Here is a 71,212-nt window from a genome sequence, read left to right on the forward strand (position 1 = left end):
AAAAAGTGTAAAGGTGTTGAAAACATGAAGTCAAAATTTCAACTGTGTAACAATAAATATACAGTAAACCCTTGTTTATCGCGGTTAATCCGTTCCAGACTCTTTGTGATAAATGAATTTCCACAAAGTAGGATTGTTTATTTATAAATCGAATATTTTCACAGTTAGAGCATAGAAAACCTGTTTACAACTTTCTAAATACATTTTCTAACATTATTAGAGCCATCTAGACATGAAATAACACCCTTTAGTCAAAAGTTTAAACTGTGCTCCATGAAAAGACAGAGATGACAATTCCATCTCACAATTAAAAGAATGCAAACATATCTTCCTCTTCAAAGTGTGCGTCAGGAGCAGAGAATGTCAGAGAGAGAGAGAGTGAGAAAAGCAAACAATCAAAAATCAATTGGGCTGTTTGGGCTTTTAAGTATGCGAAGCACCACCGGTCAAAGCAGCTGCAAGAAAATAAGCAATGTGAAGGGAGTCTTTCAGTATTTTTTAGAGGAGCGTCCGTAACCTCTAGGCTAGTGTGCGAACAGCCCCTCTGCTCACACCCCCTCCGTCGGGAGCAGAGAATGTCAGAGAGAGACAGACAGAGAAAAGCAAACAATCAAAAATCAATACATGCTGTTTGGGCTTCAAGTATGCGAAGCACCGCACAGGAAGCATATCGTATATCATTGAGGAGTTTTATTTAATATGTAATACGTGCTCTGATTGGGTAGCTTCTCAGCCATCTGCCAATAGTGTCCCTTGTATGAAATCAACTGGGCAAAACAACTGAGGAAGCATGTACAGGAAGTAAAAAGACCCAATGTCCGCAGAAATCCGCGAACCACCGAAAAATTGAAACCGAATATTTAGATATGCTTACATTTAAAATCCGCGATAGAGTGAAGCAGCGAAAGTCGAAGCGTGATATAGCGAGGGATCACTGTACCTTACAACATACACAGGAAATGGAAAAGTGTTGTGTCGGCCGTTCTTTATGTGGTGCTGCTCACTGGGAGCAAAGCCAAATGCGATACACAGAGACATTCAGATTCCGGAGTAACGTCTGTGTGGCGCCTTTAGTGTCCGGGAGAAGGCCTCTTCTTAAGATGGAGATGTTTTTAGGTAGGTGGTTCTGATTTCAACATCAAACGTTTGTCTTTCTATCAATGTATTTGAAATGTACTTCACATAATGCACTCTGTAGCCATTTAGTGTTTAACTTGAAGGACCAACAAAATAGAGAAAATCACATTAAATGGTAATATTCACTAAATTTTAATTGATATTAAATTAAATGGTTTTTCTTAATTTAACAATTGGCGTAAATATAATGTTCTCTGACTGTCTTAATCCTCTCATCTCAGTTCTGCTGGGCACAAGACAAGAATCAGTAAAACATCACAGGGCCGGTGGGCTCCATTTCAAATTGATGAACAGCAGACACATCTGTGGGAGGTGGGAGAACATCCATGTAGACCTCTGGAGAACATGCAGACTGAACTGAAGAAAGTGGATCTGTGAGGCAGGAGTGCCGTCTGCTGTGCCACAGTGCGGCCTGAGATCTTAGCACTCCTAATAAAATCTGTTCACAGCTTGCCAAGAAAAAATGGAAAGAAACTGCACTAAGTGTTCATTTTGTATTAAGATAAGAATAAAACTGTTGTGGTTTAGAAGAAAATGGGAAGAAATTCTTACTTTAATTTGACTCAGATGTCCAAGTCATTAATAGAGAAGAGCGAGCCCTCAAGGCACCACAGAAAGTCCTCAGATTTGGGACTTCAAACCGCAGCGCAGTTGTCCTGGGCTCAGTGCCAGTCTTTAAATGGGCTTGCTGGGCTTCCTCTCGGCAGTCTGAATTCCTCCCATATCTCAGAGATAAGAAAATATTAAAAAATGTCCAACTCTCTCAAAACTCTAAAAACTGCTTTAAGTGGTTCAGATGTAAATAAATATGTGAATAAATCAATAGTAATTCAAGGCTCAAGAATTAAAAACTTTTTTTTATGAAACATTTAGATAAACTGTTTCCTTATGTGCTTAGAATCCCTGCTGGCTGTTACTAATGAGGAGTATGTTGAAAATAAATGACTTTATCCTATATGCAGTATTTTTAAATATTAATTAAACACTTAGTACAGATATTATACTAATTAGTTTTTTGTGCATTTTTAAAAGGTATAAAAGGCACTGAAATAAACATCGTCCAAGAAAGGTTTAATTTAAAATCACAAAGTTAGAAAATAAAGTCTTCATAGCTGGGAATATTTAAAGCAGATGTTGTTCATCACCCCTAACGTTCATGTTTTTGTAGATCACTCTTGTATTCTGCTGTCAGCACACACTCCTTGAAATATATAATATATTTCAGTTAGTTATTAGAGAAAATTAATGCATAGTTCAATTTTAAATAAAAGTGTCTAAAGCAATCAGCCATCAAGGCACAGTTATGAACATAAGAAGCTTACATGGCAGTTTTTCTACGCCGATTCCAGTGTTTTGTGGAAACCAAAAAGACGGTGCAAAGAAATCTGTTGTGAATAAAAAAAGACTGAGAGAAAGTGCATTAGAGAAAAGCAATGTGCTTCTTTTTCAGTTTTCTTCCTTACCCTCCTGGTCTTCTGTCTTTTCCTTTGCTCAGTTCTTGTTTGCTTGAGTTCAGACATTTCCAAGTTTCTTTTTCTAACTGAACTTCCTAAACGGCTGCCTTTTTATTTTCCTCTGCGCTGCTACAGGGTGCCGTGCTGCCTTTAGAGAGTCACGTGGGCTCATTTCCTTTTCAGTTGAACAGATTGTCGTTATTCCAGATGTGTCCCACCCTCTCCTCTCATTTTGTTTTCAATTCCCCACATTTAGTTTTCCTTTTGTCCTCCACATATGCAGGCTTTCAAATACAATATTGTGCATTATGTTCATGTCTTGGAAGGCATTTTGGCACTGTGGCTCTCCCTTTGTCTATATGTGTCTTCCCCTTAAGTCTTGTACTTTGAAACACCATAGAGTGGCAGCCTTTATGTTTGGGGCTCTGAAGACTGGACTGTTATCTTCATCATTGGGGTTGTTCCAATTTACACATGGAGTTTTATATTTACTCTGCTTCTCTTTATCTAATATTATGTTTTGTCTAAAGATCTGAAGCAGTTTACTGTGACAAATACTCAGAAACAGAGGGTACCAGTAAGGGGGCAAATAGCTTTTCACAGCATTGTGTCTGATTTCTGACTTCATCATCGTCCTCTTTAGTCTCCATTTTCTCAGCTGCCATTCAGAAGACCCCTTATCTGGAGCTCTTTTTTTGTCATTTGTCACAGTTATTTTAATGTTTCACTGGTGGAGTTTGGTCATTGGTCAGAATACTAGGCCCTGTGGTTTCATTTCCACATACTGTGTGCCTGTTCTGTTTACACACAACATGTAAATACAGTGGAAGCTCAAGATACAAACAGCTCTGTATACGAGAAATTCAAGATACAAAGAAAGTATGAGCGAAAAATTTGGATCTAAATACGAGCATTGGGTCGCATAATGAGCCACGAGCCAGGCTGTGGGTATGCGTGACGTGTTTCCCGATCCGCCTCGACTCCGGGATTCACCCAAGCTGACACTGCCCGCCTGTCAGATCACTCAATGTTCCTTGTTCTCCCGTAGCATGAGGATCTACGCGTTTGTGCGCTTGTGATTTCATTTTTTTTTTTTTTGCATTTAACATGAAAATAATTATTCCACGATGCCTCTCAAGAAGATTGTTGCCTCAGATAGTGCTGCAAAGAAAAAAAAGGAAGCCATGGCTGTTGAAATTAAGAATGAAATCATAGATAAATATGAGCGTGGTGTAAGAGTGACGGAAGCCTTCCTGAATCAGAGGGGGACTCTTCTTCCCCACAGTAACCCGTTTCCTCCTCCCCACCTCCCTATCGTCTCCATCAAGCCAGCCAGGACTCTTCATAAAGGTAAACTACAGTTATATTATTTACCAGTGTTATTTATTAAAGGTAAACTACAGTATATATTATTTATCAGTGTTATTTGTTAGGAAAATTGATTTTTATGTTGATATTTTTGGGGGTGCAGAACGGATTAACTGGATTTCCATTATTTTCAATGGGGAAGTTTGTTCTAGATACGAGAAATTCGCTATACGAGCTCAGTGCTGGAACGAATTAAACTCGTATCTCGAGGTTCCACTGTATATTTAATAGTAGCTATGTGACCTGTTGATGACAGCTGAAAACTATTTGATATTACTTGTACTCTCAGCGTTTGTTGTATGCCTCTCTTTGGTATCTTTGTATGTCTCAACCTCTCTTGGCTGGCGATTCCTCTCTAGGCCGCGTTCCCATAAACCCTTCTTCTCAGACATTCTTTATTTTGTGGCTCCTTGCTCACCATCCGTCCTCTTTTTGACTTTGGTAGGTGGTGCCCCATTATCCGTTGTGAAGACATTGTGAAATGCTTCCTGTCTTTGAAGGCTACTCTCAACATTTCTCGATTACCTTTCCTTGGTATCCTCATGTGTGCCAACCTCCTGTGTCAAATGCTTCCCATGTCGCTTGCCTTTGGTTTTACTGAGCATCCAAAGCAAAACCTATCAGGTGACATCCAAACTGACCAATGAGATTTCTCAGAGGGGCCGGACGTACACATATACATACCGTAGTGTTTTATTATATAGTAGATAAGAATGAGGAAAAAATAGTGAACACACAGGAAATGGCAATGACCAAATCTTTCCAACATGTTTTCTTCTGCATTCTTTGTAGAGTTTTGTGTTTTCAGTCAGTAAATTTCAATATACGTCCGTGTCATGTCTTGGGCTGGACTGCAACCCCCTCTTATCTTAACACAATTTTATTTTCAAACAAAGTATTTCCAGGTTGAACCGTGTATTTTTGTTTTCTATAGTTATTTCTTCAGTGTTAATGTAATTTCTGTTTGGTCTTTTAGTGGTGGCAGGTAAATTTCAGTTCTCCATCCCACACCCTGAGGTCGCAGCACCCCAACATTCAGATGTGCTTCTGCCCTGCATTTTTGCAAATTCTCGGATTGAACTCAAAGATGTGCTGATTGTGTGGAGACATGATGATGCTGAGCTGATTAAGTTTGACGCTGGACAGATGAACCCCACATCCAGAAGGGTACAGCTGTTTGTAAATGAGATAGAGAGGGGCAATGCCAGTCTGCTGCTAAAGGATGTGATTATTAGCGATGAAGGGCAGTATGAGTGCGGTGTTGTCGAAGCACCGAATGAAGAATATGGCAGCATCAAGTTTAAAGTAACAGGTAACCTTTTGTTCTCTTCTAATTTTCACCTCACCTCCATGCCTTCAGTCTGTTAATTCTACACATAACTGCATGAATGTATTGGGCATTTCTATTACTTATGAATTACAGTAATCACCCCACAGCTCCTGTTCCTGCTAGTCTGAAATTAAACAAAAAAAACATAAAGTGCTGATTCGCTTATCTCGGAGATCACCAACTGCCACCCATACACTTTACTTCAAGCAGGTTCAAGGAATACTCCACCTAAAGTTTTTTATATGCTTTATGTGGTTTGAAGGGATGGTAGGGAGAAATTTTTAATCTCGTAGTTTCATGGCGAACTAAAGTGACAAACTATCTGATAGAATGGGTGTCAATGACGCCAATGTTGGATCACAACAAGCAATATAAAAACAGCCATGAAATATCGGGAGTGGTCTCCCCTAGACTTTCTCTTAAACTCGAATATCGTGATAGATATTGGAGGAGTAAACCACAAGACCATGATTATATTTTAATATTACCCCTGCTCCCTTTGCTTGCCAACCCGAAATAAATTTTAAAAAGATTTATTTTTTCTTGGTAATTGTTACATATGGATTATGTTCACTTTTACTTTTAAAACTTCAGGTAAAAACAAAATTTTGATTTTTTTCTTCAAGATCGCATTGAATTTTGATTCCTTGTTTGATCTTACATCATGATAATACAATGTATAACTGGCCGTGAGTGAATTTTATTTCTTTTTCTCTTATAAATAAACTGACTTTTTCAAATGTTTGTCCCTGTGATTTGTTAACTGTCATAGCAAAAGCTATTCTCACAGGAAACTATAAACGTTTTAATATGAATGGCATATCAAGATCTCCTTTTGTGTCTAATGTTATTTGCGGAATACGTACTACATTACCTTTCTTGTTGGGTTTTTCTATTCCACTTGTTCCGGGCACTTGTCTTTGGATAGTCATTCATGAAGTTGTACTTTGTCTTTTACTCTTTGTTTTTTCCCTCTGACCCCGTTTGCTCTCTCTTCTTCACTTATTCGTTTTCGTAGTACTACTTTATCTTTTTATCTTTGTCTTTTCTTTCTGACCCGGACTCCTCTTTCTTCTTCGCTTAGTCGATTATGAAGTTCAACTTTCTCTTTTAATAATTGTCTTTTATTTGTGACCCCATTTGGACCTACTCGTTTTTCAAATTTACTTGGTCCGGACTGATTATTACCTTTCTTATTTTCCGAAATTGCACATAGGTTATTATTTTTCTTTATTGCCTTTTTTGTGCATTTTTTTCTCTGCATCACTTTTTGGTGTCTTTTCGACGCACAGATTTTTCTTCTTCACTAAGTCTTTGTTTACATTTCTTTTTTTCAGAATTTGAATTTGTTTCTCTCCATCGCTTTTGTTTTTCTTTTCATCGCGCCAGTCTTTCTGCTTCACTTAGTCATGGACGTGTCGTCTTTTACTTATCATTTTTTTAAGCTGCTCTTCTACACTTATTCGTGTCACGGGACGTGAAAATGTCTCTCTGTCTCACTTCAAATGTCTCTCTTCAATGTCTCTCGGTCTCTCTTCAAATCTGTCTGACGTGGATGTCAGTATGACGTGACTTGACCGTGTCGCGTGACGTGAAAGTGTCTTTCTGAAGTGTGTTGTCGCGGGACGTGAAAGTGTCTCTCTTCAAAATCACCCAAAAGTCTCATCTCGTCCCAAGTTTTTTTTTTATTTTTATAATAGAGAGATGTACATTAAAGAACCATCAACAACAAATCAAATTAATAATATATTGAACAATTATTATAAAAGTAAAGTTGAAAAATGAGACTCTGCAGCTACATGAATGAAAAAGTACCACTTCTGGTTAGCGGAAATTGCTCAAAAGTTGATAGAAATCTTCGTTTTGTACCTAATACTTGTATGCAAAATTTGGTTGACATCAGTGGAAGCGCACTCAAGTTATTGTGTTTACACACACACACAGACAAGACACATAAACATAATTCCAAAAATGGTATTTTTGGACTCGGAGGTCTAAAACGTCGAGATTCATCAAAATCAAATTTTTGGACAATTATAATAATTTCCCTATGAGAAAGTAAATCTCGAGGTTGAATTTTTGGACAATTACAATACTTTCCCTACACTTTGTATACGAGAAAGTAAAAAAACTCCCGTTTTATGTGTCACATAATTTGCATGTCAAGTCAGTCAGCAGTGTGCTCACAAAAGACAAAATACATGCATTTTTTTGCAATAATATTGCAAAATAAATACTTCTGGAAAAAACAGAGCAGTACACACAAAGGAAACATGTTCACACAGGAATGAGCTTTTGAATTGAAGACAGGATTCTTGGCCAATGAATGAGAGGGAGAGGCAGGTTTTCAATTTGAAAGCTCATTCAAGTTCTGCGAGAAGGAAATGAAGGAAAGAAGAAATTATCAAAGATGACATAAGAAAGCTTCAGACATTAGGTAAGCCCACCTTCTTTTTTAATTCCAATGTTCACTGCTACAAAAAACTGCCAAAAACGAATCAGAAGATGAACATAGTCAAAAGATACACTCAAATGTCAAAAGTGAAAGCCAAAACGTCTATAAGTAAGAACTTCGGAAACAAAGAAAACTGTAAGACATCTTATGGAGTTACCTAATCTGAGACGGCTAGGAAATACCCAGTGCTGATTTTTATTAGTGATGGCATCACATGTCATGCAGTTCTGTGTCATTTTCTTAATGATACAAAATGACGGCAGTCTTGGAAAACAAAATACCATTGAAACAAGTGAAAACACATTAAATAAAATAAAGATTAAATTAAACAAACTGGCAGCATTACTTTCAGAATGCATTAAATCCCATCATAAGAATGACAAAGACTCAAAAACATGACATTTATACAGCAAGACGAGTTACAACAAACTCATGTATGACAATTCCCATGTCAGTGCATTTTTTATCTTCCTGCTCTGGAAGTGTTTTTTTTAACAATATTGTAGGAACAAAATGCATATGTTTTACATGTTGTGAGAATACAACTGGGTGACATGAAATGTGAATTATGTGACACAAGCAACGTGAATTTTTTTTCTTGTATATTTTTGATCCTGTTTGTTGCGGTCAAAGCGCTGGACTTGATAAACACCAATTTTGTCAGAACTTTTGTTATCTTCATTGTCCTGGAAAATGTATGAGAAACATTTTGTCTCGGCTATCACTACATAAAACATGGGGCAACATATAAGAAATGTAATTTTTGTTTGGAGAATATGTAAAGGAAAGCTTGGCAGTGCACAAGACTTTGCTGAACATTCGAATGCACACAGTGTGAGGACCTCCTGTGGCAACTCAAGTTCTGTTGTTTTTTTTTTTTTTCCCCCTTTAGTTGCCCCTCAAGTTATTCTGAACGCTTCACTTTTTGTGATGGATCAGCCTGGCATGCTGGAGTGCCATGCTGAGGGCTTCTATCCAAGAGACATCTCTATTAAGTGGTTCAGAGGTGCAACAAGCCTCCCCTTTCAAGAAGCTCCTCAAGTGCGGAGCAATCCTGACGGCACGTTCAGTGTGCTGAGCGTTTATAAGTACACTCCTTCTGGTGGGACAGCGAATGAAACCGTCTCCTGTCAGGTAGACCACGATTCTCGAAATGTGCCCTGGGTGAAGATGACTCGCCTCCAGTTTCACAGTAAGTTGCACTCATGAGAAACTGTGCGCCGTGGAAATGCTACTCTAAAATTTCCAGTTTGATTAAGCACATTTCAGGTGAGGTTTTACATTTTTAAAATTTAATAATCTGTCCAAAAGAAACTTAACAGGTCTTTTGTAGCCTCTGTCTTCTTCTTAGGGGCATTCTGTGAAAAAGTAGGTTTGTGGAGATTTCAGAATTTGAACATAATTTTCAAAAACGCTGATTGTTATGAGCTTAATCCATTTTTTTTTTTTTTTTGGACCAAATTTTGCACCATTCTTCAACCTTATTTAGCTTGTTTTGTGTATTGGAATGTGTAGTATTTTGTGCTTAAAAATTTTTTGAAGTATATAAACTGATTATAATTCTGAACTGTTGCAGTTGGCCAGTTGCTATAATTGCGGCCATTTCTGCACAATTCAGTCGGTGTTGCTGTTCGCACAGTTTAGAGGAGGCCATGCAGTGTGATTAGGGACATTGTTGTGTAGCAGAAGGGGAAAGAAAGGTCAACAGGGTTTCTTGACGTGTTTCCACTCGTAACTGGTGCAAATGCCAGAGAAGATCAGTATAATATTGACCAGTTATGTGGGTCTTTTGAGGCATGGAGTCAGTACTCGCCAACATAGTCAATTATGTACAGAATTTTGCTGACATACAGACTTAGACCTTGATTATCTTGCTGTTGGACAATCCCTGGGTTTCCATTGTTTCATTTCTTGTTTGGACTATAGGTCTTGTCTCATATTACGACACACTTCTTGAAATTTTTCCCTACCTGGATTAATATATCTGAGAGTCTCCATGGTAAATCAGATACTTAGACCGTTCATTTCAGAAATCGAGATTCCAGGCACTCAATATTCCCTGACCTTGCTTGTGTGTTTTTGTTCATGGGTTCAATTGATTTTAAATGACTTTGCCTATTGCAGAGCGCCCTTCAGTGACAGTGACATCCCAAGTGCTGGGGCAGAACAAGGAGCAACTGTTGACCTGTCGCCTGGATGGACACTACCCGGATGACATTGTGGTAACCTGGATGAAAAATGGAAAGGCTTTAAATAAATCCGAGCTGAAGGGTGACGGCACATATGTAACCACAGAGTCAATTTTGCTGACCTCCTTCAATGAGAAAGATAATTTCGCCTGCTTGGTGGAACAGGAAGGATTTAAAGACCCCCTTACCAAAATCATTCCCATCGAGATGGAAGGTAAACAAGCAGTTTCTTAGTTATTTGTGAATCCATTCAGAAGATAAGTGATAAAATAAAATAAAAATATCCTTCCATTTTCAGAAAATGTTTGTATACGGCTGTTCAGTAGCATTCTGTGAATGTGTCCAAAAGAAAGGTGCAAATTAGAGTTAACAATAACGATAAGACATCTACTGTAAGAAGTTTGAATGTGTAACATAATGCAGAACTGGTGAACTTTTCATGTCATCTTCAAGCTCGTCGATTGTGTTTTCTTGCATAGGGTACCTAATGCTTCACAGGGTCACCAGTCCACTCAGATCGTTGATCGTATATCATTTCCTTGTGGATCATTTAAAAAGTTACAGAAACTTCAGCACACTCCAATCTAAATGACTTCACTCACTTTGTGTGTTTTGCTGGTCTCGTTTATCCTTATCTTGATATTCCTCACATGTGCAGTAGAGTCTTTCCAACTCATTTCCTTGACCACCCAATTTCTGATAGTGAAGCCTATCTATGGTGTAATTTTTTTTTTATTAATTTTATTGTAATCATTCGATACAAATAGATAAATTTTTATAAAAAATAGGATTGAAAACAAATCAACTCCCACCCTTGAGAAAGAGAGCATGGCCAGCGTAGTAAAACTTAAAGCTTGTATACATACCTAAATTGATGAGTTTAATAGGGCAATAGAGATGAATGGAGAAGAAAAAGAAATACAGAGAGAATTGCTTCCTCGGTGCTTTAAGCGCTTATTCTAAAATATTATTGATTAGATCCTGCCAGGTTTTGAAAAAGTTCTGTATAGATCCTATAACTGAGAATTTGATTTTTTCCAATTTCAAATAGTATAAAACATCGGTTTCCCACTGACTTAAAAGAGGAGAGTTAGGATTCTTCCAGTTTAGGAAAATAAGTCTGCGTGCCAATAGTGTAGTGAATGCAATCACAGTTTGTTTGTCCTTCTCCACTTTAAACCCATCTGGAAGAACAACAAACACAGCTGTTAATGGGTTAGGAGAGATTGTGACACCAAGGCTGTCTGAAAGACACTTAAATATTTTGGTCTAGAATGTTGTTCATTTGGTGCAGGCCCAAAACATGTGACCCAGTGCAGCTGGGACTTGATTGCAGCATTCGCTGGTTGGATCTTACCCTGGAAACATTTTGGACAGTTTTAAGCGAGACAGATATGCTTGATAAATAATTTTGAGTTGAAAAATTGCATGCTTTGTGCATATGTAGCTTGAGTGAATTCTCTGCATTGCTACCTTCTACTCCTTTTCTTATATATTGGTTAAGAGATCTTTTTCCCATTGTCCTTTTGGATCTTTGAAAGGGAGGGACTGTAAAATAATTTTATATATTGCAGAGATGGTGTCTAAATCCTCGAAATTGAGCAATATTCTTTCCAGCATGGAGGAGGGTGCAAGATGAAGAAAATCGGACAGGTTCTGTTTAACATTGTTCCTAATTTGAAGATAGTGAAAGAAATGTGTAGCTGGAAAGTTAAATTTGGAATGTAATTGTTCATAGGATGCAAAGATGTTGTATATATAAAGATCTCTAAGCAATTTAGTCCCAAATCTTTTCTAGATATTTAAAACTGCATATGTTTGCGAGGGTTGAAAGAGATGGTTCTCTTGCAGAGGTACCACAGATAAAAGATTCTCCATCTTAAAATGTTTTCTACATCGGTTCCATATTCTGAGTGAGTGAAGTACAATTGGGTTATTAGTATATTGGCGATAACTTGAATTTATTGGGGCGCAAAGCAGGGAATATAAAGATGTACTGCAGGATTTTACTTCTACTGTGGACCAAGCATGTGTATGTTCATCTATGTGTCCAGCTTTTTATAGCTTGTATGTTTGCTGCCCAGTAATAAAACTAAAAGTTTGGTAGAACCATGCCATCTTCTGTCTTAGGTCTTTGTAAGGTCGCTCTTTGGATACATGAATGTTTTGAGTTCCAAATAAATGAGGTTATAGTTGAATCTAATTGCTTAAAAATTACTTATTGATGTATATTGGAATGTTTTGAAATAAAAAAAGAAGCTTAGGAAGAATATTCATCTTAACAACGTTAATTCTTCCAGCTAGAGCGAGATGAAGGGTTGACCATTTATGCAAGTCTTGCTTAATTTTTTCCGTACAGACGGCGAAATTTTGTTGATAAAGATCTTTATGTTTACTTGTGATATTTACCCCTAGGTATTTAAACTGATCTGCAATGATAAAAGGTTGAGTGTCCAATCTAATATTATATGCTTGAGAATTCGCTGGGAAGAGTACACTTTTATTTAGATTAATTCTGAGATTAGAGATATTTTGAAATTCTGTAACTGCTGTTAATACTGCAGGCACAGAATTTTGTGGGTCTGATATATATGGTACCATATCATCTGCATATAGAGAAATTTTCTGTTCCAGTCCTTCTCTGATAATCACCTTTATCTGGTAAGCATTTCGACAGTGAACTGGCAGTGGTTCAGTGGCGATTGCAAATAGCAATGGTGACAAGGGGCATCCTTATCTGGTACCTCTTTCTAGTTTAAAGCAGTCTGAACAAATGTTGTTAATACAAACTGAAGCTTCTGGATTGTTATACAGTAGTTTGATCCATGCACAAATGTTCGGGCCGAACCCAAATTTCTCTAATGTAGTGAAAAGTTATTTCCATTCATTCATGTCAAATGCTTTTTCTGCATCCATTGATATTACAATTTCTGGGGTGTTTGACTTTGCTGGTGAGTATATTACATTAAACAGGCGTTGAAGATTTGAAGATAAGTGTCGACCTTTGTCTCAGTTCGTGTTGATTACTGGGATTGCATTGTGAACTTCTTGCTTGTGGATTTGTCGAGCTAAAAGCTTATTAGCTTTCTTTCCGTGTTCATAGTAATGATGTCTTGATTTATAAATTAGTTGTTCAGTTTCTTCAGTTGTCAAGAGGTTGAGTTCTGAATGCAGAGCCTGCCTTTTCCTTTGTAGAGCCTTGCATGGATGCCTGGCATGTTCTTCATCTATCCTATGTCACACATGTGCGATTAGGAGGCAAGTTAAAGAGCCTAAAGGTGAGTGAAACATCGCGAGATAGAGGGTTATCACGTGGTACTTACCCAAATCTCTTTTGGTCAACAGAACACCTGAAGAAAAATAGTTCCTCCACTTCCAGGTTCCAAAATGGCCATCTTGTGCGAATTATTAATGTCGGGCCGTAGCCAGCGACATACTTTTCCCCAGGCTTCAAAGCCCTGGGTTCTTATCGGTCTCTCCGGATCGAACTGCCACTCCCTCCATTCTCTCGCCTGCTGTTCCGCAGATACGCCGTAGCGCTTGAACACCTCCTTCTTTAGAGCATCATAATCAGCAGCCTGCTCCTCAGTTAGATCATAATAGGCTCTCTGCGCCGTTCCCTTCAGGTAGGGAGCCAGTAGGTACGCCCATTCCGACCTCGGCCATGCGTTCCGCTTAGCGGTACGCTCGAAGATCAAAAAATATGTTTCTATATCGTCCGACTCTGTGAGTGTAGTTATGGCAATAGGAGGTGGCCGAGCGACCTCCGTCCGTACTCCTGCAGCAGCAGCACGAGCGTTGGCTTCTGCTACTTGGGTCCTTGTTTCGCCCATCTGTAATTTCAGGGTTTGAAGATCGCCCATGATGGTGTTGAGAACGGTATTCAGGTCCTGTTCCTCCGACATCTTGAAGCAGACGAAAAACAATCCTAGCCGACTACGCCAATTGTGGTGTTTATTCTTCCCCAAAGAAGACAGCACAAACAAAAACAAAGTTTTGGGGACCGTCCCCATATATTGTCATCCAGACAATAAAGAATGTAAATGATTCAGAGTTTCCAAAAGTAAAACAGTGAACAACTTTCTTTGACAAAATGGCGGCTTTATACAGAACAGGATTATGGTACAGGAAATGGTTGGCAGGAAGTGACGTTGGAAACAGGAACCGGAAACAACGTCATCATGATTGGACGGAAGTGAGGTGGATTGATGGAGCCGGAAGTGACGTCGTCGTGGCCATTTTGGAACCTGGAAGTGGAGGAACTATTTTTCTTCAGGTGTTCTGTTGACCAAAAGAGATTTGGGTAAGTACCACGTGATAACCCTCTATCTCGCGATGTTTCACTCACCTTTAGGCTCTTTGACTGCCTCCTAATCGCACATGTGTGACACCTAGTAATTTTGCTTCTTAGCTCTGATACTTTATTGGTTTCTAATTTATTCCTGTGGGAAAGATATGAGATATTCAGTCCTCTTAAGATGGCCTTAAGAGTTTCCCAGAGTATTCCTGCAGAAACCTCTGAGGATGTATTTGTCTCTAGGAAGAAACTGATTTGTTTGGATATAAATTCTGTACAGTTCTCGTCTGCTAATAGAAGTGGGTTAAGACGCCATCTGCGAGATGAGTGTGTGGGGCATAGTGATTTCAGCTCCAAGATCGGAGGGGCATGGTCAAAAATAACAATAGCATCTTACTTGCAAAATTTAATCGTAGGCAAGAAATTATTATCTCTAAAGAAATAATCAATTCTTGAGCAGTAATGATGCACTGGTGAGTAGAACGAATATGTTCTTGAGGTTGGGTTTAGAAACCTCCAATGGTCTGATAAGTTGTGATCAGTTACAAACTGTGTAATTGTCTTTGCAGTGTTAGATGTCATCCCCCCGTGACAGGAGTCCTATCTAAGAGTGGATTTAAAACACAATTAAAGTCCCCAGCCATTATCATTTTATGATTGTTCACATTGGGAATGGATGCAAATACATTTTTTTTTTTTTTTTTTTTTTTTAATTTTATTACAATCAATACATAGCAATCAAGTTTTACAAAAAAAAGAATTATGCTAAGAACAGATCGATCCCCACCCTTGAGAGAGAGAGCAAGCCAAATGGTGTAAAATTTAAGGCTTTAAAAATACCTAAATCAACAAATTCTCTGTGCTTTATAAACTCATTTCAAAATATTACTGATTAGATCCTGCCATGTTTTGAAAAAAGTCTGCACAGATCCTCTAACTGAGTATTTGATTTTTCCAATTTTAAATAATATAACACATCAGTTTCCCACTGACTTAAAAGAGGAGAGTTTGGGTTCTTCCAGTTTATCAGAATAAGTCTGCGTGCCAACAGTGTAGTGAATGCAATCACAATTTGTTTGTCTTTCTCCACCTTAAGACCCTCTGGAAGAACCCCAAACACAGCTGTTAATGGGTTAGGAGGGATTGTGAGTCCAAGACTGTCTGAGAGGTAATTAAAAATTTTTGTCCAGAATAATGTTAATTTGGTGCAGGCCCAGAACATGTGACCTAGTGAGGCTGGGGCTTGGTTGCAACGTTCGCAGGTTGGATCATGCCCTGGAAACATTTTGGAGAGTTTTAGTCGAGACAGATGTGCTCGATATATAATTTTGAGTTGTATAATTGTATGCTTTGCATATGGAGCTTGAGTGAATTCTCTGCATTGCTACTTTCCACTCCTTTTCTGATATATTAATTGAGAGGTCATTTTCCCAGTGTCCTCTTGGATCTTTGAAAGGAAGGGATTGTAAAAGGATTTTATATATTGTAGAGATGGAGTCTAACTCCTTGAAATTGAGCAATAATTTTTCCAGCGTGGATGAGGGTGCAAGATGAGGAAAATCTGGAAGGTTCTGTTTAACAAAGTTCCTGATTTGAAGATAGTGAAAGAAATTTGTAGCTGGAATGTTAAATTTGGAATGTAATTGTTCATAGGATGCAAAGGCGTTGTCTATATAAAGATCTCTAAGCAAGTTAATTCCAAATTTTTCCAGATATTAAAAACTGCATATGTTTGTGAGGGTTGAAAGAGGTGGTTCTTTTGCAGGGTGCCACAGAAAGAAGCTTCTCCGTCTTAAAATGCTTTCTACATTGGTTCCAGATTCTAAGTGAGTGGAGCACAATTGGGTTATTAGTGTATTGCCGATAGCGTGTGTTTATTGGAGCACAAGCAAGGAATACAAAGAAGTACTGCAGGATTTTACTTCTATTGCGGTCCATGCCTGTGTATGTTCTTCTATTTGTGTCCAGGTTCTTATCGACTGTATATTTGCCCAGTAATAAAACTGGAAGTTAGGTAGAGCCATGCCACCTTCTGCCTTTTGTCTTTGTAGGGTCGCTCTTTTGATGCGTGGATGTTTAGAATTCCAAATAAATGAGGTTATTGTTGAATCTAATTGCTTAAAGAACGATTTATTAATGTATATTGGTATGTTTTGAAATAAAAAGGAGCTTAGGAAGAATATTCATCTTAACAGTGTTAATTCTTCCAGCTAGTGTGAGATGAAGGGTTGACCATCTATGCAAGTCTTGTTTAATTTTTTCCATGCAGACGACGAAATTTTGTTGATAAAGAGCTTTATGTTTACTTGTGATGTTTACCCCGAGGTATTTAAACTGTTCTGCAATGATAAAAGGAAGGGTGTCTAATCTAATATTATATGCTTGCGAATTCACGGAAAGAGTACACTTTTATTCAGATTAATTCTGAGACCAGAGAGCTTTTGAAATTCTGTGAGTGCTGCTAAGACTGCAGGCACAGAATTTTCTGGGTCCGATATATACAGTACCATGTCATCTGCATATAATGAGATTTTCTGTTCCAGTCCTTCTCTGCTAATCCCCTTTATCTGATCAGTATTTCGACAATGTATTGCCAGTGGTTCAATGGCAATTGCAAACAGCAGTGGTGACAAAGGGCATCCTTGTCTTGTGCCACGTTCTAGTTTAAAGTAGTCTGAGCAAATGTTATTGATGCAAACTGAAGCTTCTGGGTTAGTATACAGTAATTTAATCCATGCACAAATGTTGGGCCAAACCCAAACTTCTCCAAAATAGTAAAAGGTATTTCCATTCAATCATGTCGAATGCTTTTTCTGCATCCAATGATAATAATATTTCTGGGGTGTTTGATTTAGTTGGTGAGTATATTACATTAAACAGGCGTCAAGATTTGAAGATAAGTGTCGGCCCCTAATAAATCCAGTTTGGTCTTGTGATATTACTGAGGGAGCACTTTCTCCATCCTTCTAGCTATGATTTTAGAGAGTATTTTAACGTCGTTATTCAGAAGTGAAATTGGTCTGTATGATGCACATTGTAATAAGTCCTTATTTTGTTTTGGAAAGACAGTGATTAGTGCTTGGCGAAAGGTTTGTGGAAGAGATTGGTTATCTCTGGCTTCTGTAAATGTTGCTAATAGGAGGGAGCTAGCTGAGCGGAGAATTTCTTGTAAAACTCTGCAGGGTAGCCATCAGGGCCTGCTGCTTTTCCACCTTGGAGTGACTTTATAGCATCCAGTAATTCTGATAATGACAGAGGTTTATCGAGTCCTCCACACTAAAGCGTCAATTTGTGGTATCTGTAATTTATCCAGAAATGCATTAGATTGTATATTGTCTTCTTTAAACTCAGTAGTATATAGGGATTTATAGTAGTCTCTAAAAGTGTACATTATATTTTTGTGTTCGATGATTTTATCTCCATTCGTGTTAGTAATTACGAGATTGCGTTGCATACATCTTGCTTGTGAATTTGTTGCGCTAAAAGCTTATTAGCTTTCTCTCCATGTTCATAATAATGATGTCTGGATTTGTAAATTAGTTGTTCGGTTTCTTTAGTTGTCAAGAGGTTTAATTCTGAATGTAGAGCCTGCCTCCTCTTATGTAGAGTCTCGCTTGGTAGTCTGGCATGTTCTTCATCTATTTTAGTAATTTACTTTTTATCTCTGCTACTTTCTTCGCTTCGGATTTATTTCTGTGGGAAAGATATGAGATAATCTGTCCTCTTAAGAAGGCCTTAAGAGTTTCCCAGAGTATTCCTGCAGAGATCTCAGGGGATGTATTTGTCTCTAGAAAGAATTCAATTTGTTTGGATATAAATTCAGTACAATTCTCGTCAGCTAATAGAAGCGGATTGAGACGCCATCTGCGGGTGAGTGTATGGGGCTTAGTAATTTCAGCTCCAAGATCATCGGAGCATGGTCTGAAATAACAATAGCATCGTATTTACAAGATTTAATCTTAGGCAAGAAGTTATTATCTATAAAGAAGTAATCAATCCTTGAGTAGCAATGATGTACTGGTGAGTAGAAAGAATATGTTCTTGAATTTGGGTTTAAAAACCTCCAGGGATCTGATAAGTTGTGATCAGTTATAAACTTTGTAATTATCTTTGCGGTGTTAGTTGCCGTTCCCCCTGTGGAGGAAGTCTTATCTAAAAGTGGATTTAGAACACAATTAAAGTCCCCAGCCATTATAAGTTTATGAGTGTTCAGATTGGGAATGGATGCAAATAAATTTTGTATAAATTCCTTATCATCAACATTAGGTGCATAAACATTTATCAAAATCATTTTACAGTTAGATAAGTCTCCCATGACCATCACATATCTCCCTTCAGGATCCAATACTACATCTGATGCTACAAATGGTACTGTTCTATGTATGAGAATTCCCACCCCTCTAGTTTTCTTTGTAAAACTAGAATGGAACATTTGGCCAGTCCAGTCTTTTGCAGCCGGAACTGATCCTTACTTAGTAAGTGGGTTTCCTGTAAAAATACTATTTTAGCATTTAGACCTGTTAGGTGAGAAAGTACTTTCTTTCTCTTTAATTCGTGATTCAGGCCTTTAACATTCCAGCTTACGAAGTTAACTGTCCCATCATGGAGACACTGATTCTGAGTTTTTGGTGTCATATTATAGTCTTAACTGGAAGTGAAATAGTTTAGGTCTTAATTTCCTATTCCCCCAAGAGTTGTTGCCATGCAGCTTATTATTACGTTGATAGTTATAATTATAAAGATTGAGATGATAGATTAGATATAGATCAAGCCTGCTCTCTTTCTCTTCCCCTTAACCCCCACCCTCCCTTTTGCCTCCCCAGGTGAGGCTAAAACCCACTTCATGCAGTCCCAGTCCTCTGACATACCCAGAGACAGAGCACGTCCAAAGCACATCAAGCCCCCATGCAGTGGCGCTTTAAGGTTAAAAGATAGAGATATCTGTTACCAATATAGTCTTTAAAAGAGGAAAAAGAAAAAAAGAAAAAGAATTTTGCACTTAATATATATATATATATATATACATATACATATACACACATATATACATATATACATATATATATACATACACATACATATAATCTTCAGCAATTTTAGTGCATTAAGATGATATCCCCAGATAATAAACCCAGGTGATGGTGTTAAAGATGTGTCCAAAACAAGCATAACAAGTCTTAATGCAGTAATAGCAATAACAGCAAACCAAGGGTATGATATTGAACAGTCTCATTTAGGGTACACATGAAATAATTAGAAAAGAAAAAAGAGGAGGAAAACGTAATTAAGCACAATAAAACATAAACATTTAGCCCTAGTAATACTAAGTAATGATAAGTAATAAGTAAGTAATAATAATAATAATATAAGAATATGAGAATATATGCTGATAAAAAAAAAAAAACCCGTATTTTAAAACAAATAGATCAGACAGTAGATTATTAATCCTAGCTTTATCATTTACCGCCATGACTCACAATTATGTATCAGAATAGTCCCGGGATCAGCTTTCTTAACTCATTTTACATTTTGCATGAATTCCTTATCATCCACATTGGGTGCATAAACATTTATCACAATCATTTTACAGTTAATTAAGATGCCCATGATAATCACATATCTCACTTCAGGATCAGATACCGTAATTTCTTGGTGTCATTTCTTGAATCTATTGAATACATCATCTGGTTTCTGGCAAGACCACCATTAATCTGTTTTGTTTTATGATTATTTCCAGGAGGCAACTCCCAGAGCGCCATTACAGCTTTGTCCGTTGTTGTAGGAGTCCTGCTCATTTTGGTCCTGACTTTGCTGTGTGTTGTCTTTCTACTTATAAAGAGAAGTAAGCATTATTAATTTGCTGTGTATGAGGTAGGATTGTTTCTGTTTTGTTTCCACTCTGGGTGATGTCTTGCTCTTCTAACTATAACATTTTCCCAAGTTTCCAAAGAAAAAGTTTTTGAAAGTTCAAGTAAATGCAGATCTCCAATCAGTGGTCAGGTAAACAATGCTGTGGTGCTTTAAACAGACCATAATACTGATTAGCCCCAGCTGATGTTGTTACACTTCAGTTCCTTTCATACAGTTCTTCCAGCAGGAGAAAACAGAAAACCCTCTCATCAGCAGGAAAGTGTGTGAAAAACACAACACCCTGTGTGTTCGTATCATCGTATCTGAAGATTTACCCAACTGAAATAACAATCCATTGGTAGATATTTGTCTGGTATTGTGACCTGAAGAGCGAGCAGGCAGGCTGGGAAATGAAGAGCCTTAACTGGTAGACCCACGCGGAAGTCAGTAAACGTTAGTGGGGGTCAAATACTAAAAGTGAAAACAGTAATCCAAGAGAGTAATAACAAAACAAAATCTGAAATTCAAGGGTAGCAAAAGGTCTTAGCAATAACTAGAAATCCTTTACCTAACTATAGTAAAACATTGTTTTAAATGTTTTGAACATTTTTTTGAAGATTAATATTACAAAGAATACAGCCCTCTGCCTTCTTAAATAGAACACTAGAACATTAGACAAGAACAGGCCATTCAGCCCAAGAAAGCTCACCCATCATGTCCACCTGATTTCTGCAAAGTAACATCAAGTCGAGTTTTAAATATCCCTACAGTCCCACCGTCTGCCACACTACTTGGTCATTTATTCCATAAGTCTATGGTTCTTTGTGGGAATCAACACTTTCTCATGTTTGTTTCCCACTGTGACACCCCCTGTTTTTGTTGAACTCATTTTACAGTAATGGCCTGGATCAATTGAACTTATCTTCTTCATAATTTTAAACACTTCACTCAGGTCTCCTTTTAATCTTCTTTTGCTTAAACTGTAGAGGCTCAGCTCTTTTAACCTTTTATCATAACTCATCCCCTGTAGCAATGGAATCAGCGTAGTCATTGTTTTCTGGACCTTTTCTAGCTCTTCTATGTCTTGTTGGTAACCCAGAAACCAAAACTGTATGCAGTACTCCAGACACAGTCTCACCAGTGTGTTATAAAACCTGTGCATAATCTCCTTGGACTTGTACTCTACATATTGTGCTTTATAACCTAACATCCTATTAGCCATCTTAATGACTGCCTTGATGTTGACAGTGATGAGTCCACTATGACTCCCAGGTCCATCTCTTAAGGGACCCTTTCCAGTTTCAGACCTAATATTGTGCATTCAAATCTAACATGTCTACTTCCTATTTGTAATTCTTTACTTTTCTTACATTAGGTTTGGCAATAAAAAGGCCTTTGTTTGAACCTACATATTAAAATACAGGGTATTTTTAATTTCCTTCAGTCAGTAGTTATTAAGAAATTAAGCTGCAGCACCTCACCCACTGACTACCATCATCTCCACTTGTTGGAGTGCAGTCATTTCATTCAGATATTTTGTCATTCCTCGCTTGTTGTAAGACTCAGTTTGATTCCGCAGGTACAGTATCCATCTTTTGTTTGCTTTAAAGTATCACACAAAAATATACCATTCAGGAGTTCCTGTAAGCCTCAAATGCCTGCTGAATGAGATGGCAGATCCTTCACACAGAGCACTGCTTTTACCTATAATGCTGAATAAATGAATGGCTTGCCGATTGCTTTTGCAGTTCCTCATTTCATTGCTTTATGTTCTCTTATCTGCAAATCCAACTGCTTTGATATGTAGTGTCTTTGTTATTTCTGCTTTTACAGCAATTCTGAGAATGTTATGTTACAGCAGAAATTGAATATTATCATTTCACAATTCAGATGAAACAAAATTAAAATACACTGCTCACAAAAATTAAAGGAACACTTTAAAGAAACACATTAGATACATCAGATCTCAATATGAAGTTGGATATCTATACAAATAACGACAGGGCAATGTCTTAGGAACAAAAGGATGCCAAGTCTTTTAATGGAAATAAAAGTTTTCTGCCTACAGAGGGCTCAATTGTGTAATTGTTCAGAGTGAAATGAAGATGTGGCAGGCTAGTCCATTTTTTCAAAAACTTAATTTCTGCTACTCAAAATGCTTTTCAGTATCTTGTGTGGCCCCCACGAGCTTGTATGCATGCTTGACAATGTCGGGGCATGCTCCTAATGAGACGACGGATGGTGTCTTGTGGCATTTCCTCCCAGATCTGTATGAGGGCATCCCTGAGCTGTTGTACAGTCTGAGGAGCAACCTGGTGGCGCCTAATGGACCGAAACATAATGTCCCACAGATGTTCTATTGGGTTTAAGTCAGGGGATTGTGAAGGCCATTCAGTTGTTTCAATTCCTTCATCCTCCAGGTACTGCCTGCATACTCTTGCCACATGAGGCCGGGCATTGTCGTGCATTAGGAGGAAACCAGGACCTACTGCACCAGCGTAGGGTCTGACAATGGGTCCAAGGATTTCATCCTGATACCTAATGGCAGTCAAGTTGCCATTGTCTAGCCTGTAGAGGTCTGTGAGTCGCTCCATGGATATGCCTCCAAGATCATCACTGACCCACCACCAAACCAGTCATGCTAAACGATGTTACAGGCAGCATAATATTCTCCACGGCTTCTCCTGACCCTTTCATGTCTTTCACATATACTCAGGGTGAACCTGCTCTCATCTGTGAAAAGCACAGGACGCCAGTGGTGGACCTGCCAATTCTGGTATTCTATGGCAAATGCCAATTGAGCTCCCCGGTGCTGTGCATTGAGCACAGGGCGCAGTAGACATTTGGGCCCTCAGGCAACCCTCATGAAGTCTGTTTCTGATTGTTTGGTCAGAGACATTCACACCAGTGGCCTGCTGGAGGTCATTTTGTAGGGCTCTGGCAGTGCTCATCCTGTTCCTCCTTGCCCAAAGGAGCAGATACTGGTCCTGCTGATGGGTTATGGACCGTCTATGGCCCTCTCCAGCTCTCCTAGAGAAACTGCTTGTCTCCTAGAATCTCCTCCATGCCCTTGAGACTGTGCAGGGAGACACAGCAAACCTTCTGGCAATGACACGTATTGATGTGCCATCCTGGAGAAGTTGGACTACCTGTGCAACCTCTGTAGGGTCCAGGTATCGCCTCATGCTACAAGTAGTGACACTGACTGTAGCCAAATGCAAAACTAGTGAAGAAACAGTCAGAACAGATGAGGAGGGAAAAATGTCAGTGGCCTCCACCTGTTAAACCATTCCTGTTTTGGGGGTCATCTCATTGTTGCCCCTCTAGTGCATCTGTTGTTAATTTCATTAACACCACAGCAGCTGAAACTGATTAACAACCCCCTCTGCTACTTAACTGATCAGATTAATATCCCATAAGTTTCATTGACTTTATGCTATACTCTGATTAAAAAGTGTTCCTTTAATTCTTTTGAGCAGTATATAATCCATACAATTAATTTCCCTGATTATAAACCTTATTACTGAATATTTGGACATTTACATTGCAAAATGTATTTAGATCACCAGTTGCAGACACAAGAAAGAAATCACAAACAAGAGGGCACCGGTCTTCTGACTAAAAGTGATGGTGGGAATGTCTGTGGTACATCACCGACTAATCAGAGTGACAGCATAAGATCGGAGTGAACCTCGAAGAAGAAGGAGAGCGACGGGTGCATTGGGGTGAGTCAAGACAGCAGAGACCTCCAGCTGCCAGCCTGGCACCACAAAGGGCCATTCAAGCCTTTTAGAATTGTGGTATAGCGCTTTGTGTTTTATGTACACCTTTACTGATACCGTAATGTAGCAAATAAGCTGAGCTGCAACCCTCTCAGTCCCTGACTTTGCTTTCTGCTTTAACCTCACTAAGTCAAGCTTGTTAATGTGGAATGGCTGCAGAAAGTGCTTTGAATTGATGGACCACTGGCCACACTAACCCTGTCTGACTTTTCACAAGTTGCTCACTTACAGGATTAAGCCTGAAACCTGCTTGTACTTTTTATATTTATTACTGAGTGGCACTAATGAAGCCTGGCACTCTAACATGCTTTCATTTAAAAAATCTCAATACAGTACAGATAATGTCATTACGAACATTAATTATGTCTAGCTAATATGCTCATATGAAATTTTTTTGCTTTCTTATGAGATCAGTTTGACTTCCATCTGGACTTTATTCTTGTCTTGCTATGGGAAAAGATTTGACTCCTTGTTACTTATTGTTGAACCAAATGAGTTACAAAAAATAATGAATTGTTCATTAATTGTTATGTGGTTAATCTTTCTAACGTTTTTTTCTCTTCCTATTAAATGCTTACATTTTTTTTAAAACTTGAAAGATCTACTGGCTTCTAACTGAAGTAGTTAGTCGTTCTCCTGCGCACTTCACCTGCCTTCTTCTGCCAAACATTGCACTTCCACTTTGGCAATCATGGTCTGCTATTTGTCCACATGGACACATAGTTTATAATACTACTACTAGTAATTCTTGATATTAATATATTGCTCTTCTCACTACTCCGAGTGCTTTTCATTGTGGGGTAAGATGTTATTAAGGACAGAGCTGAAGTCTATGAAGAGCAGCCGTGCGTAGCTCCCCTGCTGTTCCAGATGGGACAGAACGGCATGGAGAGCAGTGGCCACAGTGTCCCCCGTAGACCTGTTTGCTCTGTACGCAGACTGGTTTAGATCAAACATGGGAGGAATGAATGACATGATGTGGTTCCTGATTAGCTTCTTGAAGCACTTCATAACCACATGGGTCAGTGCAACTGGCCTGTAGTCATTAAAACTGGTGATGGTCTGTTTCTTGGCCAGAGGCACTATGACAGAGGATTTCAGGCAGGATGGCACAGTGGACTGGGACAGAGACTGGTTGAATATCCTGGTAAAGTCCCCAGCCAGCTGATCTTTCAGCATGCGTCCTGAGATGCCATCAGGTCCAGCTGCCTTTCATGGGTTGACAGCCTGCAGCATAACCCTAACCCTTGTGCTCCCCCACTGTGAAGATGGGGCTGTTGTTGGTTTCTGGATGGGGTCTGGCTGTCTCTGGTGGATCCACTTCAAACCGGGCAAAGTAGTGGTTCAGTTCCTCAGCCAGCGATAAATCATCTCCCACAGTTCCGGGACTGGTGCTGTAGTGGGTCATATGCTGGACACCCACCCACACTTGCATGCCGTTGTTGCTGTCCAGGTTTTCCTCGATCTTCCTTTTATACTCTGACTTGGCCTCCCGGATGCCCCTCTTTAGGCTGGCATGGGCTGTGCTGTAGAGGACCTTGTCACCAGACCTGAAGGCAGTGTTCCTTTTTCAGCAGCCTCTGGACTTCCCTGGTCATCCAGGGCTTCTGATTGGTGTAGACCCGGATATGTTTATCCACTGAGACAATGTCTGTTGAGTCCTTAATATTGCACAATACATTGTCACTAAACACTTCAAGGTCTGCGTGTTCAAAGATGTCCCAGTTGGTCCTACTCAAACAGTCCTGCAGCTGCTGAGAGGCTCCATCTGGCCAAGTTGTAACTGTCCTTGTGCTGTTAGGGGCAATTTTCCTGAGTGGGATGTATGCCGGGATTAAAAACAATGACGTGTGGTCAGAGTGGCCCAGGTGTGGTAGCGGTGTAGCCCTGTTTAATGTTTGTGTAGACTTTACCCAATGTGTTAGCTCCTCTGGTGGCACACTTGATGTGCTGATGGAATTAAGGGAGCACAGATTTTAAATCCACATGGTTAAAGTTCCCAGCAACGATATACACAGCATCGGGGTGCTTGGTCAGCTGACTGCTAATACTAAGATGTAAAAGTTCGATAGCCGATAGAAGTTTGCATTAGCGTCCGGTGCGATGTAAACAGCAGTAATCATGACCACAGTAAACTCTCTAGGGAGATATATGGGCCTACATCTCGCAGTCACATACTCCAGGTTGGGGTAGACAGTCACTGTGCTTGTACACCAGTTGTTATTTACGTACGTACACAGCTCCCCTCCTCCTCACTGGTCCTATTATGGCGCTGTGCGGTGTAGCCTGTTAGCTGGAAGCAGAGTCCGGGATCAATGAGTGAAGCCAGGATTCCATGATCAACAGAACGCAACTGTGCTTTACAATGTTATTTGTTGCCACCTGTAGCGTCATTTCATTGATTTTGTTGACAAGAGATCTGGCATTGGTGAGAAAAACACTGGGGAGCGGTGGTTTAACAGGCTGTCTATGTAACCTTGTTAACACGCCGGCCCTGCAGCCTCGCTTTTGTTTTCTCTCTCAACGTCACCTGCCCGCGGAGATGATAATCCACGGAGAGCCGGGACTCCTCGCTATGTCTGCAGGAATGTCGTGGGACTGGAGAAACTCTGGTGAAACACTCCCCTCGCTGCACACTCCGATCTTGAGAAGTTCCTGTCTGCTGTAGATGTTGTCGGCTCGACAAGATGTAGGTAAAACAGGTAGTATTACTAGCACACACATGCACACTAAACACCAAAGCGAAGAGCACCGAGCCGCTGCATTCGTACACACCGCCATGTAGAACTTAGATAGCCACTATTATTATGAGGTCACTATTAGATGACCTATTAGGTGGTGAAGTGGTGAGAGAGAATGTTTGGTGACCTCTCATATCTTGATATTTCTCAGAAGGTTCTCCTTGCAGATGTCGTTATTTGTTTCCGAAGCAGACTGAATATCAGAATGTACAACCACGTGTGTCTTCCACTTTAAGATTCATCTGTTTTAACATTTTTGTTTTTAATCTTTTTGACAGATGCTCTAGTTTTCTGAGTTGGTGTGAATATGTCTGCCAAAGATGCACAGTAAGAACATTACGGGAGCTGAACTGAAATCTCATGAATAGAAAGGAAGATCAGACTGCTGGCTGTGGTGACAGGGTTCGAGTTGTGCTGCTAAAGCTTTGTGTGCCCATTTGCCAAGTTACTTTATATCTTATTAATGCTTTAGAATGGCTGATTTAAAGAAATGATGATGCTTTTTGATTTTCAATGTGTTAAGATCTTAATTTCAGATTTTAAAAGTGTTTATTAATATTGTCAAGAGAATCAAATTCATGAGACTAAATTGCAAAATGCTGAGACACAGAACTGTAGCAGGTCTCGCTCAAACTCAGATATTCTTCAAATATTTAAAAGCTTCTCTTTTTACGAGGCGTCATATAAAAAGGTCAGGCCTACTTCTTCTTTTCTTCTGTCTTTGTATTTTTCTTTTGCAGTTGTACACATGTAGTCTGTTAAGTTCCTACGTCCTTGCAGCATACTGAGCTTTAAATTTAGACAACTGGAAACGCCATTTAATCCCAGCCTGAGCCCAGATATACCAGTTAGTGTAGGGGGCAGAGGACAAGGGAATGGGGGGATTAGTAGGTGGCTTACACACTTGATAATATAACACACTAAAATAGCACTTGGTGATTTATATATGTTTGTGTTTGTTATTTATAAGAATGCTAGATTGGTGGCTTCAAATCAACATTCTGGGTGTATTATTTAAGTTATTTAATAAATGTTTTATTAGTGCCTTAATTAAAAAATTGTAATTACTTTGTCATGTAATGTTTCAACATGCCATACCTTTCATGGCACTCATTTCCAGTTGTCTGTGCCACAGAGTTCAGGTATTCAGTGCTTTATCTCGTAACAGTCAAACACTATTAGAGTGTTCAGTGATACAAGACCCTCAAAATACCACTAAGTAGGCTCCGGGCTCAGATGAATGGATGGACGTTCATTAGTTGGGCAGCCAGAGGTGTTTTGGGTCACTTTGGCTGCGTTCAGCTGGTTTGAGACAGACAGGGAGGACAAGCTCTCCAATGGGAAATTCCAAGTGAAGTCCGTTCAGCATGTTAGCTGCTAGTGGGTCAGTTATTGTGTTTGGAGTGATGTAATGTACATTTAGTGTGTTTTGCTTTTTATAACCACAAACAAATGAAAAAACTTGAGTTAATTCTTAGTTGCTTTTTGGCAGCACAAGGAGCAAGCAACAGCGGCCTTGCATCTCTTCAAGAACGCTAACCGGAAATTCGGGTCAATGCAAAGAAGTGGAAAAATCCACGAAAAAGTGTCTGCCAGAAGACAACAGAAAAAAAATGAAATGAAAATCTCAACTTGATTTAAGTTTAGAAAAATTAAGTGGACAAGACTGGCGAGCTTTGTTTGGGCTTAATGGCCTGTTCTTCTCCAGATTGTACTAATATTCTAATTTATAACAAACTAATTGTTTAGATTGACCGTCTGCGACTATCTGTTTTATAGACCCTCTATGTCTATCATCCTTTCATAGGAAGCAAGAAGCTCTGCAGGAAGCATTGAGTACAAACAGTGAAGTGGAATACGAATCAAACGCATGGTCTAAATGTCAGATGGTGGTTGCACCTTATCAAGCTGCACTGCTATCAGGGGAAGCTCCAGCTTTTATCGCAGACGTGGCTCAGGCGCCTCTTTTTTAAGGCTGAATTCATGTATTACGGGAGAAATGAGAAGCACAAGTTTCATGGTGAGAACTCTAACATGAAAGTCCACCAAAGTGGTAGCTGCTCCCAGTTTCTGCTCTCGAAAGTCTTCATGTATCTTCTAGTACTGTGCTGTTCAAGTCAGCTTGTGCCCGTAGGAAAGAGGGAATACAAAATAATGTTGGGATGGCAGAAAAGCTGAGTGCACAGTCACAGCCATCAGTTAAGAAGTTACATGATACTGAGGTGAAGAATTAAGCAGAAAAATGTTTCTAATCCCAGAAACTGAGGAATTGTTTTATTTCAGAACTTCCATTTAGGAAAACAGACCTGGTTTACCAGGATCAGCACTTCTATATGTTATTTAAATGGTTTTATTTTCCACTAAAGGAAGGGAGCCTGATACTCCCACGATAATTCACAGTCATGTTTATGTCTATTTATTTTCTTAATGTATTTACCACTAAAAACGTTTTATTAATATTAGTATCAATCTCTTGTAGCTGGTTAATTCTCATATATTATGTATTGTATATACAGTATATTATTATATATACCTGCGCTTCACTGTAATTTCCTTGTTTTTCTCATATTGCATTTCATCTCACTTATAAGCTGTATGTTATCGCTATGTTCATGTATGTGATATACGCCATGTTGTATTGGTCACTTATGCGGAATGCTGCCTTTAAACTGATTTCTCAGGTCTGATTCCCATGTGCTTTGCCGAAAAAAATGATACCTGTGGCTGTGAAGTGAACTGTGTTGTCTTTAACAGCTTAATAATCAATGATGTAATACCTATTATTTTGGGTTCGTGTGAGTTACAACTTTCTGATTAAATAAGAGCTCTTAACGAACGTGACTTACATGGTGCTACATTTTCGTAATCTAATACGAGGGTCAGATTCCTCGAAAATGCCATCTAAGTGGACGGCTGGGTGAAAATGATTCTTCCGTGCCATGCAAATTAGGAAGAGGCCACCAATTCACCGGGGCCAATAGAGAATGGCATACCACAGACTTTCGGAGCTCTGATTGGTCGATCTCACACCAGACGAAAACTTCCTGTTTTATTTGGCCACGCCTCTTCTGGTCTTCCTATTCAATGCGTTTACTTTTAGGCGAACTCTGTCACGTGATCTCCTGTATGTACCGAGAACTACTACTACTACTACTACTACTAATAATCTAATAGTTTATTTATATAGCTTCGTGACTCAGTTTAAGAGAAGCTTTCAGAAACATTTACTCTTGTTTTTAGGAATGTCATATTCTACGCTGTTTCGAATTGATTTACAAAATGTTCGGTTAAGTTTAAATTCAACTTTATTTATACTGAACTAATTCCTTTTCAAATAAAGAAGTAGAACTATATCATTACTAGGTTTTATAACCGATAAATTTGCTAATAATTCCAATACCATATGCATACAATGAATCTGTGACTGAAAGCTGACATTTCTCAAGTGTGTTGCGAATGAAAACGAAAGTAAAACCATGAGGTATGCGAAGGAAGTCTCCTATGGATTGTTTCCCTTTACCGTGAGTTTGTTTTATATTATATATGTATCGATTTCGTATGACTATGTATCTGTTTATCCCAGCTATAATTATAATATGCTTTCTCTTTTTGTGTTCATTTGACATTTCAAAGGTACGCACAACTCGGGCCTGATATATCTTACTACACGCTAATCATGTTGGTGCTTCACCCGCAGGAATGAAATAAGAAATAAGACGGCGACAGCCTTACGAAATACAGATTTAGGTGGTGGACCCTGGCGTGACACACATTGCTTCTCCTCTGGTGTTTCAAAGTTTAACAATACGAAAAAGATCAACTTCCACTGTTTGACACAAACACACTGCTTTATACTGTAGCATGGACATTTTATAACATTAATGACGCAAGATACAACTGAAAAATTATCAAATTATATACAAAAACAAGTGTGCCCAACTTGTAGGTATCCGCTTTGAATACTTTACTATGGCAGTCAATATGTCAAAGGAAAATTGCAATCTTTAATGAGAGTCTAAAACAATAAGTTAGTTTAAATATGTACAAAAATGTTCAATCTTACAAATTTTAGCCGAAAGAAAGTTCATCCACCTTAGAATTCTGTTTTGTCATTTGTGTACATCTCGTGTTATTATAGACTTGGATTCTGAAATGTGCCACACTCTCCAGTCTCCTAATAGCCGATGGTGTTGTCAGCTGAGCTCTGAGATATTTCAGGTCCAGAAGACACAAGTGTCGCGGTGCGGTGGCTCTGCTCACTAATCATGGCGCTAGTGAGTGGCCACGTGCCGCATGTCGATTCGCACACTCGAGTGAGTCTTTCACTGGTCTTTGTGCACACGACAGTAATAACTCTATAAACCTATGAAATGGTTAGTTGTTGATGCCCCCATTATGTGTCACTCTTGCACAAAGCTGTGATTTTAACAATGCAGTATTGCAGGCTGATATTTAGGAAAAGAAATGAAAAATCATGTCTTGTTGAAAAAAATATTTTTCTTATTCCTCAGCTTTGTGTCTTTTGTATTACAGAGAAGCACAAAATAATTTTGTCTTTTACAGCAAACTCTACTTGAGTGACTTTTCTTTATATCTACAGACCTCTAACATATCAGTTGGCCGAGATTCATTCTTGTGTTTTATTTGCGGTGTTCACAGACTCACATGCTGACACACAGTAACAACACTCACGTCATACTGAAAGCGGTCTGATTGTGTTTAGGTGCCTAAAAAGTGTAAAGGTGTTGAAAACATGAAGTCAAAATGTCGACTGTGTAACAATAAATATATCTTACAACATACAAAGGGAATGTAAAATTGTCGTGTCTGCCGTTCTTTATGTAGTGCTGCTTACTGGGAGCAAACTCAAACGCGATACACAGAGACTTTCAGATTCCGGAGTAACGTCTGTGTAACGTCTTTAGTGTTTGGGAGGAGGCCTCTTGTCATGAGGTCTTCGTATTCTCAAGATGGAGATGTTTTTAGGTAGGTGGTCCTGGTTTCAACATCAGCCTTTTTTTTTTCCTTTCCATGTATTTGAAATGTACTTCACATAATGCACTCTGTAGCCATTTAGTGTTTAGCTTCAAGGACAAACAAAATAGAGAAAATCACATTAAATGGTAATATTCAGTACATTTTAATTGATTTAAAATTAAAGTGGTTTTCTTAATTTAACAGTTGGCGTAAATATAATGTTCTCTGACTGTCTAAATCCTCTCATCTCAGTTCCACTGGGCACAAGACAAGAATCAGTAAAACATCACAGGGCCGGTGAGCTCCATTTCAAATTGATGAATAGCAGACACATCTGTGGGAGGTGGGAGAACATCCATGTAGACTGAAGAAAGTGGATCTGTGAGGCAGGAGTGCTGTCTGCTGTGCCACATTGCGGCCTGAGATCTTAACACTCCTAATAAAATCTGTTAACAGCTTGCCAAGAAAAAATGGAAAGAAACTGCACTAAGTGTTCACTTTGTATTAAGAGAAGAGTAAAACTGTTGTGGTTTAGAAGACAATGGGAAGAAATTCTTACTTTAATTTGACCCAGATGTCCATGTCATTAATAGAGAAGAGCGAGCCCTCAAGGCACCACAGAAAGTCCTCAGATTTGGGACTTCAAACCGCAGCACAGTTGCCCTGGGCTCAGTGCCAGTCTTTAAATGGGCTCACTGGGCTTCCTCTCGGCAGTCTGAATTCCTCCCATATCTCAGAGATAAGAAAATATTAAAAAATGTCCAACTCCCTCAAAATTCTTAAAACTGCTTTAAGTGGTTCAGAGGTAAATAAATATGTGAATAAATAAATAGTAATGTACGGCTCAAGAATTAAAAACTTTTTTTTTTTTTTAAGAAACATTTAGATAAAACTGTCTCCTTATGTGCTTAGAATCCCTGCTGGCTGTTACTAATGAGGAGTACGTTGAAAATAAATGACTTTATCCTATATGCAGTATTTTTAAATATTAATTAAACACTTATACATACAGATACTACACTAATTATTTTTTTTTGTGCATTTTAAAAGGTGTAAAAGGCACTGAAATAAACATCGTCCAAGAAAGGTTTCACTTAAAATCACAAAGTTAGAAAATACAGTCTTCATAGCTGGGAATATTTAAAGCAGATGTTGTTCATCACCCCTAACGTTCATGTTTTTGTAGATCACTCTTGTATTCTGCTGTCAGCACACACTCCTTGAAATGTATAATATATTTCAGTTAATTATTAGAGAAAATTAATGCATAGCTCGACTTTAAATATAACTTATTAAGGCAATCGGCTATCAAGGCACAGAAATGAACATAAGAAGCTTACATGGCAGTTTTTCTACGCCGATTCCAGTGTTTTGTGGAAACCAAAAAGACGGTGCAAAGAAATCTGTTGTGAATAAAAAAAAAAGACTGAGATAAAGTGCATTAGAGAAAAGCAATGTGCTTCATTTTCAGTTTTCTTCCCTACCTTCCTGGTCTTCTGTCTTTTCCTTTGCTCAGTTCTTGTTTGCTTGAGTTCAGACATTTCCAAGTTTCTTTTTCTAACTGAACTTCCTAAACGGCTACCTTTTTATTTTCCTCTCTGCTGCTACAGGCTGCCTTTAGAGAGTCACGTGGGCTCATTTCCTTTTCAGTTGAACAGACTGTCGTTATTCCAGATGTGTCCCACCCTTTCCTCTGATTTTGTTTTCAATTCCCCACATTAAGTTTTTCTTTTGTCCTCCACATGTGCAGGCTTTCAAATACAGTGTTGTGCATTATGTTCATGTCTTGGAAGGCATTTTGGCACTGTGGCTCTCGCTTTGTCTGTATGTGTCTTCCCCTTAAATCTTGTACTTTGAAACACCATACAGTGGCAGCCTTTATGTTTGGGGCTCTGAAGGCTGGATTGTTATCTTCATCATTGGGGTTGTTCCAATTTACAAATGGAGTTTTATATTTACTCTGCTTCTCTTTATCTAATATTACATTTTGTCTAAACATGACAAATGCTCAGAAACGGAGTGTATCAGGAAGGGGGCAAATACCTTTTCACAGCATTGTGTCTGATTTCTGACTTCATCAGCGTGCTCTTTCGTCTCCATTTTCACAACTGCCATTTAGATGACCCCTTAACTGGAGCTCTTTGATAGATCATTTGTCACAGTTATTTTAATGTTTCACTGGTGGAGTTTGGTCATGGGTCAGACTACAAGGCTCTGTGGTTTCATTTCTACATACTGTACTGTGTGCCTATTCTGTTTACATACAGTGGTGTGAAAAACTATTTGCCCCCTTCCTGATTTCTTACTCTTTTGCATGTTTGTCACACAAAATGTTTCTGATCATCAAACACATTTAACCATTAGTCAAATATAACACAAGTAAACACAAAATGCAGTTTTTAAATGATGGTTTTTATTATTTAGGGAGAAAAAAAAATCCAAACCTACATGGCCCTGTGTGAAAAGTAATTGCCCCCTGAACCTAATAACTGGTTGGGCCACCCTTAGCAGCAATAACTGCAATCAAGCGTTTGCGATAACTTGCAATGAGTCTTTTACAGCGCTCTGGAGGAATTTTGGCCCACTCATCTTTGCAGAATTGTTGTAATTCAGCTTTATTTGAGGGTTTTCTAGCATGAACCGCCTTTTTAAGGTCATGCCATAGCATCTCAATTGGATTCAGGTCAGGACTTTGACTAGGCCACTCCAAAGTCTTCATTTTGTTTTTCTTCAGCCATTCAGAGGTGGATTTGCTGCTGTGTTTTGGGTCATTGTCCTGTTGCAGCACCCAAGATCGCTTCAGCTTGAGTTGACGAACAGATGGCCGGACATTCTCCTTCAGGATTTTTTGGTAGACAGTAGAATTCATGGTTCCATCTATCACAGCAAGCCTTCCAGGTCCTGAAGCAGCAAAACAACCCCAGACCATCACACTACCACCACCATATTTTACTGTTGGTATGATGTTCTTTTTCTGAAATGCTGTGTTCCTTTGACGCCAGATGTAACAGGACATTTGCCTTCCAAAAAGTTCAACTTTTGTCTCATCAGTCCACAAGGTATTTTCCCAACAGTCTTGGCAATCATTGAGATGTTTCTTAGCAAAATTGAGACGAGCCCTAATGTTCTTTTTGCTTAACAGTGGTTTGCATCTTGGAAATCTGCCATGCAGGCCGTTTTTGCCCAGTCTCTTTCTTATGGTGGAGTCGTGAACACTGACCTTAATTGAGGCAAGTGAGGCCTGCAGTTCTTTAGACGTTGTCCTGGGGTCTTTTGTGACCTCTCGGATGAGTCGTCTCTGCGCTTGGGGTAATTTTGGTCGGCCGGCCACTCCTGGGAAGGTTCACCACTGTTCCATGTTTTTGCCATTTGTGGATAATGGCTTTCACTGTGGTTTGCTGGAGTCCCAAAGCTTTAGAAATGGCTTTATAACCTTTACCAGACTGATAGATCTCAATTACTTCTGTTCTCATTTGTTCCTGAATTTCTTTGGATCTTGGCATGATGTCTAGCGTTTGAGGTGCTTTTGGTCTACTTCTCTGTGTCAGGCAGCTCCTATTTAAGTGATTTCTTGACTGAAACAGGTGTGGCAGTAATCAGGCCTGGGGGTGGCTACGGAAATTGAACTCGGGTGTGATACACCACAGTTAGGTTATTTTTGAACAAGGGGGCAATTACTTTTTCACACAGGGCCATGTAGGTTTGGATTTTTTTTCTCCCTAAATAATAAAAACCATCATTTAAAAACTGCATTTTGTGTTTACTTGTGTTATGTTTGACTAATGGTTAAATGTGTTTGATGATCAGAAACATTTTGTGTGACAAACATGCAAGAGAATAAGAAATCAAGAAGGGGGCAAATAGTTTTTCACACCACTGTACAACATGTAATATTTAATTGTAGCTATGTTACCTGTTGATGACAGGTAATAAAATAAATTGAAAACTATTTGATATTACATGTACTCTCCGGGTTTGTTATTAGCCTCTCTTTGGTGTCCTTGTGTGTCTCAACCTCTCTCGGCTGGTGATTCCATGCTAGGCCGCATTCCCATAAAGCCATCTTCTCAGACATTCTTATTTTATGGCTCCTTGCTCACCATCTGCTCTCTTTTTGACTTTGGTAGGTGGTGCCCCATTTCCCATTGTGAAGACATTGTGTAGTACTTCCTGTCTTTGAAGGCTACTTTCAACATTTCTCGATTACCTTTCCTTGGTATCCTCATGTGTGCCAACCTCCTGTGTCAAATGCTTCCTATCTCGCTTGCCTTTGGTTTTACTGAGCATCCAAAGCAAAACCTATCAGGTGACATCCAAACTGACCAATGAGATTTCTCAGAGGGGCCGGACGTACACATATACATACTGTAGTGTTTTATTATATAGTTGATGAGCATGAGGAAAAATTAGTGAACACACAGGAAATGACAATGACCAAATCTCTCCAACATGTTTTCTTCTGCAGTCTTTGTAGAGTTTTGTGTTTTCAGTCAGTAAATTTCAATATACGGCCGTGTCATGTCTTGGGCTGGTCTGCAGTCCCCTCTTATCTTAACACAATTTCATTTTGAAACAAATTATTTCCAGGGTGAACCGTGTATTTTTGTTTTCTATAGTTATTTCTGCAGCGTTAACGTAATTTCTGTTTGGTCTTTTAGTGGTGGCGGGTGAATTTCAGTTCTCCATTCCACACCCTGAGGTCACAGCACCCCAACATTCAGATGTTCTTCTGCCCTGCATTTTTGCAAATAGTCGGATTGAACTCAAAGATGTGCTGATTGTGTGGAAACATGATGATGCTGAGCTGATTAAGTTTGACGCTGGACAGATGAACCCCTCATCCAGAAGGGTACAGCTGTTTGTAAATGAGATAGAGAGGGGCAATGCCAGTCTGCTGCTAAAGGATGTGATTATTAGCGATGAAGGGCAGTATGAGTGCGGTGTTGTCGAAGCTCCGAATGAAGAATATGGCATCATCAAGTTTAAAGTAACAGGTAACCTTTTATTCTCTCCTAATATCCACCTCACCTCCATGCCTTCAATTTGTTAATTCTATATATAATTTCTTCAATTTATTGTGCATTTCTGATATTGTGAATTGCAGTAATAGATAGATAGATACTTTATTAATCCCAAGGGGAAATTATCAGTCACTCTGGGCAAGTAGTAGGGACACAGAATTACGGCCAACAGTTCAAAGTCCCTGTAGCAAGTGGAGATTTAAACGTTTACATGTCCAGAGTTGCACAACCTTGTATTCACATAGAGAGCGAGTCCTCCTCCTTTCCGCTTCCCGCAGGTATTTGCGTCTCTGTCCGCTGTAACTGTGCTAAACCCTGGTAGCTCCATGTTAGCATCTGGGATGTTAGTTGTTAGCCACGTTTCACAAAAACACAACAAACTGCATTCTCTGTAGGTCCTGACTTTTTTCACCAGCGCAGCCAGTTTTGTCGATCTTATTTGGTAGTGAGTTCACATTTCCCAGGATCACAGAAGGCAGCAAAGGCTTCTATCGGTACTTTCTCGCTAGTCACTTGGCATTCTGCTGCCACGATACGACCTTCTTACCTCGTTGGGTAAATAGGTAACCGCTCCGGCATGGGCCTTTGTTCTCAGCGCTTGAAGTTGACTACCTAATTAGATGAGTCTCAGCGTGTAAAAATCCTTGTCCAAGTGGTAAAAAGTGTCCAGGGAACGAGTCCACATAAAAGAAAGTGGTAGGAGTGATCAGTGAAATAGAGAAAAAGGTAGAAAAATAAAGTCATACACGGAGCTGCTGGAAAAGCTGCCACTCGCAGCGGCGCCTGAGTCATCACTAATCACCCCACCGCCCCTGTTCCTGCTAGTGTGAAATTAAAGAGAACGGCATAAAGTGCTGATTCGCTTATCTTGGAGATCATCCAGTGCCACCCAGACACTTGTATGTCCTTCACAGCTGCCAAAAGACTGCAGTACTGTATATTATTCACCTTCAAAATAGTACACACATTACATATATTTCTGTTTAAATGAATCATTGATCTCAAATGACTTTAATTCAAGCAGGTTCAAGGAATACTCCACCTAAAGTTTTTTTTATATACTTCGTGTGGTTTGAAGTGATGGCAGAGAAAAATGATTAATCTGCTGGTTTTATGAAGAACTGAAGTGACAAACTATCTGATAGAATGGGTGTCTACTGAGTCCAATGTTGGATCACAACAAGCAATATAAAAACGGCCATGAAAAATCGGGAGTGGTCTCCGCTTGACTTTCTTGTATACTGTACTTAGATATGGGGATGGATATTTGAGGAGTAAACCACAGAACAATGATTATATTTTTATATTATGTACATTAAAGAACTATCAACAACAAATCAGAGCAAATTAATTATATATTGAACAATTATTATAATAGTAAAATTGACTCCGCAGCTGCATGAATTATAAAGTACCACTTCCGGTTAGTGGAAATAGCTCAAAAGTTGATTGAAATCTACATTTTGTCCCTAAAAATTGTATGCAAAATTTGGTTGACCTAACTGAAAGCGTACTTAGGTTATCGTGTTTACAAACACACATACACAGACATAATTTTTTTTAAAAAAAAAGGTATTTTTGGACTCATGGAGGTCTAAAATGTCGAGATTCATCCAAATCTGGAAAATAATTTTTTGGACGATTGCAATACTTTTCCTACGAGAAAGTAAATCGGACTCGGAGAGGTCTAAAACGTTGAAATTCATGAAAATCTTGAGGTTGAATTTTTGGACAATTACAATACTTTCCCTACACATAGTCCACATGACCGTCATCATCAAGTTCTTCCATTAGAACCCTGAATACCATGAGGACTGATTGAGGTCATTTATGTTAGGTAGAATGCCCAGAGGGGGCTGGGTGGTCTTGTGGCCTGGAACCCCTGCAGATTTTTTTTTTTTTTGTCCTTCCTGGCCATCGGACCTTTTTTTAAATTTTATGTTAATTAGTTTTCCCTTATTTTAATTCTTACTTATTTTGTCTTTTTTCTCTTAGCACTTTGAGCTACATCATTTGTATGAAAATGTGCTATATAAATAAATGTTGTTGTTGTTGTTGTACACTTCGTGTACAAGAAAGTAAAAAACTTGCGTTACTTCCGTGTCAAGTCAATCAGTAGTGTGCTCACAATAGACAAAATACATGCATTTTTTGCAATGATAATGTTAAATAAATTCTTCTGGAAAAACCACAGTAGAATTACGTGACACGAGCAACGTGAGATTTTTTTCTTGTTTGTCTTTGACGCTGTTGGTTGTGGTCAAGCGCTGGTCTTGATAAACACCAAATCCTTCTATATAAAAGCGGTCGGGTGTCCTTCCGTCCCGTGAGTGCTATGCAGGCGCGGAGTTTCACACATGCCCCGTTCATTTTGCAATGCACGATGGGATTTGTAGTTTCGTTTTTCCAGGTAAAAGATGATTTTCTACTCCAGACTGTGCGATATCTTCGTCTTCTTTCTTACTATATAAAAGCGGTCGGGATTGTCCTTCCGTCCCGTGAGTGGAAAGCGTAGCAGTATTCCGCTTATTACAGACTTACTACTTGCAGCTTGCGGTATGAAGCGACATGATGTGAGCAGAGTTCTGGTGCTCCCATCGTTCCTTGCTTTTGTGCGCGATGCGCTGGAAAAATAGACAAAATTATGTCTCTGGAAATAATTAATGTTGATGGAGTACAAATGCCTCACCGCGTAGTAAATATCAGGGGGGTTCAAAAGGGCGACCTCAATATAGAAAAAAAGTTTAAATTTCATCACAAAAATAACAGAAACTACGAGTATTAAGGTAATACCGCTCAAATTCAATATAACCAAATTAATGAGTTTGTATAAAATATCAAATTGATCTACATATTGAATTGCCTTAAGAAGTGGTCAACTTAAAAGTTGGTCGCCTTAAAAGGAGGGTCAGCCTAGTCTATCAGAAAGTTTGTTATCTTCATTCTCCTGGAAAATGTATGAGTATCATTTTGTCTCGGCCATCTTTACAAACTATAACAGGGCAACATATAAGAAATACAATTTTTGTTTGGAGTATAGGTAAAGGAAAGCTTGGCAGTGCACAGGACTATGCTGACCATTAGAATACACGACGTGTGAGGACCTCCTCTGGTAACTCAAGTTCTGTTGTTTTTTTTCCCTCCTTTAGTTGCCCCTCAAGTTTTTCTGAATGTTTCACTTTTTGTGATGGATCAGCCTGGCATGCTAGAGTGCCACGCAGAGGGCTTCTATCCAAGAGACATCTCCATTAAGTGGTTCAGTGGTGCAAAAAGTCTACCCTCTCAAGAAGCTCCACAATTACAGAGCAATCCTGACGGCACGTTCAGTGTGCAGAGCGTTTATAAGTACACTCCTTCCAGTGGGACAGCGAATGAGACCATCTCCTGTCGGGTAGACCACTATTCTCGAAATGTGCCCTTGGTGAAGACGACTCACCTCATGTTTCGCAGTAAGTTGCACTCGTGAGGAACTGTGCACCGTGGATGTGCTGCTTATGTAAGTTAAGTGTTGTCTTGGAATAAGTTTTACAATTTTATTAAGCACATTTTAGGTGATGTTTAATCAAATTTAAAGTTAGATGACTAGTCCAAAAGAGTGTCAATGAGGGCTTTTGTAATCTTTCGATGTCTTCTTAGAACCATTCTGTGATAAAATAAGTTTGTGTACTCATCAGAATTTTTGATTTCTTGAAATAAATTGACCCAAACTGGAAATTTCAATTTAAGTCTTGTCAAAAAATCAAGAGAATCAAATTTAACAAATCTGGCACATTAATGCAACATTCACTCAGTTTGTTTGAGAAATTATATCAGCAATAATGACTTCAGTGAGTGGTCCTGTAGTGAAAGACATGAAATTTCAAAATATCTAAGAAAGTGAAAAGTTTTTATATCAAGCCATTAACCTCATCTTCTTTATTGTGAGAATTATTGATTTAGCAGTAGTGTATTATACCATGTTAGCCATTATGGATGCAATGAGGAGTCAAGCAAAATTAAACCTTATATTGGCTAACTGAACCATTTACAGTATGCAAGCTGTCCAGGTAGCTCAGGCCTTTTCTTCAGACAGGTTGCTAGTATTCTAGTGCTTAATCAAACGATGGTTGCACCTTTATTACACATGCTGTGTCATTTTGCTCCATCACAAGGTCACTGATGTCTTCACATTTTCCACACAGTGCTAAATTCCCAGACTTTTAATGACTGTGCTCATTGTAGGGCGCCCTTCAGTGACAGTGACATCTCAAGTGCTGGAGCAGAACAAGGAGCAACTGGTGACCTGCCGCCTGGATGGACACTATCCGGATAACATCGTGGTAACCTGGATGAGAAATGGAAAGGGTTTAAATAAATCGGAGCTGAAGAGTGACGGCACGTATGTCACCACAGAGTCGCTTTTACTGACATCCTTCAATGAGAAGGATGAGATCTCCTGCTTGGTGGAACAGGAAGGATTTAAAGACCCTCTCACTAAAATCATTCCTATCAAGCTGGGAGGTAAGAAAGCTGTTTCTTAGTCATTTGTAAATCCATTCAGAAGATACATGAGTGATATCTGTCCTTCCATTTTTAGACAATTTTTATATATGGCTATGACTAAAATTCTCGTAATTGTGCACTAAGGGGTGGTGCACAATACAGTTACCGAAAATGGTAAGACATCGAATAAAGAAAATCCGTTTGCAATTTAGTAAAAGCTTGTGGTTTCAGAGAATTATTAAATTTCATGTACGTTTTAAAGTCATTAATTTGTTCAAAGCCAGAACAATGCTGACAAGGTCCTGGGTTCAGTGTGGCACCAGGCATTGTCAATGCAAAGTCTAAATGTTCTCCCTGTCACTGGGTCTGGCTTGGTGCCTTGTTCAGTACTGCATGCTGCCTTCTGCTCAGTGCTGACAGGATAGATTTCCACACTCATGAAATTGGATTACGCCGGTTTAAGAATGTTTATCTTTTAATTTGTTCAGGAACAGGAGCAGGACCTAAAACACGCCAGTGTGTCACGTACATGGATGGCTCCTGCCTTGCATTCAGTATTAGTAATACTGGCTGCAGCTCCTGATAACCTCATAAGAAATAATGCAGATTCAGAAAATAAACAGATTGATTTTGGTATAGCAAGCAGGATTAGATAGATTTTGGCATAGTAGGCATAGACAGATAGACAGATATGAAAGTCACTATACAGGGTGTGCCTAAAGTCTGGACACAAAGACAAAATGCATATTTTATTTTATTTAATTGAAATATTAATTGATAACACCTTCAATGTGATTTTCCAGTTTAATGGAAAACCATTCACACATCTCGAGTCGTCTGTGGGGCAAATAAAATATAGTTAGTTGTAAATAGTGATATTTCCTATGTATTCAGAGTTTAGGGACACCCTGTATAATAGATAGATAGATGTGAAAGGCACTATATAATAGATACATAGATGTGAAAGGCACTATATGATAGATAGATAGTGATAATAGTACTGATGTGTATTAAACTGAACCTGATCTTGAATCAAAATGGCGTCTTATTTTCTTTCATGTTGAAATGTGCATGTTTTCTTAACGTGTACCATTTTGCTTCAATCTCTAACAAGCTCCCGAATGTTCTAATCTCTTTCGTGACTTCATATTTTTTACTTATTATTGGCCTGATGCCTTTATCCAAGGAGATTCACAACATATAAGTTACACGTCTTTTGTTTTTCCAGCTGGAGCACAGGCAGATGAAGTGGCTGTCTTATGGTCACAAAGTGGTGTCAGAAGTGGGATTTAAACCCACAAACCTCAGGGTTTGAAACCCAAGCTCTTCACCACTATGCCGTAGTGTCTGCCTTTTGTTACAGAATGAGTTTCATCTAATTGGAGCACATCAAATATAAATTGGAGCAACTAATAGTATTATTCAGAAACAAACTTTCTAATCAAAGTGTTCTATCACCAAAAGTAATTGTCCATACACTTCACCTTATATTACTGAGCATGCTTTCATATTGTGAAAAAAAAAAAAAAAACCAAGACACTGCTTATAAAATCTGAGCCCCTTTTGTGACTTGGCTGAAACTCAAGAGAAGACACTTGTGAGAGCTCCAAGGTATTTTGTCTCAGGAGAAAAATCTGAGAAGCTGGAGACAAAAGAAAATTTCTTTAGTTTAATTAATCAGTCATTAAAAGACAAGAAGAACCTCAACACACTCCTCTCTTAATGGCTGCACTCACTTTGCGTTTTTTTACTTGTATCGTTTATCCCAATCCTGAGGCCCCTCACATGTGGAGTGGGGTCTTTGCCAGTTCATTTCCTCAGCCTCCCAGTTTCCTTCACCATATTGAACTGATAGTGAAGCCTGCACATGGAGAAAGGTCTTTAGTCTTTCATTAATTCATTTCCTTTTTTTTGCTTATTCCCAGTAGATAACCCCCAGAGCACCATTACAGCTTTGTACGTCATTGTAGTCATCCTGCTGATTTTGGTTCTGGCTTTGCTATCTGGTGTCATCTTTCTTTTAAGGAGATGTAAGTATTATTAATTTACTGTCTATAAAGTTATGACTATTACATTTGATAGATAGATAGATAGATACTTTATTAATCCCAAGGGGAATTCACATAATCCAGCAGCAGTATACTGATACAAAAAACAATATTAAATTAAATAGTAATAAAAATGCATGTAAAAGCAGACAATAACTTTAAATAAGTTTGATATTTGATATTTTCTTCAATATAACTCACCATGATTTGAAAAGAAAAGGGATTTTAAATGTTCAGGAAATGCAGACCACCAAACTCTGGTCATGTAAACAGCGCTGCTGTACTTTAAACAAGCCATAGTACTGATGAACCCCAGCTGGCGTCATGACTCTCCAGTTGCTTTCACTCATAGACAAAAAAAAAAAAAATGCTCTCATAAACAGAAAAAGTGCTGAAAGACCTTCATATTGAATCTGTAGCATTCTGTTATAAAATTTAACCAACTGAGAAAACATCCAGTGCCAGACATTTGCCTAGGAAAAAACAGAGAACAGGCGTAGAAAGGAAATGAAGAGCCTTAAGGGACAGGCCCATGTGAATGTATGTGGAGGTGAAAAACTGAAAAGTGACTAACACCAAAATGAAATCCGAACTTCACGAGGTCCTAGCAGTAACTTTGAATTGCTTCCCTAACAACAGCAAAACTTTTAATCTTTTATTCAAAGTTTAGTTAAAGAATTCAGTGCTCTGTCATCTTAAATAGACTCTGGAAAAGTGATTTTACCTTTAGAACATTAGAACATCTCAAAAATATGATGAGAACATTTAGCCCAACAAAGCTTACCAGTCCTATCCAGTTAATTCTTCTAACATGACATCAAGTCGTATTTTGAAGGTCCCCAAACTCCAATGTCTACCACACTGCTTGGTCGCTTTTTCCATGTCTCTGTGGTTCTCTCTGTAAAGAAAAAACATCTTAATGTTTGTGCAGAATTTACCCTTAACAAGTTTCCAAGAGTGTCTTCAATCATGTTTCAAAATATATCATTAAAAAAAGCTCAACGGCAAAGTTGTTAGTGCAGCTTTCCCCTTTTTTGTCCATTGTTTATTTGGAGTTTGCACGTTCTCCCTGTGTCTTTGTGGGTTTTTCCTTCTACACCCCTACAGACATGTATGGCAGGTTGTAGCCACTACAGGGCGCCGCTGAGCCCCTAAACCACAGACACAGCAATACCCAACACAATTCCAGGTTCAAATAAAGAATTTTAGAGATGTGTACACAGACAATGTCTTTGCATCCTACGAACAATTACATTCCAGCAACACATTTCTTTCACTATCTTCAAATCAGAAATTTTGTTAAACAGAACCTGCACAATTTTCCTCACCTCCCACCTCCCTCTATGCCAGAAAAATATTGCTCAGTTTCGAGGACTCGGACAGCATTTCTGTAATATATAAAACCATTTTACAGTTCCTCCCTTTCAAAGATCCAAGAGGACATTGGGAAAGGATGTCTCACTCAACATCTCAGAAAAGGAGTGGAAAGTAAAAAGGCAGAGAATTCACTCAAACTCCATATGCGCAAAGCATACAATTATTCAACTCAAAATTATATATCGAGCACATCTGTCTCGCTTAAAATTGTCCAAAATGTTTCCAGGGCAAGATCCAACCTGCGAATGTTGCAATTAAGCTCCAGCCTCACTGGGTCACATGTTTTGGGCCTGCGCCAAATTAACATCATTCTGGACCAAAATCTTTAAATGCCTATCAGACAGCCTTGGTGTCACAATCCCTCCTAATCCACTAACAGCTGTGTTTGGTGTTCCTCCAGATGGGCTTAAAGTGGAGAAGGACAAACAAACTGTGGTTGCCTTTACTACACTACTGGCATGTAGGCTTATCTTGCTCAACTGGAAGAATCCTAACTCTCCTATTCTAAGTCTGTGGGTAACCGATGTTATACAGTATACTGTTTGAAACTGGAAAAAATTGAATTCTCACTTAGAGGATCTGTGCAAAACTTTTTCAAAACCTGGCAGGATCTGATAAATAAAATTTTAGAATAAGCTTTTAAAATACTGAGGAAGCAGATTCTCTCCCATTTTTTCCTTTTTTTTTTCATTTATCATAACCCATCCATTATCCAACCCGCTATATCCTAACTACAGGGTCACGGGGGTCTGCTGGAGCCAATCCCAGCCAACACAGGGCGCAAGGCAGTAAACAAACCCCAGGCAGGGTGCCAGCACGCCGCAGATTTATCATCATTCACTTATTAATTCATCTACTTACTTATTTTTACTAGCTTTAAGTTTTAGTCTGCTGGCTTTTAACTCTCTTTCTCAGGGGTGGGGGTTGATTTGTTTTTGATCTTATGTTTGTAGGAATTGATTTATCTGTATGGAATGTTGTGTAATTACCATAACATCAATAAAATAAAAAAGAAAAGAATTTTATTGGACAAAAGAGACATCTTCTTTATACAACAGCAAAATACATTTCTCCTTCCTCCTCCAAGAGAGCCTTGCCCACTGCCTCTTGACTCCAAGGCGGTGAACTCTCTTTTAAAGTCAGCCCTGGAGCCGCTTCTGGTTTACTGTCCATGCTCTCTGAAGCAGTTCTGTGTCATATGAAAACCAGGGCAGTCCTGGCAACACCCTCTGATGGCACTCAGAGAGACCCCGACAGGGCTACGTCTCCCAGCTCCTAATCCCGTGCCAGCCTGTGGGTGTCTTAAACTTGTAGTGAACTAAAACACCCAGCTAAGATGCACACCGTTGATAGGGCGGTGATTTATTTATTTTTTCAGTGGGGATCACAGGAATGCACCCAGCCCACTCCCTCACAGAGACAAAAAAGCAACTGGTAATAAAACAGAAATGGCAGAATGTATTAAACAATAATAAATTAAATATATGTAAACAGAATGATCCCACCCAGTTCCCCTTACGGCGTTATACAATTAACACGAACTCAACAATAATAAACGACTAATAAAAACCACACACGGTGAAGTCCATGAAAATAGCAACTGGTGAAATGAAATGATAGAGGTACTGTACAGCAACAACATTTATTTCTGTAGCACATTTTCATACAAATAATGCAGCTCAAAGTACTTTACATGATGAAGAAAGAGAAAAAAGAAAAAGTAAGAATTTAAATCAGAGAACATTAATTAACATAGAATAAAAGTAAGGTCCAATGGCCAGGGAGGACAGAAAAAAACAAACAAAACTCCAGACGGCTGGAGAAAAAATAAAATCTGCAGGGGATCCAGGCCATGAGACCACCCGGCCCCCTCTAGGCATTCTACCTAACATAAATGAAACTGTCCTCATTGTATTCAGTCCAGAGTCGTAGATAGATAGTCCAGAGATCAGCTCGCTTTATGTGAATGTAAAGGTCAGTCCTACTGGTATTTCCTGATCAGATGATGGTGTCTGATGGGATCTGGAGCGCTCCTGTCTTCGCAGGATGACAACAAATCCTCAGACATTCCATACACCGAACAGGAGACGATCTCCAGGACAAGAACACGAATGCACACGTAGCAAAACGGGAAGGCAAACAAACAGGCAACTCAAGACGCGAAACACAAATGACTTTTTTTCCTCTCCATAAAAGCTGGCCTCCTTTTAAATCTTACGCTGCCTCCTTGTACCCAGCAGCCCCTGCACCCTCAGCAGATAACCAGTCAGAGGCACTGCTGGGAGTTGAAGTTTCATTCTCCAGTAGCACTGCTACAAACTGATCCAACCTCGAGGAACATTGCCACCTGTCATGTGGGGGAATGAACTATTCCCGTTGAGCCCATTCAGCCATTTTGGTCTCCTGGTCTTGTATGAATTCTTCCTTCATCACGACCAGGGTGCCTGTCCTTCCTTCTGGGCACCTATGCAGATTAATTGCCAATTCCAAGTTGGCCTCTATTTAAGCGTGGGTGTGTGTATAAGTGGACCCTGTGATAGACTTCCAATATCCTGCCTTGGTCCCAAGTTATTCTGGGTATAGGCTCTGCTCAGCCACGGCAACCTAGATTTGGATTAATCAAGTCTCAAAATGTTATTTTAAAGCAAACTTTGTATTTCATTTTATTTCACAATTCAGATTGAACAAATTTTAAATGTAGTCCATGGAATTTCCTTCCTGTATACAATGTTGAAAAAAACTTTTTTGTTTTTTGCTGAATATTTTGACATTTTCGTTACTAAATTTATTTAGACCGACAGTTGCTGGCACAAGAAGGAAAACAGACACAAGAGGGCGCCAATCTCCTGACCATAAGTGACAGAGGGAAAGTCTCCGGTAAATCACCGCCTGATCCAAGTGACGGCACACCATTGGAGTGAACCTCGGCGCAGAAGCTGAGTGACGGGTGCCTACAGGGTGAGTCAAGAGAGCAGAGACCTCCAGCTGCCAACCAGGCAACACAAAGGATCATTTTAGTATTGTGTTACACTGGTTTGTGTTTTATGTGCACTTTTACTAATGTTGTAATGTAGCAAATAACCTGAGCTCCAGCCCTCCTGCTTGAGCCTCACTAAGTCAAGCTTGTTAATGTGGAATGGCTTCAGAAAAGTGCTTTGAATTTGATGGACCACCAGCCACACTAACTCTGTCTCACTTTTTAGAAATTAAGCCTGTGACCTGCTTATACTTTTTACATTTATTCCTGAGAGGCAGAAGCTTGATATTGTAGTATATCTTAATCAAAGCAATCTTAATAACACACTAATAGTGGCAATGGGAGCAGTAGTTATTATTGGCTAATAAACTCATATAAAATGATTTGTCTCTGTTATTATAAGAAGAGCTAACATTCCATCCGGACTTTATCTTGGACTTGCGCCTGATGCTGTGGGATAGGATTTGACTCTTTGCTACTATCCGTTGAACCAAATGACTTACAAAAATGAATGACTTGCTCTTTCATTGTTATGCGGTTAATGTTTTCTTCATATGTAATTTCATATCTCGCTCTTCTTATTTAATGGTAACGTTTAACTACGACTTGAAAGACCTGCTGGCTTCTATAACCAAAGTATAGAGGTTTTTACCTTCTTTTTTTTCTCCCCACACAGGAAAAATAATTTGACGAAGGCAGTGTGGTTGGGTTAGTGGCTAAGGCATTGAACTTTTGAACATCAAGGTTATTTGCTAAGTTTCCAAGTGTGATGTACTTTGTTAGCCTGCACAGTTCACTTGCTCATAGTGCTCCACCCATGTGAAAAAGTAATGTCTGAGAAAGGTGGCAAAATATCCTGTTCTTACAAGTCATTATATTATATCTGGGTTAGTGGAACATGCTCAATTCGCTTTGGACTGGCCTATCCTTGCACCCCTAGCTTAATACACTTACTCAGTATAGACGCTAAGTAAACACTCATTATTTGTGATCCCTGCACAGCCTACAACTTCTCAGTACTCCACGTGGAACTCCTTAGCTTTGGCTTGCATGATCCTCAAATGGTCCCCAATGTCCCTGACAAGGATGTCATGTGGATGTCCCACTGCAAGGACGGTGATTTACTGATTTTTTTTTTTTGGTGGAATGCACCCAGCCTTGGCCAGACTCGCACCATTTACACACAGAGACACAGCAACCAATGGATTAAACAGTAATCAACATGAATGGTATTAAACAAAAAAATAAAAGGTTGGGAGCATACACTAATACAGCACGTTGACGCACCTACAACACCTCAAACCACCTCTGGGTCCCAAATTAGGACCTGAGAGCAGTCGTGCAACAAGTGACACCTCAGCACCACAAAAGTTCGAATGGAATGGTGTGAGGTTTTTTTTACAGTGGTTGGAGTGCCAATCCAGCCACCAACCCCCAAATTTTCCCTGCATGTTGGAGAACAAAAAGAGCAGGATATAATCCACTACACAACAAACATGATAATCCCTCCCTCAGTCCCCTGCCGGCGTTCACACATATAACCAAACCAGGAAAAGTCCAAAAACATTGTCCATATAAAATGGCAACTGATGATGTGGAAGTAAGCAGAAGAGATAATCCTGAGAACAGCTAGCTTACTTTAAGTAATGTAAAATGGTCCTCTTGGTAGTCCTGTTGGGTGATGAGATTAGGAGCACTTCCACCGATGAAGAACGAAAACCAGTCCTACACAGTATTCACGTGACAGGCAGACACAAAGTAGTCCATACATTCGTACAGGCGTGGTGATCCAGGACAAAGCGACACTCCAAAGGTAGACGATACTGACGGCAAAACAGACACAAACTCCATACTTGTAAACCTCTGTTAGTGACTAGACGGCTTCCCTTTTCAAAGCTTCTGCTTGGCCGATCTTGTCTCCCAGCAGCCCCTGCGCTCTCCTTAGACGTCCAATCAGGGCCGCAGAAGGGTCTGCCAGGAGTTGATGTTCTTCACTTGGTGCTGCTACAACTAAAGTTGGCTGACACACCTTGGTCTTCAACTGTGTTCTAGACGGTAGAGGCTAATAAACATTTGGTTAATGCCACCTGCTCAAATGGTATGTTACCCCTTTCCACACTGCCCAGTACTGGAGGCGTTGTCTCTTCTAGGTTGCTAAACTTGTACCAGCTGTGAGGAGCTCAGACTCTCACTGTCCTAAAATGGTCATTTATTTATTTTAATTTGGGGACACTTTGAATACAACCAGGGCTGTCTTAACAGCATTATAGGCCCCCGGGCAAAGCAGTGCAATGGGGTTCCTACCTACACAACCACTCACAGGAATAAAAATGTAAATGGTCGATACATTTAAACAGTTGTTACTTCCAACAAAATCAGTGTTTAAACATTAAAAAACATGCTGTACAGCCAGGATTAATCAACACAAACGTCTGAACAATATAACACGAGCTTTGAAAAACACAAAAAATTCAACATATAAACGATACTCAATTGGTAAACCATTCCAGTATGAAATTACTATGAATCATTTATTATTAATTAAGTGTTCAACACAAACATTTGCGACATTTCTTTGCAGGGAATTGAGTTGAATTAACGTTACCATATACAGTGGAACCTCGGTTTGCGAGCATAATTCGTTCCGGAAACGTGCTTGTAATCCAAAGCAGTCGTATATCAAAGTGAATTTCCCCATAAGAAATAATGGAAACTCACATAATTCGTTACACAACCCACAAATATTTATATAAAAATGATTAATACAAAATCTTCACTCTAACTAACAGAATCCCTGCTGTCGGCTCGCTGGAATCTTTTTGTTTTTCGCGACTTTAAGAAGGAAACCTATCCAATGACAGCTGCTTTTGCCTGAAGAGTCACTACAGTTGGACACAAAATAAAAAAAAAATGCTTTACGCACTGTAAGGTTTCTAGCCACACCCACCCACCTCTACCTCCCCCCCCATCCCCCCCCAAAGGGGCAACACGCTATTGTCCCAAAGCAAGCAACCACAGACTCCCAGTACTGTAGCAGTTCACGACAAAAGAGAATCAGAAAAGATCGTGGTCAAGCTATAAGCGCCTGCCATGATTGGTGATGCAAGGAACATTATAAATGCAAGAGCACCGTATTACTTGGCCACTAACCTGGTCACGACCCTGCCTGATTGCTGTGTCTCTGTACAGGAGAGCTGTGGATCCCGCTACAATAAATAACCATGTTGTTCCTGTTGGTTTTGCTGGTTTTGTTAAAGTACTGAGTGAGACTCAGCCTCGTGTTTTGGGGTGCATGACAGGGGCTCGTACGTTACAACACACACACGTGGTCACCATGCTATAGTAAACAGTATACACTCATACAGTTGTTGTCTAAATGAGTGAGGCATGCTGACTGAGAACGAGCATGGGAGACGATTACCCACAATCCCCATGTGACACTTGGTGAACAAAGACCTCGCTTGTTTATCAAGTTAAAATGTATTAAAAATTTTAGCTCGTGTTGCAAAACACTCACAAACCAAGTTACTCGCAATCCAAGGTTTCACTGTACCCTTTTACGTATGTAGTGTGTGAGATCCGTACACATACAGGCACGTGACGTTACAGGGGTGACCATGATACTAAATCAGAGGCAAATACCAATGTCCACTTGTAACACAATAACAAACATTTATAGTTTAGTATAGTATTTATTTACTGACAGCAAGTCACAACAGACATAGATTAGCATGGGGCCCCTATGCTCGTGGAGCCCCCGGGCAACTGCCCAGCATACCCATGCATTATGACAGCCATGAATACACCCAGCCTTGCCTCGGCATTCACACACTCACACACACAGATATGAAACATAATGAATGATAAACAGTATATTGTGTAAATCAGTGTTTTTCAACTTTTAAGTATTTGCAACCCAAGTTTTCATAACAGTTTTAATCGCGCCCCCTAACGTTTTTTTGAAACCCTAATAAAATGTATTCCTATTTTTTTTGCTGTCGATACACCGCTGCAAGTTTAAAATTTCCCTATGAATAGCGAAATTACGCCAAATATGGCAACATTCGCACCCCCTTTTTTGTTACTTCCCCCCTTCGCCCCACAGTTTGAGAACCGTTGGTGTGAATAATGAAGCCATCCTGTGAATGCAGAAAGTCACTCGGGACTTCTGTTAGAAAAGGGATGAGGATATTTGCACCCTCCTATCTTGGCCAGTAGTAACTGGAGATGGTTTGCTCAGAGAAAGTTGTTTTTATACCAAAGTGATGTTAGTATCTGTGGATCTGTGTTAACATATGTATCTTAGGATCTAACATTCAATGCAGATTCTCTTCAATCATCGTCTGCTGGTTTTCTATCTGGAACTGTAGTTGCTACAGCTATTTGGATAATGTCTTTATGGATTACATGTTAGCAAGTGTCTTGGAGTACGGATTTTTTCTAAAAATCTTGCCTACTACGCCACTGAAAAAAGTTACTAAGTTATAAAAGGAACTGGGGTCCTAACCAGGGAAAAACCCGGTTTAGTATGAGACAAGTTATATTCCTTTGAATAAACAAGAGAGATGTTTGACTCTCCAAGGCTCAGCACTTTAAATTCTTTGTTCATTATGGCTGATGATCATGAAATGACACCCACCTTATACAATACAATACAATACAGGTTATTTTTGTATAGCCCAAAATCACACAGGAAGTGCCGCAATGGGCTTTAACAGGCCCTGCCTTTTGACAGCCCCCCAGCCTTGACTCTCTGAGAAGACAAGGAAAAACTCCCAAAAAAAAAACCTTGTAGGGAAATTCTTCCTTCCTGAGGCTGAGAAGTGTACATTGTCAAAGATAGCAAAAAAAAAAAAGGTTTTGGGGCAAGGGCATTCAGAATTACAGCTGTTTTTTTCAGTATTAAGGATCCTGATAGAACTGGAGCAGACTGGAATTGACTCGGCATTTGCTTCTGCAACAAAGAGAGGAATTTAAAATACATTTGTGGTCAAAATTTGGTAACCCTTTATATTATCTATAAAGTCTATTTTTACCCGGGCTTCATTTTTACTCTCATGCTCTTTATTTTCAGTTCACTGTATTTGCTTTTTCATTTCTGTAATCAGACTCTATAGTGTTTTTTTTATCAATGGTTTGGTGACCACTTTTATTTTGATATTTGTAACAGGGTCCTCCTTGCAGATGTAAATATTTGTGCTGAAGCAGACAGGATATCAGAAAGTGTGACTTGGTATGCCTGCTGCTTTGAGATTCTCTGTGTTAATGTTGCTGGTTTTAATCTTTTTGGCAGATGCTACATGAACTGGTGTGTGAATTTGTCTGCCAAAGCCGCACAGTAAGAAAATTGCTGGAGCTGAAAAGAAATCTCATGAATGAAGAGGAAGATCAGACTGCTGGCTGTAGGGAAAGGGCACAGGTTGTGCTGCAGAAATCTTGTGCGCCTATTTGCCAGGTTAATTTATCTGTTATTAATGCATTAGAATGACTGATCTGAAAGAGTGTGAAACTTTTTGATTTTTTAATGTGTTACGATTGAAATGTAAGATTTCTAAAATTGTTTAGTAATATGTTCAAGAGAATAAAAATCAGGACATAACTGCAAAGTACTACTGACATGAGGACAGAGAGGCCATTAGAAGGGCTGAGCTTATTGTTGATCCCAATGGACAAGTAATAACTGTAGCAGCTTTCACTCAAACTCATATATTTAAGTATTTCAAAGTTCAGAACATCAGCATCAAGTTGAGCCTTACATTCAGATAACTAGAAAAGCCTTTTAATCCTAGCCTGAGCCCATTATGCTAGTTAGGTGGTGGGACGCTGAGCAGAGCAGAGACACTAAGATTTGCAATTTAATGTGTTAATAATATAACACACTGAAATAGCAGTTGCTGATTAATAGATATTTATGTTTATAATTTATTGGTGTGCTAGTTTGGTTGCTTGAAATAAACATTTTGTTTTAGTTATTTAATAAATATTTGATATTTATCACTTTCTTAGTTAAATCTTGTCATTTCATTGTAATGCAATGTTTCAACACACCATTCATTTCATGGCACTTATTTCCAGTTGTGTTGTGACACACAGTTCGGCTATTTGTTTCTTTTATCTCTAAAAAGTCAAACACTATTAAAGCTTTCAGTGATACGTGACCCTGCAAATAGGACTAAGCAGGTTCTGGGCACGGGTGAATGGATGGACGTTCGTTGGTTGAGCAGCCACTTTTGCTCTATTCAACTGGTGTAAGACTGATGGGTAATACAAGCTCTCCAATGAGAAATTTCACGTGAAAGCCCCCCAGAGTGTCAGCTGCCAGTGGGTCTGTTTTTGTATTTGGAGTAATGTGATGTACTCTTAATGAATTTGGTTGCTTTTAATAACCACAAAAAATAACATAAATTTGAGTCAATCCTTAGGTGCATTTTGGTAGAGCAAGTGGCAATCATCAGCTGCCTTGCATTTCTTCAATAACCCTGATCGTTCAGTGAACACAAAGAAGGAGAAAGGTAGGATGTCACAAATGGTATCTTTGAAAACTATCATAGTATAGTGGTGATGTCACGCAGAAAAGGTGGATGCCAACAGAGAACGAGTTCAGCTGATACCACCAGGGCACACTCCACTCGTAGTATTTAGAAATGGCATACTAATGGAGTTCTCCTTGTAGCTCACATTTCTGAGCTACATGTTGCAGGTTCGCAACTGACCACCAGCAGTTCACCAAAGTGCAAATCTTTAAACCGAGATGCTATGAGGTGCGAGTTCTTAGCAATTCACTTGGTGACGAGGATGGGATTTGCATTGTGAATGAGTGGAGTGTTGCGGCGACATAGCACAGACATGTTGTGGGTTAACACAGAGAGTTCAGGTGAAATCACTACTCAATGCTTTGATCACTGTGTTTAAAAAGGTTCTCTGAATAGTGGACTAATGGAGCTCTCCTATTAGTTTACACTGCAAGGAAGTTGCTTCTAAGCCAAATCTTACCGTTTCGTGACTGATCATTGGCAATTCGTCCACAATACAAATCTTCAAACGGAGATGCTTTGTAGTGTAAATCCACAGTAGTTCAGTGTGTGAGCACAGCCTTTGCATATCGTGCACAATTTAAGCTAGGATAGAAAGATGTCACGGCAGAAACACGTCACACTCTGTGGAGCATGCGGAGATGGTCAAGAAGTCTAGTTGTTATTTGACCAAACATTAGAATGGGCAAGACATGGGATCTAAGTTAGCATAACTGGGGTTTGATTGTTGGTGTCAGATGTGCCTTCCTCACATTTGTATGCAGTACAGTTTCTGGGGATTATAGGGACTGGAGAGAGAACAATGACATCCAGCGAGCAGCAGCAAAACATCCAAGGACTTGTTTAAACTTCATGCTCAGAATGCGTATGCGCACGCATCATGGCTGCCACGTGTTTCCAGCGTTCATTTGTCACATCCTCTGAGCAGGCCCTCAGAGATTAACGTGACGCATGCAGGAGTTGCAGTACCAACAAAACGTCGGAGGGGCGCAGTGTGATAAAAGTTGGAATGTGACATCAGAGTCTCTGGTTACGATCTACATGTGACAGAAAGCTGCTATGCGGATCCTACGGGATCGATGTGCACGCTTCGATGTTTGAGGAATGGTTCGATGTGGTGAAGCAAAATGCCGACATACAGATTTATTCGTGGTGTTTTTATATTCAAGCGTCGCATATTCCCGATCATAATGACACGATACATTTTAAAAATCTCACATACCATCTTTTGTTCCGTCTTTTTTTTTCCTGTGGCTTCCTCTTGACCTGACTACAACAGATCGCCACACCGAACACATTACATGTATGATAGTCCAACTCTCTGCACATTTAGAATCCTTAGATTTATACTTGATATCACTTAAAGTATGTATGTTACATTTTACAGATAAATTGTTAATTTCATTTAAATAATGAATTCTGTTAATAATTACACACATGGGGTGACACGGTGGCGGAGCGGTAGCGCTACTGTGTCAAAGGGAGTCACGTAACTGATATTCCCTGCCTGGAGTTTGCATGTTTTTCCTGCTGGGTTTCAACAGTGTGTTCTGGTTTCCTTCCAAAGATATGCAGATTTGGTGACACTAATATGACGCCAGTGTGTGTATGTGAGTGCCTGTATTCACCTTGCGATGAGCTAATGCTCCGTGTCTATGGATTGTTTCTGCCTCGTGCCCAATGCTAGCTGGAATGGACACATCCCTGGATTGATGGGTTTAATCATTAAACATCCTTTTCAGAGATATTGCAGTAAGAGGTCATCAGAATTTAATGGGTGTTCCAGGCAATTCACAACATAGCAAAGTCGAACCTGTTCTCACCATGATGATATCTCGCACTGCCACCTGGTGGATTCCTCCAGATTTACGTAAAGTTTGTGTGCAGGTATCATGAATAATCCACTGCATCCACTTAACAGTGTCATCTCCAGACAGAGGAGTAGCTTCAGTGACAGACTTTTGTCACCGTCCTGCTCCACTGACAGACTGAGGAGATCGTTCCTCCCCCACACTATGCGACTCTTCAATTCCACCCGGGGGAGTAAATGCGAACATTAATTTTATTTTAATGTTTTTTCATTTTTATTACTATTTAATTTAATATTGTTTCTTTGTATCAGTATACTGCTGCTGGATTATGTGGATTTCCACTTGGGATTAATAAAGTATCTATCTGTCTGTCTGTCTGTCTGTCTGTCTGTCTGTCTGTCTGTCTGTCTGTCTGTCTGTCTGTCTGTCTATCTATCTATCTATAAACAGTAAAACGCTTGCGTAGCAGGAGCATCCCCTCTAGCATGCGGTGCGTCGCGTGAAGTATAAACCTGGCCTAATAGGTCAGGGAAGAATAGCGAGACTTGTTCAAGCCAACAGAATGGCTACAAATACTTGAATAACAGCTCCTTAGAACACTGATGTGCAGAAGGGAGTCGCTGAATTCACACAGCATCGGACCTTGAAGCGGATGGGCAACAACAGCAGAAGTCCATTCAGTCACCAAGAACCGGAACCTGAGGTTATAATGGACATGGACATGGACAGTTCAAGATTGGGGGAATCTCACCAGATTTGACTAATTTAACCTTCTGCTGTGTCATGCAAATGGTAAAGTTGGAGTTTGGCCTAAATAACATAAATCCATGGACCCATCCTGCCTTGTATAGTACAGTCTTGGTGTGGTTGTGTAATAGTGTGGGAAATATCTTGTTGCACAAATGAACCCCCTTAAAGGAATACTTCATCTAAAAAGGCTGAGTAGCAGCTCTGTGACTTAGGATCTGCGTTGGTACAGTATCTGGAAGGTTGTCAGTTCAAATCCCGTTATGGCCTGAAGGGGTCCTACTGAGCAAGGCCTTAACCTGAAAGTTACTCCTGGGGCACTGTACAATGGCTGAATCTGTGTTCTGAACCCCCAGAGGTCATGCAAATAGACAATTTCAAAGCAGGAATGATACTTACCTCCTTGTAGTTTGTAGTGATAGTTATAAAAAGTTTTTATTCTCCTGTTCTCATGCAAATCAGAAACCAAGTTTCTGTTTTAACAGGGATTTATGGTGACCAATGCTGGACAACAGTAAACAATTTCAAAAATGTCCATGAAAAACTCATTGAATATTATCCACATGCCAACTTATCCAATTGTATGCTTACAGTGTCACACACACATTTTTTTGCTAAAATATTGTAAAATAAATTACTTTTGGAAAATACTTTGGATCAAAAATGCTAGACATACGGCTGAGCATTTGAATTGAAGACAAAATCAGCAGCCAGGCTTGATACTTAACAGCCAGAATAAAATAGCATCCTTGCACAGCACTAGGGATCATCTTAAATTTGTATTCTTTTAGCCGTACCATGTGAAAAAAATTAATTGACGCTTTGGTTAGCACATTATCTCAAACTAACGAAATCTGCTTAGGGGTAACCTGTTTTGTTAAAGTGGAATTTGCTGTAAATGAAGGTTAGTCACTTACCAGGACGAAAGAAGAACTATCTTAATGGAAGCTGCCTAAGCCGATAACAGCCTTGTATTTAATGAAAATTAAGATTTTGCATTGCTATGTTTTGCTTTATGGATTTTCTTTGGGACATATTGTACTTGCTGTTTTTTCTTTCTTTCTCTTTTCTGAGTGGATTGTGTTTTGTTATTGCACTTAGTTCTAAGAAAAAAACTTTGCAAAACAGTTAGTGATGGGTTTCCTGTTGAGTAGTTGTTCTTAAGTTAAACGTAACCTTCTGTAACCAGAATTCTTGTGAATTTTATAGAACCATCTAGAATGTGTAAGGGATAGAAGATTTCCTTTTTACTTGTACATGTTACTCTACTTTTGAACCTTGCAGGCTGGCACTACAGTAAAGGAATGGGTGTCTTTACTAACCTTTTTGAACAACAGCTGAGCTCTTCTTAATTATCTTTTTTCTCCGAAAATCCTTTTCATCTTTGTTCACTTACTTCATGTCTCATAACTTCAGGTTGTATTACATTACAGTATTGCATCTGAGTATATTCAATGTGTCGGAGTTCGAAGCAATCTTGAAAATGTTTAGAGAATTTCTGCTGTTTCTCTAGATGAGAAGATGGTAGTTTTGAAGGACCAAGAATCTCATGAGTGTTCCTGTTGGGTTCCCCCCCACTGGAGCAATGCATTCCCAGCATGACTTGCAGAATGAACACATTGGGAAAGTCTTGAGAACCTACAGGAGAAATTATATCCCCCATCTGTTCTGCAATAGAATGGAATCTGTAGCGTTTTTGAACCCTTTTTTTTTTTTCCAATACAGGGTTTAATGCTGAGTAAAAATACTCAGAAATGGTTGGTATCATCTAGCATACAGGTTGACAAATATTTTTATCGATGTCTCTAACAAATAATATCCAATTAACATAATAACATCTCATTTGGAAGCTAGATAACCTCTTTAGGACTCAGTATGTCGTGAATGTATTTAGCCCCTAGTTGAAATACCAGATCAGATCAGGCAGGGACTGACGTCTGTATACAAGAAGGGAGAAGCAGGTTTGTGCTGGATGACCTTAAATGGGGGGCTACAGAGTCTGCCTGACCCAATAAATTGAGGCTTACAGAGACTTCCCTGCAGACAGCCATGCTGTGTGTCTGCCATTCCATCTAAAGGTCATGTCTGACCATGCTGATCCAGAGACCGATTGACATAATAAGACAAGAGAGCCACCCGGTAGTCTAGACAAACAAGATGAATTGCTTATTATCCAGGATGTACTGGTATTACTTTGCCAACACCCATTTCTTCTACTTTTATTTTGCACACAGTTGGAAACCTTGATAATCTATGAATAAAAAGTGTAACTTTCCTTCTTGTTCTGGTACTTTCTTTAATTGCTTGGGGTTACAGATATATAAGAAAGAGGGAAGTATTTAACTAGAATAGCAGTAAACCCTTACGATAGAGTACCATAAGAGAGAAAGGAGCACTGGAGAAGTATGTGAGGATTTTCCAGGATGTGTATGAGGGAGTGTGGACTCAGGTTAAAGGCAGTGTTGGAGTAACACCCAGTTAGGTTAAGTCTGAATCAGGGATCTTCTTTAAGTTCTTACCTCAATGATCTGGTTATGGATGTGTTGACTCATGGAGTAACAGACCACTAGCTTAGCCAAGTCCAGCACATCCAAAGTCCACCAGGCAAAGGGGACTGTGCAGGGTTTGTTCCTGCCTTGCACCCTTTGCTAGCTGGGATAGGCTTGGGAAACCCCCCAACACCACCCAAACCCTAGTCTGGATTAAGTGGGTTAGAAAATGACATAATAGGATTAAGAATAAATGGAAGGGGTTGTTTAAAAACCTGTTGAATTAAGAAAACAAGGGTAGTATTTGGGGATGGAGTCCTGGATGGAGGGCTAGTATCAAGAATAAGGAGGGAGGAGGTACAAGAGGCAGTGAGAAGAATGAAGACTGGAAAGGCAGCAGGACCCGATGAAATATCAGTGGAAGAGTTTAAATGGAGGAGGGAGTAGATGTGTTGTTGAATCTAATGCAGAAGATCTGTGAACAGGAGAGAATACCAGCTGAGTGGAAGAACAGTGGGATTGTACTCATTTATAAGGAGAAGGAGGACATTTAGGATTGTGGAAACTATAAAGGGATAAAGCTGATATCAAACACAGTGATACTTTGTGAAAAAGATTATGATGAAGTTTTTGCATTGAGACAACTCATGGAGAAAATTGAGAAAAATGCAGAAGTTTGAACGTGGTGTTCATTGCTTTGGAGAAGGCCTATGATAGAGTCCACGTCAAGAGCTCTGGAGGTGCATGAGAGAGAAAGGAGGACCAGAGAATTATGTGAGGATTGTTCAGGATATGTGTGAAGGAGTGGGGTAAAACATCAATCCACCTGGTGCATGCTTTTTGACTGAAGACATTGTGTTGTGTTATACCAGGAAGGAGGGAGTTGAGAGAAAATTAAAAGGCTTGAGAAGGACCTTCAAAGATAAGAGTATTGAAGGTAAATAGGAAGAAGACAATATCTGAGGTTTAATGACAAACAGTATCCAGAAGTCAGCCTGGAGGGAGAGCAACTGAAAAGAGTGGATAAATTTAAATATCTAGGATCAGTGGTAGCCCAAGATGGAAAACTAGATGAAGAGATAACTCACAGAGTGAAGTGTGGATGGAACAATTGGAAGAAGGTAGGAGGAGCAGGGAGTATTTTGTTATTGAATAATTAAGGCAAAGGTTAAAGGTATGGCTTTGAAGACAGTGGTAAGACCATCAATGACTTATGGAGCCAAGACATAGACAGTGAATTGAGTGCTGGATGTGGCAGAAATGAGAATGTGGAGAGGGATGTGTGGAGTTGCAGAAACGGACAGAATAAGAAATGAGACAATCAGAGGTATAATAAAAGTGGGAGAGAAATCTAAGAATGGACAAGAAAGTAGGTGATGTGATAAAGAGAGACAATGAACCTATGGGCAAAAGAGAAATGAAGATGGAAGTACAGGGGAAGAGAAAGTGGGGGAGGCTGAAGTGGAGGGTCTGACTGGGCAGGACTAACCTGTATGGAAATCAGGCACATCAACCCAACATATAAGTCAGAATAGATGAAGAGGAAGAAGAAAAAATTTGGATGTGAGCCAAAGTAGGCTTTCCGCCCTGGGAACCAAGCTCTGAGCCCTTTCTTATTTGCAATGGCGATGGACAGGTTGACAGACGAGATTAAGAGTAGAGTTGGCAAAGGTGAATGAGTTTAAATACTTGGGATCAACAGTACAGAGTAATGGGGATTGTGGAAGAGAAGTGAAAAAGAGAGTGCAGTTAGGGTGGAATGGGTGGAGTAGAGTGTCAGGAGTGAGTTGTGACAGATATCAGCCAGTGACAGGAAAGGTCTACAGGATGGTAGTGGGACCTGCAATGTTACATGGGTTGGAGACGGTGGCACTGACCAGAAAGCAGGAGACAGAGCTGGAGGTGGCAGAGTTAAAGATGCTAAGATTTGCATTGTGCATGATGAGGATGAACAGGATTAGAAATGAGGACATTAGAGGGTCAGCTCAAGTTGGATGGTTGGGAGGCGAGTTTGCATTGGTTTGGACATGTGCAGAGGAGAGATGCTGGGTATATTGGTAGAAGTATGCTAAGGATAGAACTGCCAGGGAAGAGGAAAAGAGGAAGGCCTAAGTGAAGGTGTATGAATGTGGTGAGAAAGGACATGAGGATGATGGGTGTGACAGAACAAGATGACAAGGACAGAAAGATATGAAAGAAGGTGAACCACTGTGGTGACCCCTAATGGGATCAGCCGAAAGAAGAAGTGTGGATAATAAACGTTTAGAAAATTATATAAAAAATATACAAGTGTGGGCAGCAATTTTTTAAAACAAATACAGCCGTTTTCAAATGTATCCTTGTTAGTGTGGGCTAAGCTAAGAGTCCCCAATTAGACCAACTTTTACATTTGTGAGATATGGAAAGAAACCTTCAGGCTCAGAGAAAGCCCAAGCATCCCACACATTGACAGGTCTACAGAGCTGTGACACAGAATTGTTAAGCGCTGTGTCCCTGTGCCACCTAATCTCCGTTTCTGTTTTACTCAAATTCGTTTTTATCTTTAAGGTGGTTGACCGATCTTGAAATTGATGATATCATCTCTGTCGTTTGAGGAACAGGGTGGTGGTTTTCTGATACGGTGTCAAGAGAATGAGGCCTATGACAATGTTCGATCTTGCATTTTGCTTCAAGGAGAGAGTAAAATATCCAAATGAGGCTGTAATTGTTTTGCTGGCGACGAGTGAAAGAGGAGATATGCTTACAGCTGCATGAACTTCTTGAGCTGTCATAATTTCCTCTTCATAGAGCAGTGAGTCAGCCCATCACATAATTTGATAAAACCTTTGTTGTGCAGGCTATGACTTTTAAGTCAAAACCACAATATTTTACTTTGTTTTTCACAAAATGACGTTTAATGTTAAGGTTAAAAGAATTGTAAAAATGGCATGGCTTTAACTATGAAAGCCGTGCTTCCAAAGAAATGTTTAAGATGTTCTTTGGTGGTTCATTGCTACGGTAGACCGATGTGTTGGGAGTCACAGATCTTGCCAAAGATGAAAAGACCTCTTTGAAGAAGCTTTTGAGCAACCAAAGGGAAGAGAATGTATACTGAGTTGTCATTATGATAAGTCCACCTCCCCTAACTACATTTTAACCCCTTAATCTATGAGACCGTGAGCAGATAGAACTGTTTAAAGAAGGTAGACCAGTACCAGTGGATCGTTGCCACCCTAACCCTAACCATAAATGTGAATGGACCAAGACCTCAAGGATTGGGTGGAACAGTGACTGGTAGGTTTAATCGCATAAAAGATAGAACTTTTCAGAGGATCTACCACAACATCAAAAAAGTTTTTCTAAGGAGGTCGTCTAACTAAATATGAAGAAGTTCAACAGTCTGGCAACTTTGCACGTTGAAAAATTGCGAGATGGAAAATTACAAAGGAATAAGAGTGGCAAGAGAAGCAAGATGTAATCAAGGTCAGAGAGTAGGCAGATAGCAGAACTCATGAGAAAATCCAGTTGACCTTTAAAATAAAAAGACGCACCAAACCAGAGCTGAAAAACAGAAATCCGTTGCCAAGGTCCTACTACAAACTTGTTTTATGTGCCCCCAACTAGTTCCTTATTTCTACAGTGAATCCAAATGCTTGGATGCCATAGAGACTTACGCTGTGTTCACGTGCCATCAGACAGATGGTAAGTATGTGTTCCCAAATTGGAAATTCCACATGAGCACCCAGCTTAGAGAAAACAGCGCTGCCTAAATTCTCTGATGTAATGCTGAGCTTTCACCTTAGTCAATTGTGTAAAGTAAAAAATATAAATTGCTCAGCTAGAAATGCAGATTTTGTGGTTGAATTGCATTTGAAGTGAAGTGATGCACATTTAATATATTTAGTTTGCTCATTATTTTCACAAAAAGACACAGTTTATCTTTAATTGCTTTTTAGCTGATTACAGCATACTACAGTCCTGTCAGGGTCCCTGAGTGCCGCTAGATGGTGCTGTTTGGGAAGGACCTGAAACTCCTTCCAATAGGACACACTGTGGTACCTGAAGCATTCCTGTGTCTGGCTTAAAAGGGGTCTGCCGCCTCCCTTTGGAATCAGAGCTGGGAGGCGGCAGGTGACACTCACCAGGAGAGTGAAAGGAGAGGATAAAAGATCCCATTTGTCTTGGCACTGTGTATTTACTGGCTGTGAGATTCAGTGTGTAATAAAATCCCTTTATTTGAACCTGGGATTGTGCTGGGCAGGTCTGTGTCTGGGGTTTGGGACTTAGTGGTGCCCCTGTGGTCGAGTGAGTAATGACAAGCTGGAGTGAATAAATGTGGGGGTGCCAACCCGGTCTTCCCTGTTTAATTCTCATTATCTTTTTCTTTGAAAGTCCAAATAAACAAAACACCTCTTAGGGCTTAAGTGAAGGGTTCCTTGAATGTGGGTCATGTGGACAGAGCTATGTCCTGCTGTGTGCTCTGATCACAGAATGACGTCTCCTTCTGGCAGCCTCAAAACTTATAGGTGGCAGACCGGAAGGTGATGGGGTCATTAGCCCTCGGTGGGCATCTTCTTGTCACTGTGGGGGGAAAAGAACATGACATGATTAGTGCCAACGTCCCCTTCCAATCAGGGGTGGTATTCCATACCTTAGATGTGGATGGAGAGGTGACCTCTGATGTGCATGTGTGAATCTATCTATCTATCTATCTATCTATCTATCTATCTATCTATCTATCTATCTATCTATCCAACTACACTAAAATTAAAATCTTTTTTTTTTTTAAGTTTTATTAATTTTATTGCAATCCATACAAATAAATCAATTTTTTACAAAAAGTAAAATTGAGTTATGAACAAATAGATCCCTACCCCTGAGAGAGAGAGCAAGGCAAACGGCGTGAAATTTAAGGCTTGTAAACATACCTAAATTAATAAATTTGATGAGATGGATGCATAAGACAGAGAAATATGGAAAAATTGCTTCCTCTGTGCTTTAAGAGCTTATTTTAAAATATTACTGATTAGATCCTGCCATGTTTTGAAAAAAATCTGTACATACCCTCTAACTGAGTGTTTGATTTTTTCCAATTTCAAATAGTATAAAACATCAGTTTCCCACTGACTTAAAAGAGGAGAGTTTGGATTCTTCCAGTTTAACAAAATAAGTCTGCGTGCCAAAAGTGTAGTGAATGCAATCACAGTTTGTTTGTCCTTCTCCACTTTAAACCCATCTGGAAGAACACCAAACACAACTGTCAATGGGTTAGGAGGGATTGGGACACCAAGGCTGTCTGAAAGGTAATTAAAGATTTTGCTCCAGAATGATGTTAATTTATTAACATAATTAAAATGAATATCTATCTATCTATCTATCTATCTATCTATCTATCTATCTACAGTGGTGTGAAAAACTATTTGCCCCCTTCCTGATTTCTTATTCTTTTGCATGTTTGTCACACAAAATGTTTCTGATCATCAAACACATTTAACCATTAGTCAAATATAACACAAGTAAACACAAAATGCAGTTTTTAAATGATGGTTTTTATTATTTAGGGAAAAAAATCCAAACCTACATGGCCCTGTGTGAAAAGTAATTGCCCCCTTGTTAAAAATAACCCAACGGTGGTGTATCACACCTGAGTTCAATTTCTGTAGCCACCCCCAGGCCTGATTACTGCCACACCTGTTTCAATCAAGAAATCACTTAAATAGGAGCTGCCTGACACAGAGAAGTAGACCAAAAGCACCTCAAAAGCTAGACATCATGCCAAGATCCAAAGAAATTCAGGAACAAATGAGAACAGAAGTCATTGAGATCTATCAGTCTGGTAAAGGTTATAAAGCCATTTCTAAAGCTTTGGGACTCCAGCGAACCACAGTGAGAGCCATTATCCACAAATGGCAAAAACATGGAACAGTGGTGAACCTTCCCAGGAGTGGCCGGCCGACCAAAATTACCCCAAGAGCGCAGAGACGACTCATCCGAGAGGTCACAAAAGACCCCAGGACAACGTCTAAAGAACTGCAGGCCTCACTTACCTCAATTAAGGTCAGTGTTCACAACTCCACCATAAGAAAGAGACTGGGCAAAAACGGCCTGCATGGCAGATTTCCAAGACGCAAACCACTGTTAAGCAAAAATAACATTAGGGCTCGTATCAATTTTGCTAAGAAACATCTCAATGATTGCCAAGACTTTTGGGAAAATACCTTGTGGACTGATGAGACAAAAGTTGAACTTTTTGGAAGGCAAATGTCCCGTTACATCTGGCGTAAAAGGAACACAGCATTTCAGAAAAGAACATCATACCAACAGTAAAATATGGTGGTGGTAGTGTGATGGTCTGGGGTTGTTTTGCTGCTTCAGGACCTGGAAGGCTTGCTGTGATAGATGGAACCATGCATTCTACTGTCTACCAAAAAATCCTGAAGGAGAATGTCCGGCCATCTGTTCGTCAACTCAAGCTGAAGCGATCTTGGGTGCTGCAACAGGACAATGACCCAAAACACACCAGCAAATCCACCTCTGAATGGCTGAAGAAAAACGAAATGAAGACTTTGGAGTGGCCTAGTCAAAGTCCTGACCTGAATCCAATTGAGATGCTATGGCATGACCTTAAAAAGGCAGTTCATGCTAGAAAACCCTCAAATAAAGCTGAATTACAACAATTCTGCAAAGATGAGTGGGCCAAAATTCCTCCAGAGCGCTGTAAAAGACTCATTGCAAGTTATCGCAAACGCTTGATTGCAGTTATTGCTGCTAAGGGTGGCCCAACCAGTTATTAGGTTCAGGGGGCAATTACTTTTTCACACAGGGCCATGTAGGTTTGGATTTTTTTTCTCCCTAAATAATAAAAGCCATCATTTAAAAAGTACATTTTGTGTTTACTTGTGTTATATTTGACTAATGGTTAAATGTGTTTCATGATCAGAAACATTTTGTGTGACAAACATGCAAAAGAATAAGAAATCAGGAAGAGGGCAAATAGTTTTTCACACCACTGTATCTATCTATCTAATAAAATGCTATGGTCTGTGTGTGTGTGTGTGTGTGTGTGTGTGTGTGTGTGTGTGTCTGGTCCTGCAGACCAATCTGATTGGTCAGTTTGTCTTTATTTACACTAGCAAAAAAGGAAGTGTTAGGGAAACGGAGGTTGAGACAATCAAGGAAGAGAAAAGATATATGATGCACGCTGAGATGTGAAGTTTAAAAACAGACAACAGGTGAACAAGACACCTCGAAAATGTCTGAGAGAGCATCTATCTATGTTATCCTGCCTACTATACTAAAATGCTTCTCTATCTATTTAATTTGTGATCCTGCCTACTATACTAAAATTCATATCTACCTACCTACCTAACTAACTAAACCTCAGGATGCTAAATCCCACATTCATGACACTGGCTGCCTGACTTGCTAGAAAGAAGATCGAAGAGAAGCTTGCGCAGCTGTAAGCACCAAGTGGAGCGTGACAGCTGCAGAGAATTTTAGGAGATGCCAAGAGACCATGAGGACATGGACACACATCAGCAGGTGTGTTGTTTTCAAGGCATTGTGCGTAGCTACAACCAGTACAGGAATTTGCTGAAGTGTACCAGGATTACGTGATTTCTTATATTTAGTCAAACAGTAAATATGCCCGTATGTTGAATCTCATTCTGCCTCTCCCATCTCCATGCCTATTACTTAGTTCACCATCAAGCATGGCAGGTTATGTTTTATTTCTAAGACAAAAATATTTAATGAAATGAAATGTCTGCAGGTCTGTCATGCCTTTGACAGTCTATGAGTATTAAATTTACTCATTTATTAAACCTGTCTATATTTAATTGTCATTGGATCAAAAACCGCAGACTAGAAACTTACTGATACAACATACGCTGCTAGTTTGTATCATTTTGTGATTCTGGATGTATGTAAACCTTTTTCTTGTTCAGTTACACATTTCACATGATCATGCAGGGCTGTTTTTAAGCAAAATGTGCAGCTGGACATTAGCAGAGAGCAGCTTAGTTCACCTACTTTGATTCTAGCTGAGATAGCTCTGTGTCGCCATAGACTTTCACACCTCTCATACTCGGCGTATCGCACAGGTTTGTGTGTCAGTGTGAGTGAACCTTCATTGCTGTCACACATTTTTGTTAACTAGAGTTGCCTCTTATGGTCACGGTCATCCACATTGGCCCAGGTGCCCAATGACTCTAAAGTAGAGTAGTCCTGTTTCGAAAGCGGATGGATGTAGCAAAGGCGTTAAAGTTAAAAAAAAAACTGTTAACTAAAATAACAAAAAAACAATTATTTTATTAAAAAAAAAAGTAAAAGCTGGGGAAAATAAGTAAAAAGAAATTAAAACTACATATTTAAAAGAAAAGTAAATTCAATTAAATTAAAAATGATGAAGATGTTGTTTCTGTTTTTCTAGTGACTTAAACATAATAAACCAATTTCCAGGAGTCTACTATTGGCTGGCTATGTAGTTTGTATAGTGCTTTGTTAACGTGCATCTGTAAAGAAAACAAGGTTAAAGGTCATCTTCACACTGAAAACGAAAGAAGGAGGTTAAAGACACGTTTCAGCTGTGTAGCCTTTATGTGGTACGATATTTAGCCGAAATGTGTTCTTAACCTCTTAGCGTTTTTCTGTGTTTATATGGCTAACAAGCCTAATAAGCATGATTGCTGTCATCTGTCTCTACAGAACATGAACACACGACAAAGAAATGGGAAGATCCTCTCTGGGAGTACTTTGAGTATTAACAACGACTAAGAGCATAGTTGATGTGTGCAGCCGACAGGTTTGTGTTTCTCAATTACAGAGAAAAAAACTAAACGACTTTATGAAATAAGATGTCTATGAGAAGATTGAAGATCAAAACTTTATGAATAAAATGTACCAAAGAAGATTAAATGTCAGCCTAAACGTCAACTGCTGTTGGAAGGAATAGCATCTGAAAAAGGATTGGCATCACTGCAGCTCCTCCCCCAGACACGCCCCTTTTGACACGGCTAACTGAAAAATCAACATCACCGAGAGATGTCATCATTCCGACACAGACCTTCAGGAAGAGCAGACAAAACTCTAAGGACGTTCAGAGTTTAATTGGCCAGCTAGTGGTGATATGCTACAGCGTTCATTCATTCATTTTAATATAACTAGGATGGATCCCTCAGGGTCAACTACATACAGAGTATAGAAGAGAAAGTGTGAATACCACTGTTGAAGTCCCGTGATCAAGAACTCGCAGGAGCCGTCATAGAGCAAAAGAGAAGACCATTCATCTGAACTTACACTGGACAGCAAATTTTATGAAGCATTTAGCTTCCTGGTGATCGTGGTAGACAGCTGAACACAAATATAATTCCAGGTTGACTTTATCCTGAGGGAATTTGCAAAAACATGAAATTCCCATTTATTGGACTTTACATGATGCTGACACATTGTATCAGTTCAACTGAGTTACAAATGTTTTGCTGCTGTTTATTTGTATTCTGCTTCTGATGATTTCCGTATCTAACAATAGTTGGCCAGCATTGATCGATTACACTTGCCCTGATTTCGGTCTTTGGCCTGAACAACAGAAAAACCAGTATAGATGACAGAGGGTATTGGGTGCACCTAGAAAACTGAGGATGTAAAAAGGATACCATAATATGCATACTGTGAGGCCCTGGCAAAGTTAACTATAACTCCAGAATCGGAGTTTGATATGCCTGGGCTGAACATTTATAGACCTACTGTATCTGGCTAATGGGCATAGTATACTATAATGGTAAAAAAGATCAGGCTTGTGCATCCAAATCATACAAAAGGGTGTTTACTGAGTTTTGAAGTTCTTCTCTCTGAGTATTTGAAGAGAAAATAAAGAATTCCTACCACAGCATGAAGTTATGGGAAAGAGTAATGGAAGCTAGGTTAAGAAGAGAGGTGATGATTAGTGAGCAGCAGGATGGTTTCGTGCCAAGAAAGCACACCATAGATATAATGTTTGCTCTGAGGATGTTGATGGAGAAGATTAGAGAAGGCCAGAAGGAGTTGCATTGCGTCTTTGTGGACCTGGATAAAGCATATGACAGGGTGCCTCAATCGGCGTGGGAGAGAAGTACGTAAGAGTGGTACAGGATATGTACAAGGGAAGTGTGACAGTGGTGAGGTCTGCGGTAGGAGTGATGGATACATTCAAGGTGGAGTTGGGATTACATCAGGGATCAGCTCTGAGCCCTTTCTTATTTATAATGGTGATGAACAGGTTGACAGACGAGATTAGACAGGACTCCCCATGGACTATGATGTTTGCTGATGACATTGTGATCGGTAGCGATAGTAGGAAACAGGTTGAGGAGACCCTGGAGAGGTGGAGATATGCTCTAGAGAGGAGAGGAATGAAGGTCAGTAGGACCACCAAGACAGAATACATGTGTTTGAATGAGGAGGTCAGTGGAATGATGAGGATGCAAGGAGTAGAGATGGTGAAGGTGGATGAGTTTAAATACTTGGGATCAACAGTACAGAATAATGGGGATTGTGGAAGAGAAATGAAAAAGAGAGTGCAGGCAGGGTGGAATGGGTAGAGAAGAGTGTCAGGAGTGATTTGTGACCAACGGGTATTAGCAGGAGTGAAAGGGAAGGTCTACAGGATGGTAGTGAGACCAGCTATGTTATATGGGTTGGAAATGGTGGCACTGACCAGAAAGCAGGTGACAGAGCTTGAGGTGACAGAGTTAAAGATGCTAAGATTTGCACTGGGTGTGATGAGGATGGACAGGATTAGAAATGAGGACATTAGAGGGTCAGCTCAAGTTGGACGGTTGGGAGAAAAAGTCAGAGAGGCGAGATTGTGTAAGTCTGGACATGTGCAGAGGAGAGATGAGGGGTATATTGGGAGAAAGAAGTTAAGGATAGAGCTGCCAGGGAAGAGGCAAAGAGGAAGGCCTAAGAGGAGGTTTATGGATGTGGTGTGAGAGGACATGAAGGTGTTGGGTGTAACAGAACAAGATGCAGAGGACAGAAAGATATGGAAGAAGATGATCCGCTGTGGCAACCACTAACGGGAGCAGCTGAAAAAAGAAGAAGAAGTTTGAAGGAAGAAGTAGTACTGTCAACAGTTACCCCATTTCAGGTACCCAAAAGGATATAAGGTTCTTGAAAATAGAGTGTATCGGGCGCACCTGGAATATTGAGCATGTCAAAAGGATGTCATATTGCGCATACTCTAAGGCCCTGGCAAAGGTAATCATTGCTCCAGGATCAGAATTTGACACCACTGTGCTAGACATTTCTAGAATTATTATCTTGCCGATGTGCATAGTGTACTATAATGGTAAAATAAGATCAGATTTATGCATCTAGACCATAGGAGGGATATTTACTGAGTTATGAAGTTCTTTTCTCTGAGTATTTGGAGAGAAAACAAAGAATCTCCACCAACTTAGGTAGAATAGTTTTGAGATCTAGCTGTCTTCCAAGTTACCCTGAGCACTACAATTAATCTCTTGTCATCTTGATACTCTGCGCACTATGGGTAGATGTTTCCTTTACTGTGATGGGCCCAGTCCTGCCTATGCTTTGTAGTTTTGAGGAAGAAGTAGTTCTGTCAAAAGTTGCCCAAATTTCAGGTGCCCAAAATACCAAAGAGGAAAAAAAGGTTCGGGGCCTGAACCGCAGGAAAACCAATGTAGAAAACACAGGGTATCAGGCACACGTCAAATATTGAGGATGCCAAAATGTGTGAATTGTAAGGCCCTGGCAAAAGTGACCAAAGCTCCAGAATTCAAGTTTGAGACGTCTGGGCTGGGCATTTGTAGATATACTGTATCTGGCTGATAAGTGAAGTAAACTATAATGGTAAAAGTGATCAGACTTGTGCATCCAGACCATAAGAGGGCTATTTACTAAATTATGAAGTCCTTTACTCTGAGTATTTGAAGAGAAAACAATGAGTCTCCACCAATTTAGCCAGACTAGTTTGGAGGTCTAGCTGTCTTCTGTTTTGCCCAAAGCACTATGAGTGGATCTCCTGTCTTCTTGATACTCTGAGCGCTATGGGTGGATGTTTCCTTTACTGTGATGGACTCAGTCCTGCCTAAGCTATTTAGTTTTAAGGAAGCAGTAGTACTGTCAAAAGTTGCCCAAATTTCAGGTACCCAAAAGGATCAAAGGTTC

At 39.6% G+C, this 71,212-nt stretch overlaps 2 protein-coding genes and 2 long non-coding RNA genes across 7 annotated transcripts; 2 read left to right on the top strand and 2 right to left on the bottom strand.

Moving 5' to 3' along the window:
- Positions 1-1,318: 1,318 nt before the first annotated feature.
- Positions 1,319-2,727, bottom strand: LOC120536695. Its single transcript, XR_005635170.1, has 4 exons — positions 2,601-2,727; positions 2,460-2,522; positions 1,690-2,338; positions 1,319-1,586 (listed from the first exon to the last, which is right to left on the bottom strand). It is a non-coding gene; the product is annotated as an uncharacterized LOC120536695 (long non-coding RNA).
- Positions 2,728-3,699: 972 nt separating this feature from the next.
- Positions 3,700-29,439, top strand: LOC120536696 (tyrosine-protein phosphatase non-receptor type substrate 1-like). 2 transcript variants are annotated; one of them, XM_039765141.1, is made up of 7 exons: positions 3,700-3,941; positions 4,936-5,271; positions 8,637-8,936; positions 9,869-10,147; positions 19,968-20,072; positions 23,642-23,805; positions 26,882-29,439. In XM_039765141.1, exons 1-6 carry the CDS (start codon positions 3,719-3,721, stop codon positions 23,767-23,769), a joined length of 1,371 nt encoding a protein of 456 aa, XP_039621075.1. In that variant the 5' UTR covers positions 3,700-3,718; the 3' UTR covers positions 23,770-23,805; positions 26,882-29,439. The 2 variants fall into 2 exon arrangements, with proteins under 2 accessions (XP_039621075.1, XP_039621076.1); XM_039765142.1 differs by lacking the exon at positions 23,642-23,805.
- Positions 28,542-53,482, top strand: LOC120536697 (tyrosine-protein phosphatase non-receptor type substrate 1-like). 2 transcript variants are annotated; one of them, XM_039765143.1, is made up of 7 exons: positions 28,542-28,623; positions 36,239-36,574; positions 39,751-40,050; positions 40,823-41,101; positions 43,009-43,113; positions 47,302-47,466; positions 52,779-53,482. In XM_039765143.1, exons 1-6 carry the CDS (start codon positions 28,587-28,589, stop codon positions 47,427-47,429), a joined length of 1,185 nt encoding a protein of 394 aa, XP_039621077.1. In that variant the 5' UTR covers positions 28,542-28,586; the 3' UTR covers positions 47,430-47,466; positions 52,779-53,482. The 2 variants fall into 2 exon arrangements, with proteins under 2 accessions (XP_039621077.1, XP_039621078.1); XM_039765144.1 differs by having other exon boundaries at positions 43,012-43,113.
- LOC120536698 lies at positions 31,728-33,229 on the bottom strand. 2 transcript variants are annotated; one of them, XR_005635172.1, is made up of 4 exons: positions 33,065-33,229; positions 32,921-32,983; positions 32,140-32,799; positions 31,728-32,036 (listed from the first exon to the last, which is right to left on the bottom strand). It is a non-coding gene; the product is annotated as an uncharacterized LOC120536698 (long non-coding RNA). The 2 variants fall into 2 exon arrangements; XR_005635171.1 differs by having other exon boundaries at positions 31,728-32,799; positions 33,065-33,211.
- Positions 53,483-71,212: the final 17,730 nt, after the last annotated feature.

Source organism: Polypterus senegalus, chromosome 10 (assembly GCF_016835505.1).
Source record: "Polypterus senegalus isolate Bchr_013 chromosome 10, ASM1683550v1, whole genome shotgun sequence".
Lineage (NCBI taxonomy): Eukaryota > Metazoa > Chordata > Cladistia > Polypteriformes > Polypteridae > Polypterus > Polypterus senegalus.

Excerpts from the sequence above, each read along its gene's own strand:
- LOC120536696 (XM_039765141.1), top strand. The coding sequence starts at position 3,719 with ATGCCTCTCAAGAAGATTGTTGCCTCAGATAGTGCTGCAAAGAAAAAA. Across the intron at positions 3,942-4,935 it reads AGCCAGGACTCTTCATAAAG|TGGTGGCAGGTAAATTTCAG; the intron begins GTAAACTACAGT and ends TTGGTCTTTTAG. Across the intron at positions 5,272-8,636 it reads CATCAAGTTTAAAGTAACAG|TTGCCCCTCAAGTTATTCTG; the intron begins GTAACCTTTTGT and ends TTCCCCCTTTAG.
- LOC120536697 (XM_039765143.1), top strand. The coding sequence starts at position 28,587 with ATGTATTACGGGAGAAATGAGAAGCACAAGTTTCATG. Across the intron at positions 36,575-39,750 it reads CATCAAGTTTAAAGTAACAG|TTGCCCCTCAAGTTTTTCTG; the intron begins GTAACCTTTTAT and ends TCCCTCCTTTAG. Across the intron at positions 41,102-43,008 it reads CATTCCTATCAAGCTGGGAG|TAGATAACCCCCAGAGCACC; the intron begins GTAAGAAAGCTG and ends GCTTATTCCCAG.